Here is a 60,948-nt window from a genome sequence, read left to right on the forward strand (position 1 = left end):
GCTATAAAGTGGTATGGGTTAAGTTGAATCTCTAGTGAGGCTCTTTGTAGCACCCAAATTCGGCTTAGACGTTATGACCAAATCTGGAGTTGTTATGTAAAATGATTGAAAATTTGGTTTTTGAGTAATTGGAAATTCGTCATAAACTTTCAAAATCCCGGTTTTATTCAAAATGTTATTTTGTTTATATTTTCTAGAATTTATAATTTTTACAAGAGGTGACTCCTTAAAAAAGAATATTTGAGAAACGCAGTTCGTTGTTTGAAAACCTTTAATTTGGTATAGATGCGAATTTTGTCGACTAAAACATTTGCACAGTATTAAGCAAAATACGAGAATAAGTTTAAAAATCTAAACAACCCAAAAAATTATTGAACCAAAAATACCCTGTAACGCCCCAAAAATCTCACATTTATGTCCTGTTAAAATATGACACAAGTGTGTATCTACTCAATGGTTAAGTGTTCTGGGTGTGTGTTTGAGGTCCCAAGTTCAAGCCATGTTTTTGGGCAAAATTTTGTTTTTCTTCTAAATCAAGCCCTATCTCTGGTCAGTAGGCTTAAGTTCAATTATTTGTAATTCCATAACAGAATGGGCCCGTTGGTTTGTTGGTTAAATAGAGTGTTGGTATGTGAAGGGTCTTGTGTTTGAATCCCTGTGCGAGCAAGGATATTATTTTTGCTCGTTTGACTGGGGGAGTTTCGGTCAAATAGAAATTCTGAGTAGTGGGAGAGAAGTTAGGGATATGTGATCAGTTTTCCTGTTCCTCCAAAAGTCTTTTTTCTTTCTGACGTCAGAATCCCTTCCTTCCGTTCTCTCTGCCAAATTTTGCTTCTGTGTCCCCCTCTTTATTCTGTTTTTATTTTGGTTTCCAGTCTGATTAGCGATTGAAGGCTTGTTTTGTAAGTATATGTTTGCTCTATTTTATCGTTAATGAAGAGCCAGCTGGTGCTCCATGAATGGTTTGAGTGTTAGGGATTTTGGTTCGCTGTCGGTAAGTGTTTAGAGTATGTTTTGATGTTCTAACTGTTTGATTATGAAATATTTCAGTTTAGTGTTCACTCGTGTTACTAAAGTTGGACCTTAGTAATGTCAATCATGGGGTCTGGAAATATGGGATTGCGTTTGGGAGTGAAAATGAACTAGGTGTGTGCCTGATTGCATAGAAAACGAGGTTTCAATGAAAGCTGAAAACCATTATGTTGATGCCACACGGCCGTATGGTAGGCCGTGTGGTAGGTTGTGTGATAGAACACGGGTGTGTGATCGACAAGCCAGGCCATGTACACTAGACGCGATCGTGCGATGGCCAGGTAAGCCGTGTGCGACACACCGGCTGAACCAATTTGGGCCGTGTGGGCCACATGACTAAACCACACAAGTGTGTGGGAATCTAGGCCAACCCGTGTGATCCACAAGACCAATGTCAATTTGGATCGTGTGGGCCACACGGGCAAGCCACATAAGCGTGTGAGCCCATTTTTCGGAAATGTTTGCTAAGGTTGCACGGGTCGTCCAAGTCGACTGTGAACCTACTGTAGGGTCGGTATACTGAAAGGTATCAAGCCTAATTTACTGGCAGCTAGCTGCAAATTATTGACTAGTGCTGCATTCAATACTTTTTAGAGTGTAGGGATGGGTGGGTTGATTATATCCCCACATAGAGTGTAGGGTTGGACGGAGATAGTGTGTAGAGGCTGGTTGGGTAGGATTTTGTGACTGCATATCTATTATTGCTACTGATACATTGATGGGCTAAGGCCCAATTGCATGACTGATTCTGTACTGAGATGGGCTAAGGCCAAACTGAAACCGATACTGTTACTGAAAACAACTTAGGCCCAGACTGTGATCATGTTCATATTCTCTGTTTGTTTATATAGGGATTACACACTGAGTTTATGTATACTCACCCCTTTGGTTTAATCCGTACAAGTAATCCCTAGACTTGATAGATTGGTGTAGCAGAGGACTCGATGGTGGCCACACAACTTCCTTGACACTGTTTCACCCTTATTTATGATTTTAGATTTTATTTGGGTATTTTATTGTAAATATGGCCTCTATGGATTTTTATTTTAGTTTGAGACTTTTATTGGTTATGGTTTATAACTGCTGGTATTAGGAAAACTTGAGTTTTTAAGAGAAACAAACATTTAAAGAAAATATTCACGAATACACAAATCGTTTTAAATGCTTCCGCATTAAATAAACGTTTTGAAAACTTTCGACTGATTAAATAACACGATTTTAGAAATAATAAGTAATAATGAAAAGTTTTTAAATGGAAATTATTTTAAGCAAAGTTACGTTTTTTTCAAACACACTACCACGTGACATCGCCTGTTTCGGCCATAACGTCCAGGCCGGGTTTGGGGTGTTACATACCCAAAATTTAAATAAATCAATTAAAATAGGTTATGACATAAATAGAGCTCCTATATGCACCGACCTGCCTAAGTTAGACACCATTTTATGATTTTAGATTTTATTTGGGTATTTTATTGTAAATATGGCCTCTTTGACACTATTTCGCCCTTATTTATGATTTTAGATTTTATTTGAGTGTTTTATTGTAAATATGACCTCTATGGATTTTTATTTTAGTTTGAGACTTTTATTGCTTATGGTTTATAACTACTGGTATTAGGAAAACTCGGGTTTTTAAGAGAAACAAACGTTTAAAGAAAATATTCACGAATACGCAAACCGTTTTAAAAGCTTCCGCATTAAATAAACGTTTTAAAAACTTTCGACTGATTAAATAACACGATTTTAGAAATAATAAGTAATAATTAAAAGTTTTTAAACGGAAATTGTTTTAAGCAAAGTTACGTTTTTTTTCAAACACACTACAACGTGACATTGCCTGATCTGGCCATAACGTCCAGACCGAGTTTGGGGTGTTCATACCCAAAATTTTAGAAATAATAGGTTATGGCATTTCACCGACCCACCTAAGTTAGACACCATTTTTTTTTCTTTTTCTTTTTCTCAAAATTTGATGGGCGTCGAAACCACCAAAAATAATTCCTACAAAAATAACTCTAAATAGTAGTAAAGTGTGGTAAGGGTTGAGTCCACAGGGATTGGATGTTATTATCAACTTATACGTTTATCTCGTGAACAGAAAGTTTGTAGTGTCGAAGGTCGTGGCAAATGTCATTTTGAAATGTTTAGAAACTAAATAATTGAAACAGCATAAATAAATAACTAAATAAATTAGAAATTAAATTGAAAATTATATTCAAATTTTGTAATCAAAGGTAATAAGCCTTAAACCTAGACTCGGTAGATTCCGGTTCAAGAATCAATCCTTGAAAATTAATCTTCTCCTCTAAACGATAAGTTGGTTATAGTAGTTAAGAACGTCATAACCACCAATTCTTCAATTAGTAGAATGGTTACGCCAAATTGAAAGAAAAAAAAGAAATTAATTCTATTCAATTCCAAATTGAAATTAGAATGTAGAATTAAGCGATGATTTTCCAAAAAACATTAAGGCCCTATTTATATACATAGAATTTTCTATTTTTGGCCTTAACTAATTTAACATAAAATCAAAATAAAATAATAAATAAAATAAATAAAAATGAAATAAGATTTTTTCTATTTTTGACTTTTACAAAATAAAAAATTTGACGAGTCTTTGGCTTTCTCCATATTTTTTATTCGGTCTCATTTCATTGATTATGTTTCAATTTGGTCTTTTTCTGCTCGTTTTTGTCTCTTAGCGTCCCAATTGCATCTTTGACAAGATTAAAACATAAAAGTACTAATTTAGTAGGGAACAATTAAAAAATAAACCGAATTAAACACAAAATGACATGGAAATTAACATGTTATCATGATTACCTAAAATATCAGTTAAACAAAGAATGAGGTTTTGAAACTCAGTGTATATCAAATAACTTAAAGCAGTTAAATGCATATTAGACAGATTTATTATAAACAGATTTATAACAGAACAGAACAGATACAACATATGATCCTACCCCCAACTGCTACACACCATCTTCGACCATCCGAACACACCATATGTGTATATCAAATAACTTAAAGTAGTTAAATGCATATTAGACAGATTTATTATAAACAGATTTATAACAGAACAGAACAGATACAACATATGATCCTACCCCCAACTGCTACACACCATCTTCGACCATCCGAACACACCATATGGGTATAAAACACTCATCCATCTCTACACACCACTTAGTGTCCATAGGACACTTTACAAAATAGTTGCAGCTGAGCTGTCGGATCAATATGCGATTTATTGCCTTTTTACAGAATCACTTCCTCCGCATGTTATTTAAAACCCAACCCAGATTCAGAAATAAAAAATAATAAATGTTATACATATTTAGAGCAAGAATTATACATGCTATACATATTGGATACAAATCATGAACCTAACATTTATTTATCAATTGGAATCTTAATTACTCTTACAAATAGTAGAAACTATACTAATAGATATCTAGATTTCATGTTTTACAATACATTTACTCACATACCGACCCTACAGAAGACCCATAGTCGATCGGGACCTCACGTACGACCTTAGGGAAAATTTTAAAATTTTGGGCACACACACTTGTATGGCCCACACGACCCAAATAGCCCAATCTGTGAGGCCCACATAGCCTGGCACATGGCTCACACACGCTCGTGTGATCCAGATAGCCAAAATAGCCCAGATAGTGTGTCACACATGGTCTGTCAAACCGCTATGTGGCGTCGACAGTGGACTTTTTTGGCTTTTTCCGATTGCTGTTTTTTTATGTTTTCAATACACACTTGGTACTCTCTAGAAACAAATCAAAATACGAGCAATCTCACACTTATATAAAAAATTAATACAACCATTTTTAGTAATGATTCGTTAAACTCTAACCATTAATTGACCACAATCAAACTAAAACACCCTTCAAAATTAATCCACACACTTACCGTTTGAACGACCGACTACAACGTAAACCCTAAGTCTCTAGAAGGTCACCCGCTGTCTCTTCTACAACTCCTAAAAAAATGCATCAGAATCAATAATATACCCACTATATTGATTTAACGCAACCCAACACCCAACATGACTACAAATAGCACATAAAAAAATATTGAACTTAAACATCTTTGTAACAACCCATTTTCAGTAAAATCAGAACAGTAGTTTTGTGACCACAAATCTGACATGAAAATATTTATTTTATTATTATTTTAATTTCTACAGCATGTTAGTATTATTGTATAAAAATTTCGTCATGAAATTTGACTGTTAGCACGCTTAATTTGATAAAAAGGACTAAATTGCAAAAGATACAAAACTTGAGTTCTATAAGTTAAAGGTATCAAATGATTATGAAATTTATTAGTTGAGGAATTTATGTTGCAATTGGGCCATATAAATTTCTAGTGGACTTTTATGGCCATTAACATGAAATTTTAAAGGTTAATAATCAAGTTAAAACTGTAAATAGGCAAATTAAGGTTAATTTAATTAAATCAAAATTATATTATCTTCTCCAAAGCTTCCTATCCCTGAAAATGGAAATAAGCCATAGCAAGGGCCTGAAGCATTCAACCAACCTTAGTGTATGCATGTAAGTGATTTTTCACCTCGTTTTTAATTTTATGTTTTTGGAGTTGTTGTAGCTTAATCTAGCTAGCCTAGGGACTAATTTGCAAAAATGTTAAAAGGTTGGGTTTTTTCCATGAATGAATACATGTGATTTTTGATGTTTTTGGAAGAAAATGAATGTTTGAGGTTAGATAAACAACTTTTGTAAAGTGAATTTTGTTAAAAATGTCAATTAGGGATTAAATTGAAAAATAGAAAATATTCATGGTGAAATTGTGAAAACAATGAAATGTATGAGTTGCTAGGGACCTATATGAAATTCAACTAGCATGAGTTAATGGTGAAATTACAAGAATTTTCATTTTATGAGCTTAGGGACTAAATTGTAATGAAAGCAAAACTATAGGGGCAAAAGCATAATTTTACTAAAACATGAATTTGGATTGGATTAAATAGAATAATTATTAAATTGAATTGAATTTATTCCTTTAGATCAAGATAAACCTCGTACAGCTTTAGATCGGGGCGAAGATAAAGTTTTAGAAAAATTGACTCTATATCTACGCTTTATCGTCGAGGTAAGTTCGTGTAATTATATTGTATTTATATGTATTTATTTGAAATACATATGTATTTTGGACAGCCATGTATATATCTGTCGTATATCCAACGATATTACGTTGACTACTGAGCCCCGTTTCACCCTAGGAATTCGTAGGATACAAATGACATGTCAGTAGAGTTTACATGTTTCAGGTGCTGGTCTTGAATGTCCTACCGATGGCTGATGTCCAGCGTGTGTTGCAGATACTCCACAGCTAGTGTGAGCAATATCGTGTAGCTACGTTCCGACCCACAGCTCGTGTGAGCAGACCCATTTTCACAGCTCTTGTGAGCATACTTATTCACAGATCGTGTAAGCATATATGTAAAGGAATTGATGGACTACAGCACACTTCGTGTGAGCTATCCTAAGTATCCAACGGTATTTTAAATGGTTTAACGAGAATGATTTTGAAAGGAAATAGTAAGAGATCGATATGAACTAAGGCATATAAATAAATGGATTTCATTGGATTGGTGATACTTGGAAATATATAAGTCAAGATGGATGATATATCATATGATACATGATTAAGTGTAGTAGCCATCCATGGCTAAATAGCCTATGTTTTATATCAAGTATGCTAAAATGTTTGTGTTGATGCATAGGCTTTGGCCAAGCTATCAGTTGGAATATACCATGCTAAGTTTTAATGTTATGTAATGAAATGGTAAGTTAAGTTCTATGTTATACGAAATTACTGAGCATTCATGCTTACTTTGTGTTATTTTCCATGTTTTATAGTGAATTGGATGCTCGTTCAGGTTGAAAGCTTGTCAGAGATATATCACACTATCCATCGACTAAACTGATAGATTTTGATGTTTATAAGTCATGGTTATAATGACATGTATAGGTGTTTTTGTTTGATGATATAGCCATTTGAGTTGGCTTGTAATTATGGTCTTTTGGTGGTGGAATAGTTGTTATGTTGGCATGAATATGTGGCCTTATAATGCTTGATATTAAGGCGTTTATGGTCTTAATTGATAAGAGTTTGGAATGGTAATTTAAATTCATACTATGAGTTGTTCTTTGATATGCTTGAATACAGTCATTTTGGTATATTAAGTATGACTTTGATATGTGAACATAGTGGTAAGTTTTGGGATAAACTTAGTTATAAGTTGGTTCACTTATGCCTAAATTATGTAATTGTATAATACATGTTGGTTGTTGTAATTGAGGTGCCTTTTGGGCATATTGGTTGTATGATCAAATACCTTATTGGTTTAGCTTGTTGATGCATGGTTTGGTGTACTTTGAATGCTTAATTATATGTGGAATAATGGTTGTAGGTGTGTGCATGCTTTGGGTGAGAAAAATGACTTAGAAATGGCCAATTTTTCGTCCATACGGCGAAATATATGAGTGTGTGTCTCAGTTGTGTGTGACATACGGCCATGTGACACGGTCGTGTGTCCCTTGTAGCTTACAAAGGAATGCAAGTCAGGCAGTTACACGGCTTAGCACACGACCTGGCACACGGGGGGGGGAGGCTATTTCGAAGGGTACACAGCCTGGAACACGAGTGTGTGGCTTGGTCGTGTGAGCCAAGTCAGAGAGTTACACGAGCACGAACATAGCCTAGCCACATGGTCGTGTGACCCTTGCAGTATGAGAATTTTCAAGTTTTCTTTAAAAATTCTATATGCTTTCGATTTAGTCTTGATTCGTTTGTAATGTGTTTTTAAGACCTCGAGGGCTTGTATTAATGATAATATGTATGTCATTGATTAATTTTGCTATGAATGATGTTGCGATTTAAATGTTTTAAATTTTTTATAGTTTTAAATTGTAAACTCTGGTAATACTTTGTAACTTTATTCTGGCGATAGATATGGGTTAGGGGTGTTACAATCTTAACCTTAGATTTGTAGTCAAAGAAATGTGAACTTTTGCCTCAAGATTTCACAGCAGCCCAAACGATTAAAGGAAAAAAAATTAAAGGATAGGGAACGAACAAAAAGAAAAAGAACGAAAAAATAAGGAAAAAGAGAAAGAAAAAAAACGAATCAATTAAGAGGAAATGAGAATGGTGGCATAGATTTGGGGAAATAAGGGAAACAGACGTTGGAGTGAACAAAGATTTGGGAGCTTTTTTTTTAATAAAACAAAAATAAAAGAAATAATAATAACAATATTATCCCCTTTTTTCTATTATAAAACTATTTATTATTAAACCATAACCAAATCCAACTACCCATTAACCCCCAAATCCCATCCATATCCAACAGATTTCCTATAGTTAAATTTAACTCAACTTCTACTAGCTGAAGAACATAAAAAAAAATTCACAAAAATGCTCTCCCAAGAATTTGAACACAAGACCTTAACACACCAATAAAGCACTTAGCCACAAATACAAAGACTTAATTATAACAAATTTGATCAAATCAAAGATTAGATTTTTGGGGTGTTACACTCTTAAAAGTTCTATCAAGGCATAAAGAGACTCTAAAGCACCATGATTATTACTCTAATCGTTGTGCCTCTATGTTAATTGTTCTTAGACACATATTCATCATTGATTGGGGCTTTTCAAACTATGTTGTTTTTGTTAGAGTTGTGTAACTTGAATCCTCTCACTTGTTAAAGAAATAAAATATAGAGGCAAGATAAGGGGATTTGTGAGGGAGAAAGGCCAAGGATTTTCAACCTTTAAATAGATGTAGTCGAAACTCCTTTTGTATCATTTGTTTTTTAATATTAGTGAATTTCTTCTCATGTGCTTATGATTTTTTCCCTAAAGGGTTTCCACGTAAAATCTGCATGTTTTTTTTCTTAATTCTATTCCCATTATCGATGTCTATTATAATAGTTTCTTTATTTCCATCATTTCTTTTAGAAGGTCCTTTCGGTTTCTTATCTAGGTACTTATAAATATGACTCCCTTACTCATTCAGAATCCTTACTTTCTTCTGCTTCTATTTTACTCTTTTTCATCTTTTGTTAACTTTGGTCGGGATTTTCCTTTTTCATCTCTTATCTTTTTGCTCTTGTCACTTTACTCTCTGGGATAGATGTCGTTTTTTCAAAATTTTGAACATATAATACTTTAGTGATAGGTGAAGAATGGTTATGTTCAACCATAAAGAACGAAATGATCTGTATGCTAAAACTTCAAGGTCTTAGATGTTGGAAAAATCTCGGTTTGAAAACGATTTTCCTGCAAAGCGAAAATAAAAAATTTTGAAAATTAGAACGATTTGTGATATTTATAGCAATAAACCTTAACCAGATTCATATATGTGTTTTCAGCTTAGCGGACGTTCATTGTTCCTGGCTTTCAACCAGAAGATCTTCTCCGCTATTCTTGTACCACGAACTGCTTCAAGTGTGGGCTTGAGCCAATTGAATCGAAACACAGAACTAGAAAAAATTTTCTCTCCTTTCGGAGTGAAAACAAAAATTTTCTTTTCTTAATAGAAACATGTAGAATTGTTATTCCAGAAAAAATATATGTAATAGTTAAAAATAAATTCTCTCTATTTTTTGGTAGAATAACAATCTCTCAAAGTAGTCGCCAATGCCACCAGAGTTGCAGTTAAATTGCCAGATAAGATATATGTGGTTGAGTCACCATATTTGCAGTCAAGCTGCTAGAATAGATATTTGGTTAAACCACCACATAGTGCAGATCATTAAACTACCAGAACTTTCTTACCATATAATCGTAACGCTAAGCAGTGTGACATGGCATGCAAATACAAAATCGAAACAGTAAGCATGTTGATTATGAAAACGTATATTGAATAGAAATCAATAAGAATGAGATTTCATGCTTTATAGAACAGATGTTTCCAAGTTCAATGGTAACAAACCAATTTAATCAGAATAGTCTTAATGCCACATGCCGTGAGAATCAGAACAAAGCATAACTTATCAATAATCGTATAATAATCATTTGACAGATTTAAACAGAAAAATTTCCCCCCTTCAGAACACAAATCTTTTAACACATTCAGTCACTTTATAATACTTGAAATAATTTTCACATTACTAAATTAATCGAAAATCAAACATGTTATATACTTATCACACAATATAAATCACACACAACAGAAACAACATATCTCATTGATCGAAAAAAAAAACATATCATTCATCGGAGTTTACGAAATTAATGGCCTTGAATATGCAATCCAACCTAACTAAACTTATTCAAAATGGAACCACACGCCCATGTGACTCACAAACCTTACTTGGCACAGCCTGTGTTGCCTACACGGCCTGATACACGATCATATGGGCTACATGGTTTGGCACAAGGCTTGACATATGCCTGAATGGCCTACACGGCCTAGAACATGACCATATGGCTTACACGATTTGGCATACAACTTGGTATACGGCTGTGTGGCTTACACGGTCTGGCACACGGTCGTATGACATCAACAATGGGTTTTTTGGCATCACGTTGATCATTTTTTTGAAATTGAAGGTACATACTTGTTTGTTTTTCAATACAAACACAACAGTAGCAAATCCAGTACTTAAAAACATCAACCACAACCAACCCACTTAGCATGAAACAACCAAAACCAAAACTTGAATTCAATATTTACGCACTTAACAAGACCAGCCCCCAAACTTGGGTATTTAGTCACTTACCCAAGATAAAACAACAATTTGATAGTACTTAATTTTCCTGTGAGTCACCCGTTCTACAATTGTCACCTAAAAAAATCGAAAAACAAATAAAATGAGGTTTACTGAACAACTAAAACCACCTACCTTGCATTAAAAAAGAGGTAGAAACCTTATTACAGTGGAAAGTATATGACGTTTACTCAGGAATTGAGATACAATCTACTCGATCGAGAACACCATACAGGGAATAGCACTTAAAATTCAGTAGCACCACAATGGCAAGGTGACAAAAATATAAAAAAACAATAGCAAGGGGATAACAACAAAAGAATTAGAGGTCAACGAAGAGTAATTTAGGGCAAAAAAGAAATCAGAGAAACCTTTTTTTTATAGCAAATTAACGTGAAAACAAAATGAGAATAATGAGGAAGAGTAGAGATATGGATGGTTGAGTGGGAGAGTGTTTTTGTAACATCCATGTCTTTTTTTTTCTCCTTATATCTGTCTCTGCATATTTGTCTTGCACAAGTTTGAACAAGAATAAGCCTTCCAGTTTAGTGACAAGGTGTCAACTTACCCTTTAGTCTTGTGTTCAAATCCCTACTCGTGCAAACATGAGAAAAACCCTCCCAATATACTCTCCCACTCAACCGCCCACCTCTCTACTTTTCCCCATTCTTCTCATTTGTTTCACATCAACTGCTATAAAAAAAATACTCTATGATTTTTATTCCTTCTTTTCTTCCTTGTTGCTACTATGAATTAACAACTGTGTCAATTTTTTGTTACTCCCAAAGTTTTCTTTTGCCATCTTGTGTTGTTGTTTCATTGTGGTGATATTGTTGGGTTTGGATTGCAAATTGTAAGGTTTGGTAAGGTTTTAAATATTTTAGTGTTAGCATGCCAATGTTTTGTCGCAAAGTGGTGGTTTTGTTAGCCTAATTGTTTTTCATGCGCTGTTAGGAAAAGATCGTGAGGAGTTCGACGTTTCTCCAGCAAATTAAGTGCTTTAGACCGTTGTTTCTGTAAAGGGTAAGTGATTATTGTCTGCGTTTTGGGGCTGATTCTTTTGGTTAACGTTTTTAGATAGTGGTTTTGGTCACTTTTGTGGCTTGAAATAAGTATATCAATGCTTAATGTTTGGTTTTAATTAATGGTTTAGGTATTGGAATTTTTGCCGTAGTGTTCACTTCAAAAATCAGTAATGTGTGTGACTCGATCATGTGAAAAAAACAAAATACGTAAAGCCAAAAAGCATTCTATTGATGCCACATAGTGTGGTCACACGAATGTGTATTAAGCCGTGTAGGCCACACTGTCGTGTGGGCCCATTTTCTGAAATTTTTCACCTAGGCTCGTTTGACTCTGAAATTTATAATTGACCTTCTGTGGAGTCCATTTGACTTAAATAAAACTTGAAATGTGACATTTGTTGATTTGTGTCTGTATGTGATACAGGTAAGGTATGTGAAAATTCTATATACAATTTGTGTTTTGATAACTCCGAAAGCATGATTACATATGAAAAAGTATACATGATATCTTTTTATAGAATATATTTGTTAGTTTATTTATGCATATGCATTAGGATGGGTTTGATATGTGACGGAGGTAATGTATTATGGTAGTATTACTGCAATTTTAGCGGTTAAACCGCAATATCAGTTTGGCAACTCAGCTGCACCTTTATGAGTGGCATAGTACCATGACCTAGTGTGATAGGATGGATGGACTCTTATAGTCCTAATTGGTGTGATTGGTTGGACGGATTTGGTGTGTAATAAATCGGGGTAGGACCTATAACTGCATCTGATCTGAATCTGTGTCTGCATTTGTATCTGATTATGTAAATACATCTTATTATGTATATGGAAAATGTTTGAATCTATATCTGAAAACATATTTGCATATTTATGTGTATCTGATTTGTTGCTTAGGATGTGTTACACACTAAGCTTGTAAAGCTTACTCTCTGCTTATTTTCCTTTTAGGTAACCAGCAAGTTTAGGACAGGACAGCATGCAGAAGTTCGGATTGGTTTCTCACATAAGATGGTTTGAATTATTTTTAATTAAGATTTCTAGACTTAATTTATTGATTTGTTTTTTTTGTTTTTTGATCTGTTCATCGATTTTTTAGGGTTCTTAAACGTAAAGCTGTAAAATCATACGAATTTGACAAATTGGAATTTGATTTTCAAAACTAAAAAACCCTAAAAATATTCGCTGCAAAATTAAGTATCAAACTAAATGTTTTTCCGTCAAACGAATAAAATCTGCGCATGAGTTTTTCTAAATAATAATGTAAGAGTTTTGTCAAAAATAAATAATTTCAAATCATATGATTACTAAAGTTAGATTGCAGTTTCTGAAAGTTTCTGCTATTTTTATAAATAAATGTTTAAGAGATCATGCTATAAAATAGATGTTTTCAGATTTGAGATTTCCTAAAACTCGTATAAGCTTAGCTGATTTAAGATTTTAGATCACACAATTTCTAAGCTGAATTTTTAATTAGTTTTTCAAACGAGTCTATGTAACTCCTCTAGATTCGACCATAACATTTAGGTCGGGTTTGGGGTGTTACATTTTTTGGAGGGATTTCTCAAAAAATAAAAATAAAAACAACTAAATCCCAACAAATAAGGTTAGTTGCTATTCTATTAGGCTAATCAGAAATCAAATTTAACCAAGCTACTTCCACATGGGTGACACAATAAGAAGGAATAAAAATATTTCCACTTTGCTCACAAACAGTATTAAAACATGAGACCTCTAGCTAAGCTGAAACCTTACCACTGAACTAGCAAACTCGTTTTTGTCAATAGTTGAGCAAAAATAATAGATAAGCTTAATATTCAAAGTCAAGGGTTGGACCCAAAATTAATAAAAGTTCAAGGGAAGGGATTTGAACACAGGACCTCAACACATGACCAGAACACTTAACCAATGCACCAAGTTATATTGCTGCCAGATCCATTTCAATCCTCTCGATGTCTAGTTGCATAAATCAATCTCTGGTTCCCTCTTTGAGTCGATGTTTGCATCTAACTAAGAGAATGTTGTGAACAATCCCTAACACAGTACTCAGTGGACCCACATCTAAAATACGCTCCTGATTTCCTCTAACACTTGCTCTGATGGCGCCTATCACAGAAAGCACAAATCGGAACCCGATCCACACCCACAACTGCCACAACCCGCTGAGTTTTGTCTATTCTGGCCCATTTCCAAGGTCACAATGTTGAGCAAGTGGGACCAAAACTTCTCTGATTCCATACCACACTCTTTTCCTTTTCGTTGCTCTCCAAGCAATTACTTACTTCCACTATCTTAGTTTCATTCGACCAGATTCTCTTAGTCACTGACCCTCAGTCCACAGTTCTAGATTGGGCACCGACGACCCTTTGCAAATCTCTAAGCATATATTGGGCGTCTCCATAGTCTCGCTAGTTTCCAAATTGGGCATGTTGACCAGAAAAGAGGATTCAGCTCGGGCCACTCGACTACGTCCACCACGCCCTCACGTACCATGACCACGTGTACTCATTTTACTTATCTACAGTTCAGAAGTCTAAAGTTTAGTTTAGGTTATTTTTATATCCTCAATCGAAAGTTTAGCAAAAGTAGCTCAGTCTATTTTCTAAAGCAAAAAAGTTATATTTTACAGTATCTCTAGTTTAACAGTTGACTAAAGTATAATTTAACTAAAGTACATGTACTTATATGGACCGGTGTTGGAGACTCGAATACACATTTCCAAAATATTAGTAACCTTGTGTAAATTTACCCACATCAGAATTCCTAAAAATTTAAAATCAGAAATTTTAAAAACAAATTATGCATGCAATTTTTAAACGAAAAACCACAACCCAAGTTTTGAACCTAAGCCCTAATAACACAAAATGTAGCGCCCAAAAGTCTACCTAGACGTTACGACTGAATCTTTAGAAATTACAGAAACTTATTTTAAAATTCTAGACTTTGAACTAGAAATGTTTTTGATAAATGTTAATTTTGACAAACCTCTTACAATTATTCAGGAAAATACGTGTAGATCTTATTTACTTGACAGAAAATATTTAATTTGTTACTTAATTTCACGTCGGAAGTTTCAGAGTCATTAACTTGTAAAACATGATTTCAAAATGTGGAAATGAATGATTTTGCAAATTAATAAAAACACAATTCGGTAGTAAGCCCATCAAAAACTAAAAATAAAGTCCAGAATACTTAAACAATCCAAAAAGCCCAAAGTAGAATTTAAAACATAAATCGTCTCATTTTATTAATTAGAAAACTTGACAGTTGGAAGATGTGTGTGAGTTTTTCTAAAATGATAACATACAACACTCAATTTATAAAAAAAAAGTCGCACTAGTGACTTTATTTATTATTATTTTTGTAAAAATCATTTTCTCAGTTAAAACAATTTGCAGCGAAAAAAAATGTACAACTTGTTTAACTTTGAAAAAAAATCAAACGTCTAGTTCTACAGTATCAAAAATCAGGTGGAATTTTCAATTAAAAAAGACTAACTACCAAACTTAAAGTCTGAAAATCAATCCAAAAATCCAATAGTCTAGAAAATTTTAATTTAACGATTATTTAATATAATTTTATGCGAGAAAAACCAATCTAAACTCCCAAATGCCGCCCAATCCAAAATGAATGAGGGTTGATTTGTAGTGAATAAAATATACAAATTAGCAAAAAATAAATATTTAATTTGACCTTAAAATGATGTTTACTATTCATTTGATAATTGCAAGTGTATAGTATCATTATCAAGTAATAATTAAAATAAAATAAATTTGTTACTCGACTCACTAACTAAATTAACTATATAAGTTAGAACTCAGAAAAGCAATCAAAACGGAGAATATGCAAAAGTAATTCAAACAAATAAATTAATAAGAAATTATTTTACCAATTCTACCTTGATTCATAAAGATGAAATGGTTAAGGATCATTTTCAGACTATGGCAATTAATAATCTTATGTCAGATTAACTTGTGTTTAGAATCAATGACACATATGCGTCTCTAGATCTAGGCCAAGTGCTTTGAAAGCACAAGTGTCATTACTGCACCTTCCCCAATGCTTGCAAGTGAAATACTTTAGTTACCAGCTTTGCCGTTGGTTTTCTAGGTCTTCAATTGAAGGTTATTACTTGAGATTTCTTGGATCTACTGCCTTAAGTATATTGTTCTTAATGTTTTTCGAATGCTTGTATACTTATAGAATGAGACCCAAGTAGAATAGATCTTAGATCTTTTTATGGATTTATTCCCTTGTGACGTTCATAGTATGACATACTTTAATCCTGAATGAATGATGGACTATGTATGCGTGACTCGTACACTGTGATTTAAGTAAAAACTTTAGTTCAAATAGTTAAGGAACCAAAAGCTGGTGCATTGGGTATACAACTTCTGTAGTATGTATCATCATTTACAATAGTGGAAATCATATACCAATTCATGGGTAAATGATCTCTTCTTATCGGCATTACATGATAGATGAAAAGTAAATGTGACCACGGCTCACTTTTCTTTGTGATAAATAGCTTGATTACTATTTGATAGTAATTAACTTTTATTGGAGGAAGACGTAATGGTTACCATGATATAAACTAGGATCATATTGGGAGAGCAAATTTATCCCAAAGAGATTAAGGACATCCTATGAGGGTAACACATTTATGACAAGGACATTGGACGAGCACTTACTGAGCAACTTTCACAATGGTAGATTATTAGGGACAGCTCAATCACAATACGATAGTGGAATGACATCGTGACTGAGTAAGTTTATAATTAATAGATGAAAAGCTGGAACTTAATTATAAATTATTTACACTCTAATTATAAATGTTCAATTGGTCCTTCCATTAGCTGATTGATACCATAAATGAATTGCATGTATAATCAAATGAACAGAAATGAATGGAAATGATGAAGTTAGAGAAATGGGTTGTATTCTCAAATGAATGCGTTTTCTCACTAAATATAGAAATGACTTGAGAATTAATTTAAGGTTTTAGAATTATTACTTAAATAATTATAATTCAATAGTTTAAGTTAGAAAATAGAATTAAATTAATTAGTCAATATGAATATATTGAAAATACAAATTAAATATATTTCCTCATAAATTCTTTTACAGTAAAGTTGTCATGATTTTAACGGAATTTGAATTGGGTTGAGAAAATTATTTAATTGACAAATTAATTTAGATAACTTGATTAATTGAATTAATTAATTTATTCATTTTTTTTGGAAATAGAAAACAAATATTGAGTTTAATTAAATTATAAAGTGTTAGCTCAAAAGTCCAAAAACACATATAATTGCACCCAATACATAAGAGCCTCAATCCCCATCATATGATAAGTGAGGGGTGGCAACCCTAGTAATATTTACTAGAGTGTGTCACCCATCACTCTCCTAGTTAGACTAGGGGAGTATATTCTATTAAATAAATTGTATTTTTGTAACCCTTATTCAATTAGGATTCTTATAACACCCTAAACCCGGCATAGAAGTTTAGATCGAATCTCGGATGTTATATTGATCATTGAAGTGATCGTAAGAAAAATTTACAACAAATTATCCCAAAACCCATTACGTTCATACTTATCACATTACGAACCAAGAACATTTAATTACTAAGTCTCAATCTGTAAAATTTCAGTCAAGTTTAATTTTATGAACAAAGCAAGATTCGTGCGAAAACAAAACGGAACTTGAACCACAGTTGTAGTAAAATCTTACAATTCAAAATAGTATAACAGAATAAAAACTGGAAATAGGGACTGATAACTTTATATATCACCAAGACTGTCTGAGACCTCCGCATTTCTAGTCCAGCATCAGAAACCAGAAAAGTACCTGAAAGGGGAAACACTAAGGGGGTGAGCCATATGAGCTCAGTGTGAGTTCAAACCGAGTCTAAAAATAGATTCATAGAATTTAATTCAATGGTACAACAGAATTACGAATATTCACAGAGTCAAAAAGGAAACTTGGAATTAACATTCCACGAGAACATGACACTCAAGCACACCCAATTACACACAGGTGGACAGAATACTGTCAGATAGTCTAACACCCCAGGCACACAAACAAATGCATATGAAATGCAATCAAATACTGAAACCCACCCATCCAGCCAACACAACTCTCCGTCCCCCGATCACACTCCATAAGAGCTGTTTAAACTCATCCAACCAAACACACCACATAAGACCTCGATAGCCCATCTAACTCTACACACTGTATATGTGGACTAAGCCACTCAGATATTAATACACAGCAAAGCTGGCGTATAAGTATTACAGTGCAATGTGGTAATCCATTGTATAGACATGTTGTAGTTTAAACTACTAGATCAGATAATAGTACGCAGTAAAGCTAACGCACATGCAGTACAATGCGATAAATCATTGTACGAATAAGTTACAGCAAAACTATCAGATCAGATTAGAATCATTCTCCCTTCTTTTCACAATCCCACCCAAAACTTTACTTTATACAAGTGTATGTATGCATACAATCTCACAGAACAGTGACACATTAACAAACAGTCAGATAGAACAAATATGCACATACACATCCAGTTAACCGGGTCCAAAGTCAGACATCTCATACAACAATTACAAATAACACATGAGTAGCAACCCATATCGGAATCTTAAATACACTTACTGAAGCTTCGCCAAGGGTTGAAGCACACAAACACATTTTTAGATCAGAAACACACATAGAACCAAAATAAGTGCCTTAGGACCACACGCCTATGTGCTCTGGCAGTGTGGACAAGCCTAGGCTGTGTGGGAGGCCAAACGCCCGTGTGAAAGGAGGCGCACGCCCGTGTGGACCAGGGACATTGCCATGGGAGCAAAAAGTGTAACTCACTGTCCATTTGTACTAAAATAGAGTACAGGGTAGACACGGCTGTGTGAAGGTCTCACGCACCCGTGTGCCCACCATACACGGTCGTGTGTCCAAGACACACGCCCATATGGGATCCCTAAATTCCCCAATTAGCCACATGGCTGTGTGGCACCAAAACGCTAAATCCCTAATTCCCAAACTCACACACCCATGTACTTAGGGGACACGACCATGTAAAGATCGACAAAAACCCCAAATCGGCCACACGGCCGTTTGGCACCAAATTTAGCCCGAAATCCCTAATTCCTAATTCCACATGGACGTATGCTGAAACAACATAGGTGATCTGGCACACACCCGTGTGGTTACGAAACCACCCTAAAACAGCACAAAAAACATGCTTTCATTCCCGAAGCACTACCCTCAATCACTCGAAACTAAGCCAAATCAACAAGTTCTAAGCGTAAAATAGCGGTATATCGTAAATGACCAATTTGCAAAAACACATATGAATTGTTGGCATTTCACAAAGTTGAATCGAAATTCACAAATATATTAAAAAAGGTACGAAACCCGCACCTGAATTGCTAACCATGATGTCCAGATGCCGACTCGATGACAAAGAAATGAAGCCCTTCCCAAAATCACAACACCACTGATTTCAAACAAAAAAGAAAAAGAAGGAAGAAGAAAACCCTCAAAAGAGAAAAGGACAGGAGAACGTGATAAAAATAGAATAAAATAATAATAAAATAATAATAATAATAACTTACCAATAAAACTAAATAGTTATTATTAAGCATAAAGTAAATTTACTATCTAACATACAATATATAAAAACTGTATCACTCTATCCGCTCACACAGGAGCTCGAACCCAGAACCCTGAGGTATGCTAACACTCAACAAACCACCAGACCAGCAGGCCTATTCTGTCACTTAAACACACAACCAAACACAACAGAGCAACATTCTCACTGATCCTAACCACAAAAGTTAAAACTTCTAGTCCCAAAATTCAGGGTGTTACAATTCTCCTATGTTCTCTATAAATAGATGACATTGGTAAAACTATTTACACATAAGTTTTATATATTCTTATTCTTCCAAAAAGTAGTAGGAATTTATTTTCTCAGAATAAATTCTATTTTCTGGGAATTAGAATCTCTACCCGTTTTTTTTGAGAGAATTCCTTTCCTATTGAAAGTAATTAAATCGTTTCTTGTTTTGTGTTTGGTTTGTGTTGCTCAAACCCACATTTAGTGCAATTCGAGGTACGAGGATAACGAAGAAGGTTGTTCAATTGAAAGCCAAGAACGATATAAATACATCTCGAACAAAGTACAAGTACTTTTCGGGAAGAAAATTATTGCTATAAATATCACAAACCAACTCAGTTGTCAAAATTTTTAAACTTCTATCTAACTAAAAACTGTTCTTCTTAACTAGATTTTTCCACCAAAATCAACCTTAGATAACCTCTCGATTTGGTTGGTTAGCATAGATCAGTTGGTTAGCTCATAACCCACTTTCCCCTAGAATTTCCATTGACCTATCTACCACTTAAAATAAATTGCATGAGGGTAAATAAAGAAAATTAAACTACAATCATCTATTGTAAATCAATGTTTAATCCTGTTTCAATTACTAAGCCATTAACTTATAGATATCCTAACCATAAAAATAGATTGACTCATTATAGATTTGCAAGTAACTTAAATGATATAGAAATGAAGCATAGTGAAAGAGAAATAAATAAAATTAATAAAATTTAATATTAAATATATCTCAATCAATTTACTACAACCTACATGCGAATGAAAGTTGAATTGTTTCTCCCAAACTAAGAAGAGAAAATAAATGTAAAAATAAAACTTATATGGCCTCCTCTTCTCTATCCCCAAAACAACTCTTTTTATATGGTTTTTAATGAATTATAAAAAATTAAGGTAAAATGACTAAAACACCTTTATTTAAAACAAGGTAAGAAAATGTAATGCAAAAATTAGGGTCAAGTTGCAGCTTCAAAAAGTAGTTAGCTTTTCTTCTAAAATTCCAATTTTTCTTTATTTTATTGCCTCTAAATACAATCTTCCTTCTTCAAACTTATTCATTTCCCCAAAAAATACCTTTCAAGAGCTCATTAAATAAAAAGTATCTAAAAATTACTAAAAGTAGCTTAAAATACTAAAATATGAAAAGACTATTTTACAACTAGTTGTAGAATCAACTAAAATATTCAAAACTATCTAAAAACTACTTAGACATAAAGAAAACAAAAGTGAATAAGAGCCAAAAATATGTAACAAATAATCGATCATCAAGGCCTCCTGTTTTGGTGCTTGGAACATCTTCTCTTAGTTTGGAAAAGCATCCACCATTCACTCGACATTGAAAATAAAGATACAGGCTTTCTATGTCTGTCTCTTTAGCTTATGCAAAAATTTTACACCTCATTTTACTTTTGGTCACCCCTTTGGCTATTTTTTGCAAGGAGGTGAGGAGTTTTGCCTTTGACTTGAGCAAGAGAGTGAGGTGGTTCATTACTATACACCATTGACCTCCTAGTGAATATCTTTTTCTTCCTCTTCATTTACTCAAGGCTTAAAAAAGAAGGTATCTAGCCTGAGCCACTATTCTAAGACTTTCCTACGTCTTTCACCAACATTTGAAACTTATTTGCCTACCTTTACAACTCTTGGAAGAATAAGATGTCGTATCCGATGGCTACTTGAGCAAGCTTCATAAAGGATGAAAGAGTTAAGAAGACAAGTTCTTCTTTTTTGACTCTTTTCTTACTTCCACCAAAATGGTTTTCTTTGTGCCCTTATAGATGGCGGTGATACGATGATGCAATTGCCATATGTACATCTTGCAAAAAAGTCTAAGAAGCTACCATGTTTAAATGAAGTGAATTATTAGAGGATTCTTTCATTGCCTCCTCTTGAAGTAACACCATCATTTTTACGTGTTTAAGAAGTTAGCCTTATCTGTGATTTCTTTTTTCTTCCATCAAACTATTTACTAAGTTATCATTAGGCTTTCTTTTTCTAATAAAGAAATATGAGAAAGGGGATCATCATACCATTGGTTTCATTCTCATGTGACTTCCCTTGCTTACCTTAGACTCTTCATTCATTTTATGTAAAACTACCTCACTTGATGTAACAAAGTATTTTCCTTTTTGACTTAAAAAGGGTAGTGCATCAAGCTATGCAAATATTATTTTTCTTCTTCTAAACCTCATACACCTTTTGCCTTGAAAGGCATTCCACTTTCATTTTGAGTTATCTCTATCACCCAATGTTGATGAATGACACTTTGGCTTATGTGAAGGGACCAAATCATTTGCCTTGCCAAGTAGTTGTCCCTGGAGGGAACCTACTCGACTTTTCACTTTTTTATCTTTATTTTTTAGAGGGTAGACCATCGTGTGCCAACATCCTTTGACATTTTTTTTCCTTTTGGACTAGTACGTGATATTTGTGACAGGTTTTAAAAATTTATACTTAATCATTCTTAAAACTAACAATTATCATGATGAAGGCAAGTGTGCCTACCAAACAATAGTATAGTTTTAGCAAGACCGGATTGTCGAACCCAAAGGAACCAAGAATACTAGTAATTACTACATTTTTATTATTTAGCCTAAAAATTAAGGGATTTGGTTATCTAAACTAATTAACTAAACTAAGAGTGCACAAAGAGAAATTATGGAAAAGCTTTTGGGAAAACTCGATTGATTAAGACAATACTCAAGGAAAAATCCACCAAGACTTCACTTGTCATTTGACTTTGAATGAAACGATTTATTCATTTGACTTGATTCGTAGAAATCTCTAAGTTATATTATTGTCTCTCTCGAGACTAATAATGTCTAACCCTAGGTTGATTAATTGAAATCTCTTTTTAATTATCGTCCTATTGTTGCATTAACTCGATCTAGGGATCCCCTTATTAGGTTTCACCCTAATCCGGCAAAATCTTATCACCCTATCTCTAAGCGTGCAATCAACTCCGCTTAATTACAACAAATTTACTCTTAGACGGGGTCTTTTCCTCCTCTGAATAAGAGCATTAACTTGAATCAATATCCTGGAATACTAAAACAAGAATTAAGAACATATAATTAAGAACAAGTCAAATATTTATCATACAATTCAGATAATAATAACAAAATATATCTTAGGTTTCATTCCCCTTAGGTATCTAGGGGGTTTAGTTCATAATTATAAAAGAAAACATAAAGAAAACCCAAAACCCCTAAATGGAAATTAAAGGGAGATCTTCAGTCTTGACGATGAATCTGACTTCTAAGATGGACTAATCAGCTTACCTTGAGTAATTCCTTGCTTCCTACGCCGTGTCTGTTCTAAGTGCCTCCTCCAGTGTTTAAATAGGCTTTAGAATTCCTAAGAGCCCTCAAAAGTGGCCTTTTTCGAATAGGGCTATATTTGGGCTCGGCAGGGACACTCCCGTGTGACACGCCCGTGTGCGATTACTCCAGCCCATGGTCAAAGCTTTTGAATAGGCACGGGTGTATAGTCTACCCGTGTAAGTCGTGCTTCGATCTTGCCAAATGGACACGGCCGTATGACACGCCCATGTGAGGAAGTCCAGCCGTGTTGATTTCCCATGTGGGTCTAGTTTCTCCATTTGTGGCCAGTTTCTCGCTCTTTTTACTCTCCTATGCTCACCTAAGTATAAAACATGAAATTAAAGGATTAGGAGCATCGAATTCACCAAATCTAAGGAGAAACCATCCATAAATGTGCTAAGCATGGGATAAAAATATGTATAAATTACGGTTTATCAAATACCTCCACACTTAAGCTTTTGCTCGTCGTTAAGCAAAATCTTCAACTCACAATCAAAATAAATTCTTCTCAATTTATAATCCCTATCAATAATATCTCAACATAATCCATAAGTAATCATACAATGAAAATTCAACTAAAAGTATATCAAAGTTTCAAACATTCTAAGTTGAGCATTTTATTATGAAAACATAAGTGTCCCCCCTCATCTAAGTAATCACCTTTGATCAAAATATCACAGAGTTTAATATCCTTACTAAAGATTCACTCAAATCACTCGAGGTGTTTAAGAACATCAAATAAAACACTCATTAATCAATATGAAAAGTTATTACCATAGGCTTGCATGAAAATCAAATCTCCACCACTATATATTGAGATGATACATCAATCAAAAAGGTCTTTAGAAGGTTGTAATGTGGCTTTGGTTAGGGGGTGTGGTCACAAGCTGAAGGAAAATGTTAGAATCGGGATTGAATTGAAGAAATCACCTAACTAGAAAAATAACTAATTATCAATTGAATACAAGTGAGCTTCTTCTCAGAATATGGAATTAACACTCAAGCTCAAAAAACGACGAATTACTACTAATATGTGTGTAAGGATTTTTTTTACTTGAATCAAATAACATATAACTTAATTGTTGCAACAAAGAATAAAAAATAGCTAAGTAGTTAGTTCAAATCAAATCAATTGATGGCTTGTTAGGCTCAAAGGGGTTCACTAAGGGTTAATTATGAAGGTAGGCTTTTGTGGAGTGAGTGGGTTAAACCTAAGTGCCTTCATCATCTCGATATATCAAATCAAATGGTGTGGTCTTGACATGCATAATCAAGCAAGTTCTAGAATAAAAAATCAATACTGACGCACTTATAATAAAAATAAGCATGAAAGAAATAACATATGCTGTAAAGGCTCAAGATCTCACAAAAATTATGGTTTTTTGATGTTTAAACTTGTAAATTTCAACTCAAGATAATATCTAAACTTGGGGAAACAACCTAAAAATTTTTTAATTCTCAAAAATCAACTTATCATGCTTAATTCCCTAATGTTTTAAAGTTTAAACGATCAATGCATAAATGGCTATGTGTTAATTCAAGACATATCAATTAAAATCATAACTTAATCAAAATTCATTCTAATAGTGATACGAGTGATTCACGTGAGAATAAGAGAAAATTTAGGGATTTCAAATGATGATATAAAAGACCCCTCACACTTAAAATGTACATTGCCCTCAATGTACAAAGATGGATATATTGAAAAATATAGATATATAATCATAAGATAGGGAGAGAGGTAAAATTTCCTAAATGATGAATGAACACCTTGAATTGGAGTTATGAAGAATAATTGGCCAAGGCAATGATGAGAGTGGAGGAGGATACTTCAGTGGTGGTAGAGGTTCATTAGTCCATAAGTCCTGCGCCAAAAGAATATTATATCTGGTAGTAGCTATGGTCGTGGTCGAGCAGGACATGGCAGTCATGGAGAACCTTTTCCATTGGAGTTTTTAGTTCCTATTTGATGATGAGCTTTGGAGCTCTTTATGACTGTGATAAAATTAGGAACTCTTTAGGAAATATAAGGAAGCATAATTACTCGTAACGAAATAGCCGAAAATAAAAATTGTAAAAACTAAAATTAAACTAATATTAAAGGAAAATGAAATTAAAAGTACTTAAATAAGATAAATAAAGATAAAAGTGAAAGTAAAAATAATAAATAAAAAGTTTTTAAATATCGTAATCGCCTGATGGTTCGCGAGGTGGTGGTGGAGATGAGATGTGAAGGTGCTGACAAATCTGATGAAGAGTAGCATCAATGTGATCAAAATGCTGAAAACACTGCTGCTCAAATCGAGTAAGGCGTTCAGAGATGTCAAAATATGAAGCCGCCGCATGAACTGGACGATGTATGGATGGTGGCTGAGACGGTGGGTCCTCATGACGTGGAGGGACATCATCAGTAATGTCCTATGGGTCATCCTCTTCGGTGGACTAGATGAGACGGTACTGAGGAGGGTAAGTGCTACGTCGTTTCTCGATCGTCCTCATATGTAGCATGCTCGAGATGTCCTGTGGGGACATCTAGCCGATAAGAGTGAGGGAGGATGATTGTGCCATTGTGTTGAGGAACCCAAAGTATCGAGCCAATCGAGTTATATAGGGCCCAATAGAGATGACTCATCTCCTATATCGCTCCGTCTGATGGTGAATGGTGAGGACAATGAAGTAGGCAAGGTCGAAGACGTACTCGTTCGCCATGCTCTATAAGAAGTAGGCGTCATGAGTGTTGACGACGCCGATGCTCTCTCGCTGTCCTATCAGAGTGTGGGCCAAGATGGCGTGTAGGTATCGCAGGGATATGGCGAGGGCCGACGCCTTAGAGCGGCTAGGATCATAGGTGGCTGAGACAGGGATGAAGTCCTTCCAACACTTCGAGGGAGAGTAGTGCATGTTGCGATGGAGGGCGTCGAGTTCATTTTCGTCCATGAACTCCTCCGTGTATAGCCCTACTATAATTTCAAACTTCGGTACACTCAACTGACACACTAGACCATCAAGGCGGAACTAGACCGTTCCAGGATCATCGAAGTTTGTCATGACGACTTGAAGATGGAAGGTCGAGCAGAGTTCCATCGTGACCTTGAGGTATGTCAGCTCGATGATCTCAAAGAAGAGCCCTCACGATTCAATCGTCAGGAGGGCTCGGACCGCGTCAACTATTTGAATTTGTTCGAGTACAGCCCAGTCAATGCAGTAGCCCACACCTAGAGGTCAGGCCCGTAATATTTGAAATAGTTCCTCTTGGGGTCCCAAGAAGAACTGGAGGAAGGGGTGACAAATCTCAGCGGTAGGACCCGAGGAGGACGTTGCCCCTTTCTTTTTCTTTGAAGCGGAGACGGAGGTCTTCTTGCCACGTGAGGTCGACATAGTATACCTGCAATGGCAAATCGAAATAAAAATAAAATTACTCCCCAATAATAACATGGAAAAATATGCATGGTAAAACTAATATAGATATTTCCTAGAAGTCAAGTATGAAAGAACAATTATAAATAAACCTAATCAGATGAATTACGTCATTACTATGGAAAGGACTACAAGAGTAATGCCAATGGAAATATTTAGTGAATGAATGCATGTGGATAAGCATAAAATCTATGAAGTAAGAAGAATGGATGAATACAGCAAAATGTATTGACGAACATGGCAAGTTTCTATCATGATAACTATGATTATTTTTTCAAAATAAAAACAAAATATCATGAAATAAGTAAGAGAATGAAGAAAATAGAGGAAAAAAATGAATAAACGCAAGAGGGAGAAGCTCTGTAGTCGGCGTACGGGCGTGGCAGGTAGGGCGTGTGAAGTTGCTGTGGCTAGGTTTAGGGATTTTGAGGAAGGGGATGATGAATAGTGAAGGGTTTATATAGATTTTGGGGCACACGGCCGTGGGGCACGCCCGTGTGCCTTAATTTTTGCCCATGTGTTTCGCAATTTTTTTAAATTTGAGTGCGTTTGAAACTCACACACTCCCGTACTTTTTCGGTGTGTTGGTGCCCACGGTCGTGTCGCACGACCGTGTCCTACTTCGTTCGCTTCTCCCACACCCGTGTTCCAATGCGCACGCCCGTGTTGTTTATCAGTCTTGATCACAGGTGGTGGGCACGAGCGTGTCGCACGCCCGTGCTAAATTCTCAGTTTCAACCATAGTTTCTCAGCACGGCTGTGGCGCACGCTCGTGTTGTTTTGACAGACCCGCCCACGGCCACGTCGCACTGCCGTGGCGACTTATCGTTTCTTGTATTTAAGGAAAATTTTGCCTTGCTTTCACACGGTCGTGTCTCCTCTTGTGGTGTGGGCACGGCCTAAAGCACTCCCGTGTGCCCTGTCGTGTGGAATAGACAACCTGTGTTTCAATGACTCAGTTAGTGATTAGATGTTAAAACTGAATATTTTTAAGAAGTTAACATCATTAGTGCTCGGGTTGCCTCCCGAAAAGCGCTTATTTATAGTCTAAGCTCGACTTACCTTTCTAGTGCATGGTCATGGTGGTACGAGGAGTTTACACTCCTCATCCCTACTATCAATTTTATCAACATAAGGTTTAGGACGAGTATTGTTTACCTTAAAAGTGCCAAATTTGGGATGAATTACCTCGACTGTACCATATGGGAAAATACTGAGTACCGTAAGGGGGATTGCTTTGTTAGGTTCAAAAGTGGCAATGCGAGGGTCTGTTGCATCTAATAGTACTTTGTCTCCAACCTTAAAATGATTTGGTGTGACATTGAGCTCATCATGGCGTGGTTTTGGTTTATCGTGTGTCTTCGGTTTATGTGTCCGCCATTCATCTAGTTCCTCGATTTGTAGTCTTCGTTCTTCTTAGATAGGTCTTTGGTTGCTGCTTGAACATGGCTCATGTAGGTTCTTCAAACTTATTTCCTGCAAAGTAGGTTGCACCACATGGTCAGTTTTAGTAGAATGATTTATACGACCACCTTCAATTTTTTATGTGTTACTCGTATTACGAGCTTAAAGGGTGATTGTTTCGTCTCCCACACGAAGTGTGAGTTCACTTGTGCCAACATCAATTATTGTTTTAGCGGTTGCTAAAAAAGGCCTCCCTAAAATTAAAGGAACGTTACTATCCTCCTCTATGTCTAGAACAACGAAATCAGCTGGTAATATAAATTTGTCAATTTTAACGAGTATATCTTCAATAATCCCCCTAGGAAATCTAATTGTTTTATCGGCTAATTGAATACTCATCCTAGTTTGTTTGGGTTTCCCAAGACCTAGTTGATTAAACATTTTGTAAGGCATAACATTGATACTAGCCCGTAAATCAGCCAATGCATTATTAACATCTATGCTACCAATTAAATAGGGAATCATAAAACTCCCTGGATCTTTTAATTTGTTGGCCAGCTTATTCTGCAGTATGGCTGAGCAAACAGAATTTAGCTCCACATGCGACGCCTCATCCAAATTTCGCTTATTTGTTAAAAGTTCCTTTAGGAATTTGACTGCGTTTGGCATCTGCGAAAGAGTATCAATAAACGTTAAGTTAATATGTAACTTCTTTAATAATTTAAGGAATTTACCGAATTGTTCGTCTGTGCGGTCTTTCCTTGTCGCGTTGGGATATGGCATACGAGGTTTGTACTCTTTACTTACCGATTTCTGGTCATTGTGGTCCACCTCACATTTGCCTTTACTTACCACAGTTTCTTGTATCGGTTCTGGTTCAGGTGCAACTAACCCTTCCTTATCTTGAATGGTAATTGCATTGAGTTGCTCCATTGGGTTAGATTCAGTGTTACTCGGCAGGCTACCTTGTGGTTGTTCAGATATCAATTTAGCGAGTTGACCTAACTGAGTTTCAAGCCCTTGGATCGATGCTTGTTGATTCTTAAGTGTTGTTCTCGGTATTCTAAAAATGAGTTTTTGACACCGAGATGAATTTTGTTAGTATCTCCTCAAGGTTCAGCTTTTTCTTTTGTTGGTAAGGTGGTTGTTGGAAGCATAGAGGTGGTCTCTGATTCCCTTGGCCTCCCCATGAGAAATTTGGGTGGTTCCTCCAACTTGCATTGTAAGTATTACTATAAGGATTATTTTGAGATCAAGGATTTTAACCCAGGTAATTTAACTGCTCGTTCTCTATGTTGTGGCCATAAGGTGGGTATTCTGAATTGCTTGATCCACCTTTACTTGCTTCGCACTGCATTACCGGGTGAACCTGTGAAGAACCAAGAAAACCGTCAATTTTTCTATTCAAAAGTTTTACCTAATTAGAGAGCATGGTGACTGAGTCGACGTTAAAAACGCCGACTGTTTTCGTTGGCTTTGTCCTCGTGACTTGTCACTGATAATTATTTAGTGACATCTCTTCTATAAATTCGTAAGCATCCTCAGGTGTCTTATTATTAATAGTTCCTCCAACGAATGCGTCAATCATCTGTCGAGTCGAAGGATTCAGGCCATTGTAAAACGTTTGAACCTGTAGCCAGAGTGGTAACCCATGGTAAGGGCACCTTCTCAACAGATCCTTATATCTCTCCCATGCATCGTAGAGTGTTTCTAAATCCATCTGCACAAAAGAGGATATATCATTACGTAATTTGGCTGTTTTAGTCAGCGAAAAATATTTTAATAAAAACTTTTCGGTCATTTGTTCCGAAATAGTGATTGACCCTCGTGGTAACGAGTTCAATTATTGTTTAGCCTTATTCCTCAACGAAAAGGGAAACAACTGAAGGAGATTGGCATCATCAGAAATGCCATTGATTTTAAAAGTGTCGCAAAACCCTAAGAAATTTTCCAAGTGAGCGTTGGGATCCTCGTCCTGCAAACCATCAAACTGAATAAAATGTTGGATCATTTGAATGGTGTTAGGTTTCAGTTTAAAATTATTTGCAACTACAGCAGGCCTAACTATGCTCGATTCACTTCCTGTTAAAGAAGGTTTAGCATAATCATACATAGTACGTGGAGTAGGATTCTGATTAGCAGCAATTATAGGACGTAGCAGATTTTCTTGGTTTTCAACCATCTCCTCGGTTGTGGTTGAAGTATCATCATCTTACTCTTCCTCTATGTATTGTAAGCTTCGCCTTATTTCTCTTCGGTTTCTGCGAATTGTGCGATCGATCTCACTATCAAACAGTAATGGTCCCGGCGGGTTTCTTCTAGTCATACACTATAAAAACCTGCCAGGAACGAATAAAAGAAAAATTAGAAAGAAAATAAAAATTTAATTCACAAATAAAGTAGAATGGCTAAAGTAATAAAAATCGAGTGTTCCTAATATTCTAGTTCCCCAGCAACAGCACCAAAAACTTGGTACGTGATATTCGTGACAGGTTTTAAAAATTTATACTTAATCATTCTTTAAACTAACTATTATCACGATGAAGACAAGTGTACTTATCGAACAGTAGTATAGTTTTAGCAAGACCGGATTGTCGAACCCAAAGGAACCAAGAGTACTAGTAATTACTTCTTTTTTATTATTTAGCCAAAAAATTAAGGGATTTGGTTATCTAAAGTAATTAACTAAACTAAGAGTGCACAGAGAGAAATTGGGGAAAAGCTTTTGGGAAAACTCGATTGCTTAAGACAATACCCAAGAAAAAATCCACCTAAACTTCACTTGTCATTTGACTCTGAATCAGACGGTTTATTAATTTGATTTGATCCGTAGAAATCCCTAAGTTATATTATTATCTCTCTCGAGACTAATAACGTCTAAGCCTAGGTTGATTAATTGAAATCTCTTTCTAATTATCGTCCTAGTGTTGCATTAACTCGATCTATGGATCCTCTTATTAGGTTTCACCCTAATCCAGCAAAATCTTATCACCCTATCTCTAGGTGTGCAATCAACTCCGTTTGATTACGAAAAATTTACTCTTAGACATGGTCTTTTCCTCCTCTGAATAAGAGTATTAACTTGAATCAATATCCTGGAATATTAAAACAAGAATTAAGAACACATAATTAAGAACAAGTCAAATATTTATCATACAATTCAGATAATAATAACAAGATATGTCTTAAGTTTCATTCCCCTTAGGTATTTAAGGGGTTTAGTTCATAATTATAAAAGAAAACATCTCAAAAGAATAATGAATACAAAACATAAAGAAAACCCAAAACCTCTAAATGGAAATTGAAAGGAGATCTTCAGTCTTGACGATGAATACGACTTTTGAGATGGACCAATCGGCTTCCCTTGAGTAATTCCTTGCTTCCTACTCCGTGCCTGTTCTAAGTGCCTCATCCGGTGTTTAAATAGGCTTTAGAATGCCTAAAAGACCTCAAAAGTGGCCTCTTCCGAATAGGGCTATACTTGGGCTCGGCAGGGACACACCCGTGTGACATGCCCATGTGCAATTACTCCAGCTCGTGGTCAAGGCTGTTGAATAGGCATGGGCGTGTAGTCTACCAGTGTTAGTCGTGTTTCGATCCTGCCAAATGGACACAGCCGTGTGACATGCCTGTTTGAGGAAGTCCAGGCCGTGTTGATTTTCCATGTAGGTCCATTTTCTTCGTTTTTGGCCCGTTTCTCGCTCTTTTTACTCTCCTATGCTCACCTAAGTATAAAACATGAAATTAAAGGATTAGGAGCATCGAATTCATCAAATCTAAGGAGAAACCATCCATAAATGTGCTAAGCATGGGATAAAAATATGTATAAATTATGGTTTATCATGGACCAATACTCTAAGACTATCTAAAACTCTTTTTATTGTAATGTCTCCCATCTTCCTTCATTTAAAGAGAGAGGTCTTTTTTCTATGAATATTTCCAATTGTCTTTCTCCTTACAACTACTTCAATGGCATTTTGCAAGTTGAAAAAATTTGTTTATGGCATAGTCTTTATTTTTGTGATATAAGCATTCAACTATATTTCTTTTTCATGGATTGGATCGTATGGGTGGTAAAGTCCCCAATATTCCTTTACTCTTGCCAGGATATCTCTTTGCAAGGTATTTAAGGGAGTGCAATGATGGATAGCATGGGTGATATTCTCTTTAGGTGTTTTGGTTGTCAATAGTTTTGACGCCTTATCACAGTCTTATTATTTAAGGGATTGTAATGGTGGATAGCATGGGCGATACTCTTTTTGTGATATAAGCATTTAACTATATTTCGTTTTCATGGCTTGGATCGTATAGGTGGTAGAGTCCCAATATTCCTTTATTCTTACTAAGATATCTCTTTGCAAGATATTTAAGGGACTGTAATGGTGGATAGCGTAGGCAATACACTTTTTAGGTGTTTTGGTTATCAATAGTTTTGACGCCTTATCACAGCCTTATTATTCATTCTTTTGGTTGCACCATTATTTTGTTAACCCCTTGGTCAAGGCTATGTTGGCATCTTAGGGATCATATTTGGTCTTAAGAAAAGTCTTTTTTTCTTCTTTTCTTGGTTGTTTCTTGTCCTTCAAGGCCCCTTATCAAGCATAATCCTAGATTCAGGCCTAAAGAAACTTGTTTTAAGCTTGAAAGTCCTTATACTAATGGATTGTAGACTTGAACTCTCTACATGCTCTAGTATTTTGACAATATCCCTCGTCTTGATGATTTGTCAATGTGGTGGAAGAAAATGGTAAGGTCTACTTATTACCCCACTACTGAAATTATGAAAAAGATGGGTGATAAGATTTTACAACATACGTAGATCTTGGTGTTCAGCTCCAGCTTAGTGTTGATAATGGATTGCATCATGATCTCCTTATTACTGATGATGATAGCTCATTGAATGTAGAAACATAGCTTTTTGTTTTGTTCCAAAACACGATGCTAATTAACAATGAAGTTGTACAAGGTGTTCAGGTAGACTATGGTGGTGGTTCATACAGTGTAAGGAGTAGAAAGCCATTAGAGATGGAGGTTTATGATGTGTAAAGCATTTGAGAGAGAGGGGGGAGTGTAGCGAGATGTTTGTATTTTGAGTATTCGAGTTCTATGTCCAATTGCTCTAGTTTTGAGAAGAGGTATTTATAGAGGGTGGTTGATTGGGAATGGGTCTTGCCTGTTAAGCATTCTATTCCACTCACTCCACAGATATAGAAGGTAGTGTGGTGGATTGTCAACTAGAAGCACTATTGGAGTCGATATGAGGTGACTAGGTAGAGTGTTGTTAGGCTTGGAGAGGGGATGAATTGGCAGGTGCTAGCATGAGCTCTTCCTTATATATCTTCCAGGGATTTCCTAGACCTATCTTATGTAATGTGGAATTAGGTGAGGTTGAGCTTCGCCGAATTTTATCTTCAGGCATAGAAGTCAAGTGATTTGGCAAGGAATTTGATGAAGGTGTAACCCAAATATATGCATATATATATATAATTTTATTGAAAAAGTTGGTAAAATTTCTTTATTTTGCTTGTTTGTTTAGTTATTTTTTATTAGGGGTTAAACTTATAGGTTTTTATATTATAAGCTTAGGAACAAATTTATAACTCTAGTGAGCAATTTAATTATTCTGCATTTACTTTTAAGTTTAACTATAAATTAGATTTTTTAACATTCAAGGTTATGATAGTTTAAATTTGTTCTTTTTACTTCAAAATTAAATGCACAGTCAATGAATTATCCCCTATGAAAACACTAATTTACTCTTCAAATTATAATATAAGTACTTGTCCTTTATAATTATTTGGTCAATAAAGTTTAGTGTGCCTTATGTGCATGAGCATGCTATTAGTCTCCATAGAAGGTTGAAAATAGTGCTTTTAGATCACTTTTTAAATGATCTATTAATAAGTGAAAAAAAAGTTTTGTATTACAATTTCTCTAACAAAACCCTATTCAATACTGTTTATATCAAATGGTTCATGATCTAATCTGAATTTTATAGTAGGAATTTCTTCTCCTATTTCATTTAGAAAAACATATGCTTGTAAAACATATTTAAAAAAGACTTTTTTATATTTTAGTTTTCATACCTATCGGTGTTGTTGAATTTGTACTAATATTATCTTATTCTTCTTCTATTTAAGAATTAGAAGGTAAAACTAAATTATCATTTGTATTTGTTATAGTATTATTTTTAAAATAAAGTCTATCTCCAGATGACATATATTCTATAATACTTGCTAACATATTAATAAATATTTAATTAATTGAATCAACCTATAAATACCTCTTATTTTATTTTATATCCATTTATTTATTTTAAAAAAAGGTGGATGAAAGATTGTTGAAAAAGTGGTAATAACGATTCAAATAAGGCATGTGAAAAAATCATTAGTCACATGTGACATGTCAAGGTTTAGGCCAACAGCTTAAAAATTGCAGTACACCTTTATTTGCCATGTAAAAGCAAACTAATTAACCCTCCCTCGTGGCCATGGTCCCCACCTACCTTTCTTTTCTTGCCTTTTTTACATGGGCATGGCTTCTACCATGTGAGTTCAAATCGATTAACAGGGAAAGAAAAAAAATTGATATGCATTAAGAAAAAATTTCATGACTCACTCAAGTAAAAATAAAATTATTATTATAAAAGAACTTACATGAAAGTTGATACGCAAATGTATATATTAAAATACTTAATAATACTGTTACTTTTTTTTAACTTATATATACATATGGGTAAAATATTGAATTCGCCATAATATATAGAGCGAAAAATGAGTTTGATTTCAGGTAGACTTGTTCACAGTCTTGTCGGGTTCAAGTCGGGCCCTAATAAAAATGTAGGCTCGATTGATAGGTCTGGGTCTAACTCGATCCCAAAAATGAGTTTAAATTTTTGTCTAAATTTAATCTAGATAAAAATGTTAAAACCCCGGTCTGACCGACCGTAATAAATTTATTTTATTTTATTTTTATATAAAAAAATTTAAAAATATAATACATTAAAAATATTAAAATAAATATTTCTCAACAAATTGAAAATAAATTAAAAAAAGTATTTACACTTAAATAACAATAAGATAAGTTCAACTTAACAAGTAAATGCCTCTAAAATGGAAACAAAATTAATAATAAAACAAAAGTTATACAATATTCAAACAATAACAACAAAATAGTAACACATAATAATAAAATAGTAGCAAAAGAGTAGAAAAACAATAACAAAACAACAAATTCTTTTTACAAATTTAAGTCAAACCTGAGCCAAAAAATCTTATCTAAAGTTTGACCCATCTTTTAAATAGGCCTTATTTTTTACTAAAGTCTACTTTTTAGGCGGACTTTTGAGTCGGAACAGGTGACCTAATCTATGGACAACTTTAATTCTTGTCAATGGATTAGAATAGAAAAGTTATAGTATTTTAAATTAATTAAATTTAAGAAGACAACGTTTAATTATATTGTGGGAAGGGTCCCTAGACAAATAACAGATAAGGTAAACATTTTCGACGACCCAATTGGCCCACCCTCCAAAAGGTTATTAAAAGATTCTTTCAAAGCTTACAATAATAATCAGATATCATCACACTCACGAGGTGGATAAATAAAAATAGTTTTATATTAAAAAAATATTTATAAAATTATTTTAACAAATTATTATTGATAGAATAGTAAAACATTTTTATATAAATTTATTGGTATTATTTTTTATTCTTAAAGACATTTTTTAACTATTTTATTTAAAAATTATATAAAAGTATGAAAATATAAAAATATTGTTATAATTGTAGACACTCAATTTTGCCCGAGCCCAGAAATAAGTCCAAAAACAAAAATAATAAACCCAAAAAAAAAACGAAGTCCAAAGTTCAGTCCAGAATTACAAATATAATTTGGCCCGATCGGAATGGCCCATTACTTGAAAAGATTTAAGGTCCATCTACAAGCTTGACTCATATGGAAATATAATCTTCAACGATATGCAATCTTAGATATGATACAATCTTAGATATGATACAATCTTAGATATGATTGCAATCTTAGATATGATATATAATCTTAGAAGATATGATTTTGTAATCTTAGAGATTTAATTGGTAGATATCCTTTAATCTTAACCGTTGATGTAATTGATCTATACCGTTGGATTTGAGGAGGCTCAACTATAAATAGAGGTCTCTCCCTTCATTGTAAAGGACACTCGAGTTTTGGGAAGCAATAAGAATTCTTGAGAGTATTCACTCAAATTTCTCTCCCTCTTGCGTTCTTACTCTCTGTGGTTTGTTCTTATTTTATTCTTCGTCTATCTTAGTTTTTCAACCCTTTTTTTATTTTAATTTCTTCATTTTTCAAATATGTATATTTTTTCCTATCTTTTATACATTTGATTATGTATTTTATATATCATAATATTTAACCTTTTATATAGTTTATTTTCAAATATATATTTTCTATGCATGTATATATATTATATAATCATTTCATTATAAATATAAATTCTTTTACATATTTGATATTTTATATATTATTTTTCTAAACCAATATATAATATATTTTTTATATTATTATTATTCTTATAAATATTTTTTATTATATATTATATTTTAAATTTATTATTAAATATCATATTTTTTTATATGCTCATTCTATTTATCAATTGTTTATATTATACATATATTTTTAGAACTTATGTTTTTTTTATTATTATACAATATTTGTTTTTACTTTAGAATTAATGTATTATTGTTATGTTATGTAATATCTTAGACTTTTATAATTTACTTTCAAATGCATATTTTTATATATGTACATTGATATATTGTATTATATGCATCATTTCATTTATTAATCCATTCATGTGTACATTAAATTATTGGATTGTATATTTTATATTTTATGTAGATTCTATTTATCCATTTGCTATGCATGTCATCTATTTTTACTCATACATATTTTACACATTAATATTTACCATGTTTTTTATATTATTTAATGTTTTATTTATGATATATTGTATATAATTAGTGCATTTATTATGCTTTCTTTTGGGTATATTCCTATTTGCTTAGCATGATTATTTTTATTATTCTATTTTACCCTCTATATAGTGATTGCATTTATATAAAGTGTTATAATACTTTGTAATATACGCTATTTGAATATCTATGTTTCGTAATATAGAATTGTTACTCTAAAAGGTCATTTAAAACAATATTTAAAAGTTTTATAAAAATAAAAAAGGCAATGCTTAGTATTTGAAAGCTTCGAGAAAAGTAGTGCCCTAACTTATTGGGTTGCAACTTTTCTCGCTGAGTTCAAATAGTCAAGTACCCTTCTAAGTTTTTAAGATTTTCAAAATACGAGCAACTGTCTTGGAATTTCAAAGCGTTGTGTCCTAACTTATTGGATGTGGTGATTTGTCGTTTCGAGATAGGGATTTCCAAAAGGTTAACTTAGTGTCAATGTTTTGATTACGAGTGAACCCAAATTTTCAAAATCAAAGTATTTTAAAGAGGATTACATCTTAAAATTTTTTAAATTTCCAACATTAAAGACATTTGATAATCAATTAGGTACCAATTTTTGGGCGTTACGAGAGTGTTAATCCTTCCTCGTACGTAACCGACTCCCGAACCCGTTCTTTTATTTCGTGGACCAAAACTAATGATTTAAAACAAAATGTTTTAAAGGTAATCCAATCACACCTAAAAAGATTGGTGGCGACTCCCGTTTTCGTTTTTAAAATCGATTCCCATTTTCCAAAACTCGATTTGAAAATGGTTTCGACAATAATAATTAATTATCTCTTAAAATAAGAATATTTTAATATTTTATATATAGTAAAATGGAAAACTATTACAATTATAGTAGTAAAATTTAGTCGGTTTGGTATAAAAAATAGAAAACTGATTTTTTTTAAGAACCAAAATTGGATTGGTTTATCTCTAAAACCGAGAAAATGGAACCAACATTTTTTTGGATCGATTCGGTTGAAAAGCGGACTTAACCATCACTATTTTTATTTCTTTCTTTATTGTGGAGATATTAATATTAGTTAGGATGTTTTTTTGCTTTTAAGATGAGAAGATCAAGGATGGGTTTGGATAGATTTATCTGTTATTAATATAAAAATAATGGTAACAATGAGATTAGATAATATAAAATAAAAAGTACGTTAAATGTATCGCATTACTCATTTAAATCCATACTAAATAATTAACATAAGATTGACTATTTCATAAAATGAAAATAAAAAGGTATAAATTTAAGATTTGAAGATAATATGCTTAGGGTTTAATTTATGGGTAATCTGTATAAATTATTAACCGGGATTAATTTTTGGATATCAAGTACAAATTATGATGGGGTTTGGGTTTAGGTAAATGGGTTGGGTTGGGTTTGAATTCATAGGTATGAAAACTCATACAAAATCAAAGTAACATGTTCTTTAGAAATATACCCAAAACCTTAACCCTTTCCCTAAACCCCACTAACTTAAAGCCTTTCAATTCAAACATTTGATAAACACTTACTAAATTATTTTTCTCTAACATATTCAAACACAATCCTTTATCAAGGATGTCAACCCAACTCTATTTCAACCAAGCCCAACCTTGTTTAGATGTTTTTTTGTGAGCATGATCTTCTGCTAGTGTTTACGCATTTTTCTAGTAAGGAAATATATTCTAAGCTAACTGTAAATATGGTTTGTGAAACTCCAATAAACTCTACATAGGGTTAGTTTAAAATATATTTTTATGATAGTAAAAATATAATTTCACTATTTTAATAGTATTTTTATAATTTTTAAAAGATTAAATCAAATTTTTATTATTTTTAGGGGGTCAAAATGTGATTTTATCATTATTAATTTAAAATTTTATAAATTTTACCATTTTTAAGGATCAAAAATAAAAAATTTCATTTAAGGGTACCTGTAAGCCCTTACACCATGTTTGGTTGGGTGTATTGGCATAGCCAATACACCCCTAATCGGTGGGTCCCGCTTAATCCCTCTCTAATACTTTGTTTGGTTCAGTGTATTGCTATTACAGGTCTAATACACTACTGATCTAATCCCCAAAATCTACCGTTTTCTAATCCCTTCCTTGAGCTCAGATTAGGTGCTGCTTCAATTTTGGTCCCTGTTTTACCCTCCCGATTCACGCTTCTGTTTTACCCAAAATCCACGTTCTGTTTCTTCCTTCTACCTTTCTTCTCCACTCTCCTCACCGTCTTCTCCTCTAACATCCAGTGTGTTCTGCTCCTCTAACATCCTCTGGCGTACCATTTGTGGGTGTGTTCTTCTTATCGAGATTTTTTTTCCCTTTTAGTGTGTTTTCATAGTTCTTTATTTGGTCTGTGAATGAAAAGGATGAAAATTTCTGGGTTTTTGATGCTTGGTAATTTAGGAAGCCTTTATTATAAACTTTTTGAGATATTTTTTTCTATTTATTTGAAGTTCAATGATTTGGATATTGGAACATATATTTTTTTTTCATCTAACTTTCTCAAATCCCAAACAAAAGACCCCTGGAAAAAAAAAGGTTCTTTTTAGATTTTGAAATAAAGGCAGAAAAATGGTGAACTGGGAGCTAAACAGTTGCTGCAATAATGGCCAAGTTACCTTTTTGGTTACAATTGGTGTCTTCACTGTTGTCATTCTTGTTGTAAGCTTCTTTCTTGAATTTTTTTTTCTCTTGTTTATAAAGAAGATCATCTTTTTCTCTGCTATGCTTTTGGTTGTTGTAAGGAAACAATATAAACACGGTAAAAACAATGGGGTAATTTTGGTAAGAGCTCCTTGGTTATGTTTGTTTGAAGGATGATATATCTACGGTTTAGTTGACTAAGCCATGATTGTTAGTTTTAGTTTAAAATTTAATAAGTTTCTTGTTTTGGAGAAACCATCGAATTAATGGTAATTTGAATTACGAAATAGATTAACAGTTTAAATAGTTTCTTGGTTTGCACGTGGAAGGAAATTGGGTTCTTTTCTGGGAGCATTTGTGATTTACTTTTGTAATACTTGTTGTAAATCTGTTCATAAGGAACTCATAAATGCTATGGCATTTACAACAATTTTCATAAGTTGTTCATAAGGATGAGGATGCCAAGGTTTTAGGAGTTTTCTAGGAGGATTCACTGCAGTTGAATTTCTGTTAAAAGATACAGCATTCTTTGGAATTTAAACTGGTTGCCTCTGTTTGCTTAAATGGATTGACCTAATGTTTCCCCCTGATTGTTGTAGCTATGGAGAACAGTGCTGTTGCTGCCTTTTAAGCTCATTACAGTATTCTTGCATGAAGCAAGTCATGCAATTGCCTGCAAACTTACCTGTGGTCATGTAAGAAAGCCCTTTCCTTTATCACATGTCATATGAAGGGTTTAAACATGTCTTTAATGTGACCATTAGATTTTGGCTGCATAATTTTTCTACTAACCCATCTTACTGGTTTTAGTCTTTGGATTATGGTCTGCTCAATTATCAATGTTCCTTTATCAACCAACTAGTCTAGTTGAAGTCCTATAGGTGTTATTTGGAGATGTACGTGTAAGAAGTGACTGTATTTTTAATGTGGCAAGCACTTGTTGATGCCCCGGATATGGTAAGAGGCCAAATGAACTTCAAGAGGCTTACATTGACAGATATCACAATTGACATTCCACGTGTTCCCAAGAACAAATGGGTTGATCGAAGCTATGGAGAAGGCTGGTAAGGACAACGATAACATTCACCAGCATTTGTAATGTTGTTTCTTGAAGATATGTTTTCTTTCTTATCACTCTTATGTTAACTTGCAGATGTTAAGAACAAATGGGAAAGTAGCTCGTGGGGTAGAAAGTTGATTGTCCAGAAGAGAAGAGCATCTCTCAACGACTTTGATAGGTTCAAGCTTATGTTGGCTAAGATCAAGGTCAGTTTCCGATACACCCCCTATTGTGTCTACCCGTTTTATACCAAAGTTCTTTTCTTGAAAGCACTTCCTCAAAACATCAATCGAAGCTTGACGAGCTGTAATACGGTTTTGCAGAGGTCTGGAGTCATCAAGCAAGAACTTGCTAAGCTGAAAAAGGAGAATGCATCTTGAATTTGATATTGAATCATGGATTTTTGTTAGTTTTTGTCATCAAACATTCTGCAGGTTGTTCTTTTTTGTAATTTTTTCTTTTATTTACAAATGATTAAAAAGATTAAAGATCAGTTGAGAGATCTTTGTTTGTTATATTACATATTTTATAGTGAGTTTAATAGCAGGATATTGCTTTGCTTGCTGCAATTTTTCTTATCAAAATTCTGGTATTTATTTATATTCCCTTTATAGCATAATGAAAAATAAGACACTTAAGCTGTTTAAGTTTATAAGCTTCAAAATAAAAAGTTTTGATGTATTGTTTAGACAAACTCGAGCTGCTCAAGCTAGATATCGAGTTAATTATCTTACCTTAATTTATGTGTGTATATACTAAGTTTTGCTGAATAAATATTAACCATTCATTCAGATAATTTTCCTATACATATGTATTTGTGTATATAAAATCATGCATTTATAAAGTAATAAAACACTGTCCAATACAACCAAGCATTTGGTTTAAATGATTGATACATGATCAAAAACAAAAAGAATAAGAAACAAAGAATGAGTAACAAACAGTTACATGTTAATTTTAATATTAATTATTTCAAATTATCTTTTATAGTATCATATATTATGATTTGAGTAAATTCATATAAAAATATTAATTATTAAGAATTTTATTAAATTATGATTTGAGTAAATTCATATAAGAATATTGATTATTAAGAATTTTATTAAATTATATATTTTAATTATAATATATTTAATAATAATTATGTTAATTTATATTTTATAGTATCATATATTATGATTTGAGTAAATTCATATAAGAATATTGATTATTAAGAATTTTATTAAATTACATATTTTAATTATAATATATTTAATAATAATTATGTTTAAATATGATTAAATTATTTATTATTGATATTAATAATCTTATTAAAACAATAATCATTTACCAAAATAAATTTATGCTAAGGGTATTCTAGTCATTTTAGTTTTTTCCATTATGCTATTACACCTCTATTCCATTCAACCAAACACAAGATTACTATTACGCCTCTATTCCATTACATTCAACCAAACAGTTGATTTGCTATTACACCTCTATTCCAATACACCTCTAATCCAATACACCTCTAATCCAATACAGCGAACCAAACGCACTCTTAGCTCCACCTCTAATCAAAAAGGCCATAAAGCAATCATAAATGCTATTATGAATTTAAATTCAATAAATATAATTTATTGTTTGTAAAATATTATATGATTTGATTTAAAATGTGATGTTAATAAACTTGTTTGAATTTATTAGTAATTTCTTCTAATGCTTTATGTAACAAATTGAACAAAAATAAAAGTTATTTTAACTAAACAAATAAATTACAAAAACTTGATCTAACTAAACAAATAAAAAAAATTAAAAATGTGTACAATAATGCGTTGCAGAGGGGTAAAGAGGTGAGTTGTGTGATTATGGATGATGGATCAGATTTTGAGTTTCATCTTGATATTCATTTTCAAGCAACAAGTTTGGATCTGGCTTGTACAATGGTAAAATAAAAACAAATTAAACTCACCACTTGAGGGGCTCCTTAGTGAATAATGATGTAATAGATGGGGGGATAAGGTGTATAAGGCTCATCGGGCAAGACGAAGCTGTCAATATCTTTATAATATTGGGCAATATGAATGAAATATCCCCATTGGCCCATCAACATTAAAACTTGAACTCAAAGAATACCAATTCTCACCCAAAGAAGGAGAAACAAAAATCATTGGAATTCCAAGAAAAATATCTCCCTACAAAACAATCAAAACCCAGTTTGTGTTTTCGTTTATGTAAGTTAGTAGTAGCAGCAAATTGAAGACAATGATTGAAGAAGAGAAAAGAAAAGAAGGGAAATGGGAAAGATTGTAACAAAGAGTCATGAGTTGAGAGAAAACAGTTCTTGTGGTGTTGCCGGTGAAGGAGCCAAACACTCTAGAGGAGGTGAGAAAGGTGACAAAATATGTAAAATGTCATTTGGGAAATTGTATTTTAGAAGTTGGATGTGGAAAATAGTTGTAAACTATTTAGAAATGCAACATGAATGATAATTTTTCAAATAAATGGATTTTAGATGTTTATTTAGTAATGAACTATTTTTGGATTTGACAAATCTATGTTCTTTTACCTTTCAAATATAATTAATTTATTTATAATATATGCATTTTATTCTTGCCATTTAGAAATTCATTTTACTGAAAAAGCTACTCAAGCCTTTCTTTTTCCTTTTAAATTAAATAAAAAGGAAAATTTTGTTTTAAAAAATGAAAACATGATAAGAAAGTTAGTTTCTGTTTTCTATAAATAAAATAAAATAAAATATTATAATTATTGATATTTAAATTTTTTTTTAAAAAAAGAATATTTTTTTATTTTTTAAATGAAATTTTGTGTTATCAAATTTTCAGTTTTGCAAAGCATTTTTAGTAAGAAACAATGAAAACAATTTTTTAGTATTTTTTTCATTTTCACATATTTTTATTTTTAAAAATTTTCAACTGAACTAATTTCTTTCAATATTTTTTATTTTCCAATAAAATGAAAATAATCTTTATTACATGAAATCAAATGGAGCCTTAATTTTTTTTCGATTATTATTTTATATTGATGTAATATATTTTTACTCAACTAAATACCAACAAACTAAAAATTTATTTATTTATTTCTTTTTTTATAAATAAGAGTATGGTAGCAAAAACACCCTAAATATGGATTAACAAGATGGAGAAACCTTCAATTCTTTTAATAATTTTGATAAATCAATAATCATAAAGCATCAAGCATAACCTAGTGTCACGAACTGTGGATCAAGACCCGTGACAAATGCACACGGAACGTCCCATGGAGGTCAATTGATCAAATAGAGCTCATTTAGTCCACTTGAATTGGCTTGATTCGTGGAATATATGGAGAAGACCATCTACTTGAAGCATTGGTGGTCCAATGAAACACTTCAATTAAACTAGAGTTACCAAAGTAATTATTATAAATCCTAAGGGATAAGGTGCATAGAGTTTAAATTCCTTAGGACTTTCATCTTGTAGATGGGCACTAATCTCAGTCGTTGATGTAATGTGATCCGTACCATTGGATCTGAGGAAACTCAACTATAAATAGAGGTTTTCCTCCTTATTTATAATCATCCCATTGATAGTTAAAGAATATATTTGAAAGCATTTAAAAAAAACCTTGTGTGCATTGCTTTCTTGTAGCTTTTCAGTTCTTCTGTTGTTCATTTGCTTTTCGTTGCTTCCGCTATCTTTCAATGACTTAGAGAATTTTTGTAAGAATTCTCATCTTTCGAGAGTTAGACTGACTTAGGTGGATTTGAAGCAAAGAAATTACCTAAGATCGCGTCGTTTGCCAGACTTAAGTTCTAGCCCCGTGATAGTTGGTATTAGAGCTAGTGTTTAAAGGCGTTGTTCGAGATGTAGAAAGGAGTAGACAAGCAGGTTAAGTCTATGGAGATCTGTGGGAGGGGCAAGAAAGCGAACAACTTGAGAGATATGTTGTTAGCATTACAAGACAAAATTTTCAAACTTGAGGGATCCATGGGTGATGTGAAGGAGACCCTTGAGAAAGTTGATGGGCGTACCACAAAGCTAGAATCAAGGCAAGACCAACTCAAGGAACAAGTGGTAGATGCCTTCAATGCTAATGTGGATTCGACGCAAAGGGTTTTCAATGCCGCTGTGGGTGAGCTGATTAAGAAGAATGATGATTTCAAGGCAATGGTATCGGTTTTGAAGGAACAAATTAAGGAGCTCAAGGTAGATGTGGACAACTTCTTATTGGGAATGGAGCAATAGTTTAATGCCAAAGGCATTATTGATGATACAACTAAGGTAAATACTATTGCCATGTATTTTACTAACGTCACTTTGTTATGATGGCGTCGTAGGTCTACAAATGAGAGATGATGAGGTATTGCCATTAGGACTTGGGAGGAGTTCTAGAGTGAATTCAAGGGGTAGTTTTAACCAGATTATGCCGAGGTTGAGGTTCAGGCTAAGTTCGTCGGCTTATTCAACAAAGACTAGTTAGGGAATATGTGCAGTATTTTAGTGAACTCATGCTCCAAATTTCTGATATGGGTGAGAAAGAGGCCTTGTTCTCTTCTATGGATATGCTAAAGCCTTGGGCAAAGATAAAGTTGCAAGGCCGAGGGGTTAAAGAACTTACCAAAGCCAAAATCGTAGCAAAATCCTTAATCGAGCTTATTCCGAGGAAAGACAAGTTCGAGTCTTCCAAGTCCAAAGATAAGGGCAATGGTGGGGGAGATGAAGAATAACAAGTTGAGAATAACAATGACAATAATGGTAATAGAAAACTACATAATGGGAAGTAGAAGTGTAACAACAAACTAAAGGGGCAAGTGATATGCTTCCTTTACGAAGGTCCTCATATTGTATGGGATTGTCTGAAACGATTTGTGCTTTCTGCCATTGAAGGGGATGATGAGCTAGAAAAAGCACCATTGAAGCTTGGTTGGATCTTGAGTTTTGTCGAAGCTAAGAGGGTCAAAGAGAATGAAAAGAAGATAGTGAAATGTTTCTTACGTTGTGGTCCACATAGGATGCAGGATTGCCTAAAGCGATCCAAGATATCCGCAATCAGTAAAGAAGATGAAGCAAATTCAGAGAAAGACTTTAAAGCTTGGGTCAATGATACTCAATTCTGCAAAAGTGAAGAGGGATTACAAGCAGAAAGGGTTGATGTTTATGGACATCAACATCGTAAGGTAGATAAAGAGTGCTTTTGTTGATACGGGGGCATCAAACTTGTTCATATCGAAGAAAGTCGGGGGTAAATTTAGTCTCTCGATTAGTAAATTGAATAAGAAGATCAATACCGTAAATTTCAAAGAGGTCCCAACTGTGGGAGTAGTACAAATAGTTGTGCTACAAATCAGTCAATAGAAAAGGCTATGAAGACTTCAAAGTAATTCACTTGGACACTTGGATGATTAGTATTTTGTTCTTAGCTTGAATTTCCTTAACAAAATTAATTCTCTTTTGGTTCTTTATTGTATATGTATCTTGGATACTTGAAAACAACAATCCATTATGTCGTTGAGTTTAGACATGAAGGGTGGAACCAAGGTATTGTTGGCAATCCAGCTAAACAAAGATGTTTCATGTGGAGGGAATATTAACTTGGTAGAACAGAGTATTAATGAGACCTCCTTGGAAATGCTAGAGGTGCGACAAACTGATATGAAGCCTGTTGAGTTATCAGCAGGGCTAACACCTATGAGAGAGATTAGTTGTGCATCGGACATTTCTAGCAATGGCTTGATCGACATCAACTAAAATTTCGCCCTCATTGTGAACTACTTGCTCAGGAGGTTCTTCATTTGCAACAGTTGTCATACTTAACTCCATGTTGTGAGCGTGATAGCTAATTCTACTACGGACTTGGGCTTGATGCCTTGGAGAATGTAGCGTAAGGCCCAATTCATGCCTTGTATCCACATATTGATGGTAGATGATTTTGACAATTTCTGTTTGTAGTTTAGACTTAGATTATTCCAGTGGTGAATGTAATCGATGATTGCCTCGTCTTTTCACTATTGTGATCTTGTGAGCTCGACCATGTTGATAATGCGACGAGTGCTATAAAATTGATTGAGAAATTATTACTCAAGTTCTTCCTAGTTGTCAATCATTTTCAAGCTCAAGATTTGTGTACCAATTAAAGGCATTTCCTTTCAATGATCAAAAGAATTGTTTCACCATGAAATCTCTATCAAACTATTTCATGAAACCAATTTTTTACATAAAATAGTTTGATATATTTTGATAGAATATGAAAACATGTGGTTTTATGAAAATAAGGAGTCATTATCGAATTTTTTTTGGTGTAATCGAGTCACCTATAAAATAATCTTTTAAAAAGAAAAATTTTAATATTCTTTAAAAAGATAATTTTACTCTATGTCCAGAAAATCAGAGTAAAATTGTTATTTAGGAGTTGCTCACGCGTGAAGAAGGTTTTAGTACCCTCGCTACACCTAAAATTGACACATCAATAAATACGTGTTGCCTCGAGTCTCAAAAATTAAAAGTTAAAAATTCAATATTTAATTATGATCTCAAATGTATATATTTATTTTTATTATTGGATTTTTAAATATATATATAATATTGGAATAAATAACATAGATATTAAGTGCTTTCCTATATCTCTCTCGAGTCTACGACATATAGGAGTAATAATAATCGATGAAATCTCTCCGAATGAGGCGGAAAAAGTTATAAATTATGGTAGTTCGAGAAATATTATTTTTATTATTTTTATCTAAAAAATAAAACTTTTTAAAAATATATTCTTGCATATAGGTTTTCACCAAATGCATTGAATTTACCCATGAAACAAGCCCCATATTGCATTGAAACAGAACGTGTCCAAACATTCATGCCAAAAACACATTATAACTGCTATGGTTTTCACCTTTGTTGGATTAATTATTTATTTGTTGATTAAATTATTTAAAAGTTACTATTTATATAAATTTTTGTTATATATTTAAAATTTAATCTCCACTAATTTAGTTCTTTCACTTTTCAAAGTTAAAATTTTTGATCTATCTATTAATATTATTTTTTTTTTTATTTTCAAATTTAATCTCAAATTTAAGTTAAATACTTAAGTTTTTTTTAGTTTCTTGACAATTAAATGAGTAGACGATAATCACGAATTTTAAAATTATTTTATACTCAGAACAAATTTAAACTTTAAACCATTAATTAAGGTAGAAGAAATTATTATCTCATCTAATCCGGGTTATATTTGTTATATATTAATACAGAATACAAAACACATGCAATGAACGACACCCAAGCCTTAAATTTGTGGAGATCCAACAACACAATGACATGCTCAACAAAATAATAAACCATGTTAACAATAAAAGAGAAATTATATTGTAGCCCAATAACTTTGGGGGTAGATTAGTTCAATGTGCTCCTGCTCACTGTATTTGATCACCATTTCTCCTGTGCAAGCTTCATGCTCTCCTCAGGTATTTAGAGGGTTTGGACTTGATATGGCCTTGCAAGTGGGCAGTGATGATGGCTGACAGCATCGGGGTGTTTTAGCACAAGACAAAGGGTGAGGATATTGGTGACTGTGGTTTCCTTGGGGGGGAAGATGGTGGCTAAATTGAGGTCGTTTAGTGCTAGCTCACTGGGATTAGAGAGTTGACAGAGATTAGGATAAAGAAAAATGGTGAAAGAAGTAGTGGGCCGTTGGGCTCCTATAGAAAATATGAAGAAGACGATCTGCAACAGTTTCTTATCTCTCTTTTTCCGCTCCTTTTAATCGTGCAACTCCCTTTTTATTGATTTTTCATCTTTTTAAAAACTGCCATGAGGCATTCTTATCTTTTAATAACTTTGCCTTTTAGAAAAGAGCAGAGCTAACTACTAGACAATGTTTAGCTCCCTGCTAACATCTTGGAAGAAACAGCGTGCATCTGCAGCCAACAAAGGTTCAGCCGACACCGGAGCTGTGTGGAAAGCATTAAACTCATTCAGCTGGGAAGAACGGATCGGTGGCAGATGATCAGCAACTTGGTCCAAAGCACGGCCAACATGTCTTAGACATATACGTTCCAATTACGCTCACACAACGCATGCGCTAACCGCAACTCACCAAAGCTGCTGTCCACAGTAACACCACTCCTGAGAAGGGCATTATCACTCTCCGCCGCCACACTATGGAAGCCCCTATCCCATGCAAACTGAAGTCCGACGTACAACGCACGTGCCTCTAGTTGGAAAACCGACGAAACATCAATTGACATTGTGAAGCCACCTAGCCATTCCCCACAACAATCTCGGACAGCACCACCAATACAAGCACTGTTACGTCGCTCAGACAACGACCATCGACGTTGACCTTGACCAATCCAGATTCGGTGGTTGCCAACACATACGAGAATAAGAGCAGCTAGAGAGACGGTTGGGAAGATCCATAGTGATAATTGCTTGCCCACACGCAATACTCGCTACCACCACATGCTTGCTGCTACCATTGGAATTACGAAAGATGAAATCATTGTGGCTCGTCTACAACAACCAGCAAGTCACTGGAAACAACGTGCACCAATGGACCTAAGTCGAATGTAAGACGACAAAACTATCCAAATTCTACCACAACCAGCGTGCGAGTCCACTGCTGAAAAAACGACCCAGAAACTCACGGAATAGGGGAAAGCCAGAAATATTGATAAGAAGGCCGGGATATTTAAAAATAGATACGTTAAAACTAGGTCTGGCCTATTAAATGTGAGATGATTTTGATAATCAAAACATTTAGATGCTTAATTTTATTGAAATTGAAATTATTTAAGTATTAATTATTTTTACCAAATTAATATTTAAAAACTATTTTGTATTAGCTTACCAATGTTATTAAATTTATTATAGAAAATTATAAATTCTATAAAAGAAATCAAATTAAAAGAAACTTTGGAAAACTTTGAGGGACCAAACACAAAATTATCTTATTTTTAAACATTAATTATAAGATTAAAATTAAAAAATTAAAAATTAAAAGAGTTAAACTGAAATTTTAAAAAATTTAGGGTGTAAAATCCCTAAAGTCGCCCCCTAAATTTAACAAAATTTGGTTCAATGAAGTGAAAACATATACTTATGTTGCTAGAGCCAGTTTTGAAATTATATAATAATACTTTGTGTTTACTTTTTGGATTAAGCTTTTGATTAAAATCTGAAACTAAGTAAGTGGGTATTAAGGCCCGAAGCCTGATTTAACTGAAAGAAATTATGGGCAAAACTTGTCCATATAAGGTGACAAAAATTATCCAAATTTATGGGCCTTCAAGCCTTACCCAGACTAAAAAATAAATGATGATGCTTTTAAGTTATATTAATTTTGCTACTTTGGTCCATGTTTTCTCTTTGAGAATATGCTTCTTTTGTTTTCATGTTAGGGTTCATAATTATTCCGTGTTTTAAAGGTTTAAGTATGCATTCTTTCTTTGAAAATGCAATATAACTTACTATTACATCTAACACACTTATTAGTTACTATAGTTCGTATTGATTAGACATAATAAAAGTTATATTTGATGCATTATCGCTATAAAAATAAAAATACAAAATTAAATTTTTAATAAAATTTGATGTTAGGTAAAGTTATGTATTGTGATTGTATTAAATATGAATTCTTAAATGTAATATATATATAATCAACAAGTATTGGGTGTAATGACATTATATTTTTAAGAGAAAGTGAAGGTTTGAGCTTTATAAGTGATTTTGTTGGAAGGAACAATTATAAATCATGAATATAGATCATAAAACGGACATGAATAATGAAAAAAGTAAAATATTCATAAACATAACAAACTTTAAATAAAATCTCAAATCCGAGGTTAAAATGAAAAGAAAAAATGTAGGTAGATGATGAAGTGAATGAATATTTGAAGGCAAATAATTGCGGTCCCTTCGGAAACAAAATATTAAAAGCTATGACTTGTCGGTCTGGATTGAAATTATATGTGTTTCAAAAGACATGTTCCGTTGTCCTTTTATGGCAGCCTCTGGTATTTTTTCACCCTGCATTTCTTGACATGATGTTGAACCATAAATTCTGTTGGCAGACTGCTGCATTGAATCGATCGATGTGAAAAATGAAAATCCAGAAGAGGGGAAATTATTTGCAACGTTTGTGACATAAAATTGATGTAAAAGAAGATTGAAAGCTTGAATAAGATGATAAAAGCCATTCTTAATCCTTGTGATCTCTTTTTATATTTACTGATACCTTTGTTTCACTTGCTGTCTTTATGGGTTGGATTATATATTATTTTCTACAACTTGAGGAAAGATTATGGAAACACCTCTTCCATGTATTATAATAAGTTTTCGGAATAATGTAATATTTGGTACCTTTTTCATGAAATATCAGAATTTGTACTTTAAAAATATTTAATGTGATACTTATAGTATTTCTATTTTCAGAAAATATCTAATGTGATGTCTGTATTTTGAAAATGTCACATGTAGTTCTTGAACTAACAATATGTTTTTTTTTATTAAGGTACTTGATGTTAACAATTGTTAGTGAATTGGTAAGCTAGTCAATGAAAGTTCATCAAGTATATATATATTTTTTCAAATCATCAAGTCTATATGGATAATAAAACATCATGAGAAAAACAAAACAAATAAAAAAAAGAATTTAAAAACAAATAAATAAACATATGGTTAATAAAAAAGAAAAAAATACTAAATTTATTTTTGATTATCTCATGTAAATTTAGTATTTACTTCTTCTTTTTATTAACCATATGTTTAGTTATTTTCTTTTTTAATTTAAATTTTTGTTTTATTTATCTATTTCACAAAATGTTCTGCTTGATGATTTGAAAAAAGAATTCTAATGTCAAATTGGCTAGTTTAACAATTTATTAGACGTATTAACACTAAGCACAATAATAAAACACATTGATAATTCAAATATCACATTAAATATTTTTAAAATACAAGTACCAACTATGACATTATCCCATTTTTAACACTTATAGATTATTGAGTAATTTTAAACTCATCATATTTAAACTAACATTACACCCTAAAAGTTACAAAAAAAAAACAATTTAAGATTTGACAAAATGTATGTAGAATGAACCTTTGTTTTTATCATATTATTAGGATGGTTCATTTACACTTTACGTTAAATTAATTATTTGTTTGTGTCAAATTATTAGAGTAAAAATTTGAAGATTAAAATATACTCTTTAAGTCCCTGTACACTTTGTATATTTGGAGTTTAATACCTCTACTTTTACTCTTAAGAGTTTAACACTTTTAATTTTTAGATTTAAAAATATGCTTTTAAATTATATATAACTACATAATATTTTAATCGAAAAGTTAATAATATTAACTATTTACACTAATCAGTAACATTATAAAAATATAGTGACCAAATTATGTTAGAAACTAAAATCTAAAGATTAATTTTCAAATTGAAGTATAAGAAAGCACCATCATAAAGGAAGGTCATACCATTTTATTATTCCGAGCAAACATACCTTATTTTAGTCTAAATTTAATAAAAAATTAAATAATCAATTTTTTAATAATTTTATTATAGGTTCTGATTATATTTATTTTTTTATATAATATCTATAACTATTTATAACTCTTTTCTAACCCATAAATAAAAAAATAATATGCTTCAGTATAATCGAATTCATATTCTCCTATATTGATAATAATATTCATGCTAATCGAATTAAAATTCAATTAATAATTAATTAATTAACTAGAGACAGTTGTAATTAAATACTGTAAATGGGTCAAATAGAGATCTAATCATATGAATAACAAAATGGGAAGGACCTCTTGAATTATACATTATTCATTTCTGCCAAATGCTTAAAACCATTTCCCTCTCTAAACATGTGTCACCATGGCAACACTCTTATAATATATGGTTATAGAGATTACCATCGTTTCACATTGCAAATTCAAAGCAGAGGATTTTCCGATGAATTCAATATCGGAATATTAATTCAAAATTCTCCCCCCCCCTCCCCCCCCAAAAAAAAAAAATAATAATAATAAATAGAAAGACAAAGCGAGCAAGCCTTAAGTGAGTAAAAAAGGGGGGGAGGGGGTAAAAAAAAAAAAAGAGACGTGCACGCAAAGCGAGGGTGATTTGTCCACACTCCCTTTGATGTAATTAAAGAGGATTTTGTCTGGTTGCGTTTTTAGACACAGATTGACGCGTTTTAACGTCGCCATTCCTTTCTTTATTCTTAATTATTTATTGACTTTGACTTTTCCACCTCCTATTTTTATTTTTAAATTATATTAATTTATTAATTTAATGGTTAAATAAAATGTTAAATTTTATATGAATTTAAGCTTTAAAGACACATTTAATTTTTACTTTTAATTAAAAAAATGTGACATAAAATTGAATATATGAATATAATATAATAAAGGAAAAGAAAGGCAGAGAGTGGTAAGCTAGCTTCCCATTGCCGCAATCTCCGCTGGGCATTTCTCATTCCACTTCTTTCACACCATGCCATACATTATTACAGCATTATATACAAATATAGAAGTAATGATATTAACATAAAATATGAAATTGGATTATAATATTCTCACATCACTTCTAGAAATATGTTTATGTCAACGGCTTTCTATGTTTCCTTTTTGTAATTTAAGACACGACAGCTCTTTTTTACTTGTCAATGTCTTTTTATTTTTGGATTTTCCTAAGAAATATGTTTACCATACTTTATTTTATATATTTATGCTTTACAAAATTTTAATTAAAATTCTCAACCACTACCATTTTATAAAACATTCATTATGAATATGAGGTTAATTCTTTTAAAGGTAGAACTAAGTTAATTTCACGAGTCAATCAAGCATCAATATTAAAACGTTATTTTTGTCTTTTTATATTTTTAATAAAACCATTAAAAATCTTGCATGGGGTGAGATTTGGATCCTTGTCACCCATATTTAGAAAATTTTATGAGTTAATTGTACTCAACATCCCTAGACTATGATTTACATTTTAAATTAGTCTCTAAACTTTAAAATATTCTAATTACATCCTCAAAGTATCAAAATTGTGTCAATTAAGTCTTTCTATTAATAAAATTGTTAATTTAACCATTAAATGACACGTCTATCATATGTGGCATGATTTAAAATGAAAATTTTAAAGAAAACTTAAACATTGCCTCATAACTTTTAAAAGTAAAACCTAAAAATAAAGTAAAACTGAAAAAGAGAATGAACAATAAAACTTCTATAAAAGCTTTAAAAACCTCAAAATAAATATTTTTACAACTTTTCTTCTTACAATATTCAATTTTCTTTTTAGCTTTCATTTTAAATTGTGTCACATAAGATTTGTTGCGTAACTTAACGATTAAATTAATTATTTTAATAATGGAAGGACCTAATTGATATAATCTTGATAGTTTGGAGATGTAATAAGAGTGTTTTGAAGTTTGGGGGCCAATTCAAAATAAGGATCATAGTTTGAGGATGTTTGGTGCAATTAACTCAATTTTTATCTTTACCACTTCAACTAAAACTTTGTTTTGATTTTTTTTACATTTTAATATTATTACCCAAACTTTTTCACCCACATCAAAGTAATTTGTTTTATTTTAATTCCCTAAATATTGTATTATTATTATTATTATTATTATTATTATTATTATTAGTTTCAAATCAATGGTGGATCCTAAAACTAAGTTCTGGGTCCAACAAAATTTTAAAAAATTTGAGGAGCTAAACGAGAATTTTCTTAAAAAAATCGAGTCTCATTAAAATTTTTAAAATTTTTGTGAGATTAATAAGAATTTTCAAATATTTTAAATCAGCTTAATTAAAATTTTCAAAAAAAAATTAATGAGAATTTTCAAAAATTTGAGAGGTCAAATTAAAATTTTAATAACTTCAAGGAAAAAATGAAATTTTCCAAAGATTTTGGGGCTTAAATTTTCTTTTTTTAATTTTAAAGGGAAAATCATAACTTCCCAAAACTTTGATTGGAGAGCCAAGGCCCCATGCCTTTTAAACGGTCTACCTCTATTTTAAACCATTTTTTATTGGATCTTATTTGTAAATGCACGCACGTGTCTTATTACTTGACGTCTACATAAATACATATAAGGGTGTTCAGTTGGTTAACCGACTCAAAATACTATTAATTAAATTAATCGATCTTTCAAAATTTTAACCGTTAATTGAATCAAAAATTTTTTAGAAAAAATTAATCGAACCGAAATTTTTTCAATTAATTCGGTCGGTTAACCGAATTAACCAAAAATTATATATTTTTTATTTTTGGTTAAAATAAGTATAAAATTAACCGAAGTAATCGAATTAACCGAACTAACCGAATCAACTGAATTAAAGTATTGAATCACTACATAATTAAAAACATTACATAAGTCTTGAAATTAACACATAATTGAAATGTAAGTCTTTAATATTCTCCATTTGTACCCATTTCTTCTCTCCAGAAGCTCCATTTGCATTAAACCTACAAAAAAAATATCTGCAAAAAATTAGCATATAATAGAAATATACGCATTTAAAAAAATCAAATAATATAAACAAATGAATAGATTGTAAGTTAACAAGAATAAGATAGTAAGCATACCGTTCAACTCACGAAAGCTCATGAATTTAGGGTAGACTCAGATGCATTCTAATAAAAGTCTAAACATTGAATCAATTAAATAAGTAGGAGTGATATGGTAAAAAAATTAAAACTATTAAAATAAAACAATAAATATACCATTTTCAATCTTGTCAAGCTCTTGGATTTGTTCTCCAATATTTTTTATGTCTTCTTGTGATGATGATTTTCGAATCCAATCTTGATTACACATAAGAGCTTGTACAATTTTAGGAGTTAAAGAACACCTATATTGATCAAGCACACGTCCCCGGTGCTAAATGCAAACTTTGAAGCAACCGTAGAAATCGGTATAGCTAACACATCTCTGGCTCTTTTTGAAAGAGTGAGAAATCTAGGGTTGTTCACTTTTCACCACAATAAAATATCAAAATCTTCAAAAAATTCCTCATTAGCCTTAGCTAGATATTTATCCAACTCAGATGTTTTATCCTCATCACCATTTTCCAACTCACGCTTTTTATACAAAGCTTGCATTCACCTTTTCATTTTTTGTTGTGGTTCACCGAGAGATATATGTGTTGGCACACTCAATTGGCTACAAGTACTATGAAGTGGAGGCTTATACTCATCAAACAATTCATACAAAGATTTATTCAATTTTTGCATCATTTCACAAGCTTTTTCAGAACTAGAAATTTCACTAAGTGTGTAACACCCTCAACCCGTATCCCTCGCCGGAACCGGGTTACGGAGCATTACCGGAGTCTACAGATCAAATAGACAAAAATTTCCAACATTTCATATCATCAAAACAAGTTATCAAAGCATCATTTTAATCCAAATTTTAAACATATCAAATCCAAATCAATTTTGCCTAGTTCATGTGTACTTAAACATAGAATTAAATTCACATGCACGTATCTAGATTTAGTTCAATTTTGCCATGCCATAATATGGCTTTAAAAAAAACAAACACATATTTATATATATATATATAAAACCAACCAAAATTAAACTTATAATCTCATTGACATAAAATTCATAAAATAAGTATTATTTAGACACCCTAGGTACATGCCGACACAAAGGATAAACAACACCACCTTTGAGTTCGGGATTGTTGTTGGATGCTGAATCAACGATCAAAAGTTAAGTACCTAACCTGCACATGGGAAACAAAATCGTACGCTGAGTACAAACTCAGTAGTATTTCTATAATCTGAATATTTTAAGATGAGAAATTACAAATATACAATTTAAATATAAACACATATTAATATTTAATTATTACAATAACCATATCATATTTCATTTGTTTCACAAATATCTCAATTCTCATATTTGCTATATAAATAGCTTTTCACAATTTATTTCACATTTCATTATACAATTGCAATATCCATTCCATAGTCATTTCATGAGTATATAACTCATATATTCCATACATTTGTAACATATTTCACATTCTATTTTCAATTCACTATTTCACTTCCATTTCTCATGCCATACCATTTCAATATCAATTATAAAACTTTATTATTCATATATCCCTATTAACACGACTCGGACTCGGACGAATACACGAATCCAACCAAAACACACTAGCTAGTTTGTCACCTAGTGCCTCATCGAATAATTTGAAGTAATAATTTGACACCCAGTGTCTCATCGGCTAAACCGAAGTAAATTGGCACCCAGGGCCTAATCGAATTAATCCAAAGTAGTAAATTGACACCTAGTGTCTCATCGATTCGAAGTCGAAGAAATCCTTGAGCTCTTCCAATCCTATGGCATGCCATCTATATTCGACTCAACCCAATACAGTTGATAGGGTTCCAATTCACTTTTCAAATAAAAACAATATTCATTTCAATTCAAATAATCAATATATTCAATATATATACCAATTCAATCAATATAAATTCAATAAATTCATCACATACTAAATCAATCCATTTTAATTGCAAAACACAATAATTCTCACCTCAACACTTACCTTGTACATTAAATTGAATTATAACAATTAATAACTAAATTCAGATTATAGAAATACAAACCAAGAATTCAGAGCTATTCCACGTTAACTTTATCTTTCCCCTTTTTAGTTAAGGGTTCCGGTACGATATTAGCTACGAAATAAAAATAATTAAAATTCATTAATACAATATAATTTAATTTCATATTAAAATTTTCAATTTTTACTCAATATTTGCCTAATTTCTAATTTAGTCCCTAAACCGAGACTAATTTTATTTCTTCACAATCAATTCTATATTTTCATTCAATTTTCACTTTAAACTAGATTTGGCTCTCTAATTTATCTTAAATCCCTAATTTTCAAATTTTTCACAATTTAGTCCCTATTATTCAAAATTTACAATTTATTCTACAATTCAATCCTTTTTCAATTCTAACTTAAAAATCTATCAATTTAATCTCTAATACTAAAATTATTCAACGTTAACAACATTTAAAAACTCAGTAATTTCTAAAATTTTGACATGGGTCTTGTAGTATTTAATACCGGGATTTCAAAAACATAAGAATTACAAAAAATGGACTAAATTGACTAACCAATTGAACTTGGAACTTTGAAACCCTAATTTTCTCCTCTCTTTCTTTTTCTCCTACTTTGTTTTTACTTCTCTGTTTCTTTCTCTATTTCTTTTTCTTTTATTTCTTTGTTTTATTATATAATATAATATATATAATCTATATACTTAAACATTAAGATATAATATTATAATATTATAATATATATTTAAACTTTAAATTTTTTTAATAATAAACACTTATGCCGCTTCATTTATGAGCAATGGCATAATTGTCTTTTTAGTCCCTTTTAGTTTTTCTTTAATCTATAATTCAACTTTCACCTTATATGCAATTTAGTCCTTATACATAATTACTCTTAATTTATGCAAATTCACCTAACCAAAACCTAATTAACTACATAGCTAGCTTCTTATGAGTCCGATTTACGGGAACAGAGTCTCGGGAATGCACTTTTTTTAATTTAGTCCTTTTTAATTAATTAGCTATCGAAACGTTAAAATTTCTTAACGAAACTTTAATACCACCTTAATGACACTTCGTAAATATTTATAAAAATATTTACGGCTCAGTTTATAAAAATAAGATCTCGATACCTTATTTTTTAAAATCACTCGAACTTAATAAATCACTTATATAGCATAAATTATCAAATCAAAAACCTATTTACGAACTTACTCGTCGGATTTGGTGGCCCCGAAATCACTATTTCCGACACCACTGAAAAACGAACTGTTACAAAGTGTAAATTCAAGATACTTTAGTTTTTGTCTAGAATCTAAAACACAAGCAACAAACATAAGCAAATTCATCTTATCAATATCACCCCAATACTTATCATATTTCTCTTTCATCTTAATGGTCATAACATTAAAATCAACATTACTATTTAACTGAGCATCTCGTAAAAGAATATCAATTTTAGAAAGCTTGTCAAAAAAAATTATTGGACGTGACATATGAAGTGTCAATTATACGCAAAGTGACTTTATAAAAGTGTTCTAAGAAATCCTTCAAGTTTCTAGCATTAGCCTAATCATCCACACTAGGCCAACCCTATCTCCTTTCAAGTTTAGCCTTAAAGTTTGTATCTTGCTCCTCAAATCTCTCAAAAGCTCTCTCAAAGTTCTGAGCAGTGTCTAACTTAAGTAGGTCGAGTTTCACCTAGTACAAACATCAAGACACAACATCTTCTTGCACTCTATCTTTTTCACCACACCACACTCCTTAAACTTTTATAATCTAGCCGGAGATTGTCTCACATATCTAACAGCACCCTAACACGTTCAACAGATTTATTCATTTCCTTTAAGCTTTCAACAACAATCAAATTCACAATGTGTGCCATACGTCTCATATGAAGATATTTACCATTTTGAACTAAACCCTCTCGAGGGTTAAATTTTTTTCTCAAATAACCAATAGCAACATCATTTGAACTTGCATTATCAATAGTAACATTACACAACTTATCAATCCCCCAATTCAACAAGCATTTCTCAATCAGCATCCTAATAGACTCACCCTTATGACTAGAAATTGGACAACAGTTTAAAATCTTTTTATTCAATTTCCAATCGTTATCAATAATGTGAGCAGTAATACACAAATAATTAACTCTTTGTAAAGAAGCCCACGTGTCAGTAGTTAAGCAAACTCTAGAAACAAAACTTCTCAAAAGTTGTTTTATCTTGACCCTTTCATCTAAATATAATTGATAAACATCTCTAGTCATAGTAGTTCGTAAAGGAATATGAAAGCTAGGACATGCCACAAACATAAATTTCTTAAAAACTTCACTTTCAACAAACTTGAAAGGTAATTCATCAATCATAATAATTTGTGCTAATCCTTTCCTACACGCTTCTTAATCAAATTTCCAAGTCGAAAGATGCCTTTCCCCCATTCAATTCCTTTTCTAGGTAAAACTAATTGTCCTTGACTAGTGTCAACAACATTACTAAGATTTTTTTTACATGAACCAATATGATATTTCAATGAACTTATACCATTTTTTTCATATCACAATAAAATTTCTTTTGACAATAATTACATTTAGCCTTACTTGCACCCTCACTATTAATAATTTTAGTGAAGTGAGACCAAACTTCTGACCTTTGAGGAGTGGTTTTTCTTTTCCTAGTAGTCCCCTTTGTTTGGCTTGAAGCTCCAACTCCCGAATTTTCAGAATCTATCAAAGTAGGAGGTGTAACACTACCCTCAATAGATGTTGCTTTGGTGGACATTCTGCAAGAAAAAAATTATATAATAAATTAAAATACATTTATAATATTAAACATATTTTGATGTTGATTTTTAGAGAAATAAATTTTGATTTTATCCAACCGCTACACTCCATCTAACCATCTAACTTTTCTAGGCCTTGTATGTAAGTTATAACAGTGACATTCCAAATGGTGTAAAAAGAACTAAAAGATGCAAGAAAAAATTGTGAACTTTTTTTGTAACACCCCTCACTCGTATTCATTGCCGGAATAGGGTTACGGAGTATTACCAAACTTATAACACAATTAAGCATACATTTCTCATACATTTTTCCATTTTCAAATATAAAACATTCACATTCATTCATAATGTCCCTAATACGAGCATACGATGCTCAAAACATGCATTAGGAGTGGTTTGGGACTAAACTGATAACTTAAAAAAAAATTTCAAACTATAGGAGGCATATGCCCGTATGGCCCAGCCGTGTGAGAAACACGCCCGTATCACGGGCCATGTAGTCATTGAAAATGGGATCATATGGCCGTGTCCCAGCTAGTTTCCTACCCTGTGTAACTCCCTAACTTGGGTCACACGGCCAACCACATGCCCGTGTATCAGGCTGTGTGCTAGCTCGTGCCAATCCTGTAGGGTATACTGACTTATGCCACAAGGCCAAGTTACACGTCCGTGTGTTGGGCCGTGTGGAGCATATTGACTTGATTTCTAATTCAACACTAGGGGACACACGGCCGTGTAACCTGGCCGTGTGTCACACACGACTGAGACTGTAACACCCCTTATCCCTAAACCACCGCCGGAATAGGGTTACGAGGCATTACCAGACATATCGGATAATTTACAAATAATTCTTAAATAAATAACAAACATGTTATAGAATAATCATAAATTCATATAAACTTTTACTAATTGACTTCATTCATTCATTTTTTTATTTTTTTATTAAATAAAAATTCAATATAACCCTATTATAAATATCTA

General features: G+C 32.6%; 1 non-coding gene and 1 pseudogene across 1 annotated transcript; both read left to right on the plus strand.

The window, feature by feature from the left end:
• Positions 1 to 29,522: 29,522 nt before the first annotated feature.
• On the plus strand, positions 29,523 to 29,629 carry LOC121208701 (small nucleolar RNA R71). The gene has a single exon (XR_005903832.1). It is a non-coding gene; the product is annotated as a small nucleolar RNA R71 (small nucleolar RNA).
• A 10,822-nt stretch (positions 29,630 to 40,451) lies between these two features.
• LOC121208058 (60S ribosomal protein L14-2-like) lies at positions 40,452 to 41,165 on the plus strand (annotated as a pseudogene).
• Positions 41,166 to 60,948: the final 19,783 nt, after the last annotated feature.

Source organism: Gossypium hirsutum, chromosome A10, assembly GCF_007990345.1.
Source record: "Gossypium hirsutum isolate 1008001.06 chromosome A10, Gossypium_hirsutum_v2.1, whole genome shotgun sequence".
In the NCBI taxonomy this organism is placed as follows: Eukaryota; Viridiplantae; Streptophyta; class Magnoliopsida; order Malvales; family Malvaceae; genus Gossypium; species Gossypium hirsutum.